A 60,927-nucleotide genomic window follows, 5' to 3' on the forward strand; every position below is an offset into this window, starting at 1 on the left:
GCAATCACTTCTGGAGCTGGTCTGAGATCAGGCAACTTCCAGGCTCTACTGTAAAGGCTGTAGAGAGAACATTTTATTCCATTTTATCTCAACGTGACAAATAAAGGCTCTTTTCTTTAAAGTGCAATCTGCAGATGGCAAGAATATGTTAATTTCTTTGCAAAATAAGGTGTTAAAACATGCAAAGTCACATGTTTTGTTCCAGCCACAGCTTAGGCTGTGAGCTGTGGCAGGGCTCTCTCCTTCCTCGGCCTTGCTCTCTCTCTCTTTGCAGGTGTGTGCTGTGCTGATGAGGAGTCCAGGTGTGTGTCATCTGTCATCAGCAGATCATGTGCAGGTGGAGGCCAGCTAATCAGGTCCTGGCGTACTATAAGAACCGTCATCAGTCGTCATTTGATGCCGGACGTTGCTTTTGGTTACCTGACTCCTCTGGCTCCTTGGTCTGCTCCTGGTCCTCCGTGGATTCCAACTGGGTCAAGGAAAATCATTTGTTGTCTTCCTAGGTTAGCATAGCGGCTGTGTTAGCTCCCTATAGTCAAGAGCAGTTTGGGTTGATCTTTTGGGCTTTAGTGCAGAGTTCTGGTTGCTTAGTTTTTGTTGGTTAGATTTCACTTATTTTGTCCTCCTGCCTTGGTGTTACCAACAGTGGGTTAACCTTAGCTTTTGGGTTTGTTTTGTTATTAGTCTTCCTGCCTCTAGAGGCTCCTAGGTTGGTTCCCTGAGTTGTACAGCTAGTTCCGGTTGTAGTTCTGTATTTTTCCGGGTTCTGTGAATAAATTCGTTGTTGTTGTTGCAAATCTACTCGTTCATTTCCTGTATCTGAGCCTCCGGTACCTGCTCAAATATGTTTTAAGTTGCCCCATACTTTTCGCTAGCTGAGCTGCTAAGCTGCCTGCCTGGCTAAATACTGGAGCTATGTCGAAAATTAATTTCTCCATCACTCACATGTACGAAATGACATATGAAAACAGACCCCAGGTTGAAAAAAAAAAACGAAGTTCCCCTTTAAGAGTGAAATGACTGCATGCCCTACCGCTACTGGCTAAAAAAAATCCCTATAAAACTGTCTGGCTCTGCCTCTGTGTGTAGTTTTTAAAGGGAGTGTGGGGGGTGCCAACATTTCTGCCCCCTGACAGGTAAATCCAGCCATGCAACTTAGTGAGTCACAAAGGAAGTACACTGACATAAATCCAATCTAACAGCAGTCATACATTCCTTAAAACTGACTGGATTATTCAGTCTAGCTCTGTAACAGAAGCTCTTTAAAGTAATCAGGTGAATCAGTGAGTGTTCAGGTTATAAATCAGAGTAAAGGCCGCCGAGCTGCTCAGATGCTGCAGCCGCCGCCTCCAAAGCAAATGTTGGACACGGAACAAGGAAGTTGAGCACCTGTTGCTGCCTCTTTATCCACCTTTCAGCTCCGACTGCGGCCTCTGTGACTGAAGGTAAGAACCGAAACTCCCCGAGGTATTATTTATTAAAAGTTAGTTCAGTTTCCATTCATTTGAAGCGGGTGAGAAGTCGCTGCAGGCAGAGATTCACTTTGTGTTGACAGAAAGTGTCTGAGGTGCGTCAGAGCGCATTAGCTTCGTTGATTAAATAATAATAATAATAATAATAATAAAGTAAAACAGGCTTCATGTCAGTGTTTGCTGCTGGTCTGTTCTCAGGTGTTTTGTGAATTCACGCCATGGCAGAAGCGGAGGAGAAAGTAGCTCCGACTGAACAACAGCAGCCGCAGTTGAGCTCATCTTCCAGCGGCCTCGGGGACTCCCAGCCGGCTGTTATCGGCTCTGAGGGCGCCGAAGAGCGGCCAGCGGAGGACGGAGCGGCCCGGTGTAATCCCGGTGGTCTGCCTGTGGAGCCAACTCTGAATCAGTATAAAATGAGGAGGTTCTTCGTGTTGAGGGTAAACACTTTTACTTTTTAACCTCACTGTGACTTCCTGATAGTAGGATTCCACTTCATCACGTGTTGTAGCCCAGACTATGAGGAAAGTAACGCGTTTAAACAGTTTTCAAATGTATTTATGAACAGTTTATCGTAAATTTCAAGATTGTTCCCGGTTGTGAACTAGCAAAATTACAGGAAAAGGGTATCAATTTGCGTGTTAATACTACAATAAATCAGACTAAAACTGCTTTTTTGCAAGTAAACATTAGTTCTTTTTGCATTATTTGTACCAAAACTGTGCATGATGTCCTCATCAATTACTTATTGTTTTGTACGCAGTTCTTGCAACTTAAAAATGTATTTTTAAATATTAATTTCTAGATCTTTCCTGTTTTGTTGAGTTGGAGATATCTGGTAAAATCACAAAAGCATTCATTCATTTTTCGCTGTAAAAAATCAAACAAAACAAAAACACTGGTGATGATGTCCATGTCAGAAATCAGCATCTTTATAAAGTAATTTGTTCTTTCTTGAAATGTGATCATAAAATTACACTGTTATACTGTGTGTAAATTTGGTCAAAATACAATTATTTTTCCAAATGTTTGATGCTACTTTTTGAATTTTTTTAACATGACAATATTGCATTGTTTTCTAACGTATTTTTATTGGCACCCATGCTGCTCCAATTCCTTTTTTTAAACAGAACTTTTTTATGAAGTAAATTTTACTAAAAATGAAACTAGAAATTGTACAGACATTTACCATAAATTATTATATTTTTTGCAAGGTTTTGCTTATTAAGAGACTATATCTATCAAATATAGGAAAATATCCTCTTTAAAAAATCTGCTATAAAAGTACAGCAAAAATGTAACTTTACCAGAATCCATGTTTCATTGAGATTTTAAAAATTTTACACAATTTGGACTGGTAATTAAGTTAATCAAAATATAGCTCAATAAAGTTACCTTGCTTTTGTAAGATAAACAAATCATTAAAAATAATTAAAAAATTGGCAGCAAGGTAGTGAGAAAAAAATGAAAATACAGTAGAATACTGTGATATTCAAAAACTATAAAAGCCAGTTACTGTATGTAGACAAATATAATATGAGTCATTCCATCTCATTTCAACAAATCTGAGGAAATTTTGTTGCATGACCTCCTCTGATCATCTCCAAACTTTTTTTTTAACTATCCCAACATAAGAATAGATTACTTGCAAAGTTTTAACATCATATGATTGCTATTTGCTAAGTTATAAAATATTTAAATCCCTATTTTTCCACTCGGAAATTGATATGTTAGGTAGAAAGGCTTGATTTAGGAAGATAATACTGGGAACTGACTGATGATATAGACTTACAAGTGATCTGAAGGGTTCAAACACCTTAACAATAGAGCAGGAAAAAAAAATTTGGAATGAATATACCCATTTCTCTGTGGTACAGGGCAATTTAAAAATTTGGCGAAAATGGCATTTTTCAAGAATTTAGGCATTTTTTTCACAAATTTTAATAAGTAACAAGGTTCATATGTTATAAAAATCTCAAAGTACCTTAAAAGTTCTCTCTAACCTAAAAATATCCAAGAGCTAGCTAGTCTCCTTAGACCTCAAAACGATGCCTATTTATGAAACAGACTGAAAAACACCATACATATATTGGCACAGAAACCAATGTGGGACATGGAGTAGAAACATGAAACTTTGTCTGTATAACAATAAACATCCGAATAATTGATATCTGAAGTATCAACATTGTTTCTTGAATCCTTCATGGCCAATTTAACCAAGAAATGCACTATGTTTTATAGGCGTTTTTTTTAGGAATTCTAACTAATATATTGCAGTTAAAATGAGTTATATTGCCTTAGGTCCCATGTAAAACATGTAATTTGTCCCCAACTTATCACACCACTATTTCTGTCCTTTGAACTGCTTGAATTTCTCTGAAATCAGGCCATCATCTGCACCAGATATGTGGTACTGTCCACCACGGCGTGTTGAAGGAGCAGTGATTGGACAGAGGATGTGGGCTGTAGGCACCCACACTACGTCATCCTTTCTAGGCCATGTGAACTTCTTGCTGGGACCTTTTGGGTGCATGAATTTCACTTGCAAATCTTCAAATTCAGCTGATAAGTCAAATACGATACCGAGGCTGTCCTGAGAATGCAGTCTGGGAGTGATGCCATTTCTTCTTATTCAGTTACTGTATGAAAGAAAAAACAATGTCTATATAATAATTAACTTCAGATATGCCCTTTGTAACTTATACTACGATGCTGATGCTTCAGATTCATCTTTCATCTTTAGTTGGTCATGTAAATGGTTCCTAAAAACAAAAACGAGGATCAAAATGTATAGTAAATTGATTCAGCAGTTGCTCATCTTTGGCACAAGAAACAAATATGAAAGTAAGTTCACACATACTTCACACATACTAGTTCCTCCAAAAAAAATTTGAACCGCGTACCATGTATCCCACATGCACTTTTTAATGCCTAAAGTTAGGCTATTTTGGGTCTACACCTGAGTTCAACAGCCTATAAATCAATAAATAAGCTTTATTTTAATGTTTTAAAACTTTTACCTTATGCAACTTTCATTAGTAAAGAAGAAAATTCATTCTTTCAATGTCTTTTCACAAGAATAAGTCCTAAAATAGAGGCATGAAAAACCCAAAATAAAGTCGCCCATGAAATAATAAGGATATTTTGGGAAATTCCACAGTCCAGTATTTTTTTATTTTCATTCATTTCTATACTTTTCTCACCAGAAGGGTAAAAGTTTTGGAAGGGGAAAAAATTCTGACTATGTAAAAGGAGTATAAATTGCTTTTTTTAGTAGTTTAAAACCCTAAAATCATAGGCGAGGATTAAGTTTGGACTGACTATGGGTATTAGATTAGATCATTACTGCTTATACTGTATGTTTATAACCATAATACTTTGCATTTGTTCATAAAATTACCCAAATAAAGCCCAAAAAATTTTTTGGGAGGATCTGAGAAAGTGGTGCAACAAGCATTTGTTGAATTGACATGGAATGACTCATATGTAGCAGTTATTTAAATAGAACATTTCAAAACAAGAAAAAATCTACATGGAGGATATAAAAGACAGTTCAGTAAATGTTAATTTAAATGTTCTTCATTTTTCTTGTAAAAATTTGTACATTCATAGGCATATATTGTATGCTGTTTAATTCATTTGATGAAATAACAAAATTTCACTGTTGTGAAAAAGATAGGAATAGTCAAATAGTGTACTTTAAATATATTAATGTTGAATAAAAAAATTTTTTTTAAATATAAAAGAGATAAAACATTGTCATTTTGCCAGTGAATTGCAGAGAAAATATAGAGGGAAAAATCCAAAGATTTTAGAGTCATCTATTATTGAATTTTGCAACATCAGTTAATGTAATTTAATAGGAACTGTTTGGCCACTTTCACTGCCAGACATTTTAACTTTTGAATCCTTTTTTTTTTTTTTTAACAGTGTAGTATTTGAAGGTCGCTTGAACATTTTGGTTTTTGGTTGGGGTTGGGTTCTGTTGGACTTACGATACATATTTGAAGCAGGTTTTTGTGCCCCTTTTGCCCGGGTTTATTTGGCAGCTGCTTTTATTTAGTAATATCTCATCTGGAGCTCATGTGGCAAATAATACACCCCTGATAGCACCAGGTCAGCGACTGGTGGGTAGTTTGATTAGTCTGTGGCGGACACTGAGCAGCCAGGAGTGGACCACAGATGTGCCGTCATTCCAAGTTTTATGGGCCAGAACTGGGTCAGAATTATTCTGGAATCTGGCAGCTCCAGTTTTTGCATCTCGGATAAACAACGTGCCGTCCTAGTAACACTGGTAACACAGCTGTAATACAAGTATAATCAGTTCTTCAAGTTAATTAACAGCAGTGTTTGAATTTCTTGATCGATGTCTGGCTGATCTGATGTTTCGGCTGTTATAGAGTGCATATACGGCCAGAAAGGATTCAGAATCCTTCAGTTTTTGCTCAGTTCATTGTGTTGTTCATTTCATTTTGAATTAATGTAGTTTTTTTCATCCGTCTAAACCCTGTATGTCATAATGATAATTAAAAACTGAAATTTTTCGTTAACAAAAGTGTGCAGGTATGTTGCTTTGACACCCTCAACTGTGGTCATTTACTGTAATGTTCTTGAAGATGTGTCTAAAACTGAAATGGACCCACCTTTGGCAAGTCTAACTAATTGGATAGAGTTTAGAAACACACAGACACACTTGTTAATGCAAGATCCCACGATTCACACTGCATGCCAGCATAAAAACCAGGTCATGAAATCTAAGAACTCTCTATAGACCTCTGCAATGAAGTGAGTGAGACAGAGATCAGGGCAAGAATATGAAACATTTCTAAAGCGTTGAGCGTTCCCAGGAGCACAATGGCCTGAATAATGGAAGGGAAAGAAGTTTGGAACCACCAGGACTCCTCATAGAACTGATTATGGATGATCACCTCAGATATCCTCCATCAGTCAGACCTTTAGGGTTGATTGGCTGAACAAATGACACTGCTAAGTAGAAGGCACATGGCAGTCCACTCAGTTTGTCAAACAGCATTGAAGGGAATTTGAAATGCCATTGATACAGTGAAGCATGGCGGTGGCAGTATCATACTATGGGACTGCTTCTCAGTAGCAGGGACAGGGGAACGGTGGGAAGGATGAATGGAGCCACACAGGTCCCTGAAGGAAACCTGCTCTAGAGTGCATCAACCTGAGACGACAGTTCATCTTTCAACACAACAATTCAAAGGAAGCAACTAAGACAAATCTTCAGGGGCTTTTGTGGCGTCTCTGCAAGACTACAGTTTGACGAATATGATGTTTTAGCCCTCCATGAATCAACTGGCCTGCTCATATTGACCTTTGTTTTTCCCTGTTTGGCCAGACAGCCTTCACTACATGCAACTTTAACCCCTTGATGCCTGTTGTTGCAAACTTTTTCTGTCAGGGCTCCCTTTGGAGGACAAAAAACTTTCACGGACCCCGATAATTTTGTAATCGGTGCAAAGAAAAAATTACAGTTTTTTTAAAAAAAAAGGTTGGGCATGGGGGGTCATGAGCCAAACAGCTCTCAGAGCTGGGTCTGGGAGCATCAGAGCATCAGTGCAGCTGGAGGAAGAAATACATGCAAGTGAACCTACTACTAATGGAAGTGTCAGTTTGTCTGCTGCTGCTGGAGCGTCTACAGCAGGGCTCCAGACTGCAACCAAAATGGTGGATTTGTGACCTTTTTTTGAGACTGAGACTAAATTTTGAAGTGGTCATATTGTGTCAGGTCATGATGATCATTAATCTGTATTTGTGTCGCTCTAACTGGTACAGGCAACTGCATTAACCACAGTGGTGGAAAGTAGTACTATTATAACTTTGGTGTGCTGTGGTATTTACACTTATAAATGCAGTCTTCTGAAATGTGGAGTGCACCTACATGTGCTGTTTTTTCCAGTCATAGAAAAGATTGCATGTAGAAAAAAATCACTTGGTTTTGGAGTGGACAAATCTGACATTAGGACGCTGTAGTTTAACTCATTCTAGGTCACTTTTGGTCACACACCTGTCTGAGCACCGCAGGTACCCAGCAGCTGCTACAGCCTGCGATGTGGGGCGTTTATAGCCTAGCCGCGCTAGAAAACCCACGACAATGAATTTAATTCTCTGCCAGGGTTGGTCTAGTTACCCTCGGTAAGCCTCGAGGTTGGATGCTCCTAAAACTGGCTGACGAATCACCATGAAGTATAAAGTCAGAAGGCGGGCATAACTAAGTGACGACAGAGGCGCGACAATTCTGACAGAAACAACCGGAAACAACCATAGAAACAAGGATAGACAAGAAGATGGCTGCGCACAATAAAAAGTCATGTTTTCACTCGGCTTTGGCCACAGCCCTTAAAGATTTGAAGCTAAAATTCAACTTGAAAGATAAACAAAGGATAAGATAAGAAAGATAAATAAGGCTTCACCGAACTCCCGCATCCTCTGATTTCCGGCGCTCTCGGAACTACGTCAGCCTATTTGTTGCGCTGATTGGTTGTATACCTACCCAATTGCTGCAGAGTGATTTGAAAGACAACCTTTTAGCCCGCCTCCCTCCCTGTCGAGAGTTCCTAGACCCTTGCGTCTTCAGACCTGGGTCTAGCCCGGCTAGGCTAGGGCGTTTAGGGAACATTGGTAAATTGTAGCATCTATCAATAAGAAAATATTCAGTAAGTCATGTGTTTTGCTGTGACAAGGTGTTACCAGTGAAAAAGCTGACCACCACAACCGCCTAGAAATACAACCAGAGTCTACGAGACAGTTTGTGCAAAAGGCTATGATTGATTATGAGTGATTCTCGAAGTTTCTCTATGTTGTTTCACTGTAAACAGTAAATCTGAGGAGCCACTTGTGAGCCGAAAGAGCCAGCTCTTTTTAGTGAGCATAAGATATGGCTCTCTTAAAAGAGCTGGAATTCCCATCTCTACTAATCACCGTGGGCGGAGCAGAATGAACTGAGGACTGTGACAGCGCAGTTTGAGTATTGTCGTGTGCCGTGAAAAACAGGCTGACATTAAAACAATAGTTCAGCGAATTAGCTCTGCATAGACGGACCTTTTCCTCCCAGTGGCTCGCTCCCCCTCTGTCGTGCCTCTGCGTCCCCCCAGAGGGACATGCCCCAGACTTTGAGAAACCGCTTTATAGATCTAGAAGAGAGATTTTAAAGCAACGCACTCGGAAGGGAACATAAACGTTACATCCTATAGATTTTCTTGGAAATTTCATCTTGAGTCCTTTTCATAGAAGTCAGTCCACAAGCTGGTTAGGGTTAGATGGTCTGGGAAGGTCTTATTTTTTAAGGTCCAGTCTGTTCACACAATGGTAAAAAAAAAAAGAGTTGTTCATATATTTAACTTGTTTTGCATTCTTACACATAGAACCTTTAAGGGACTATAAAATGTAAAAAAATTTTTTTTTTAAAAGCATACAGCAACTGTATATGTTGACCATTTCTCAGCTCATCCATCCGTATGTAACTCCATATGACCCAATATGAAAACATTTAACATAAAGGTTTGCTTGTGTTAATAGTATAAAGTATATTAGATTAAATCTCAGTTGTTTTAAAATTGTCATGAATCGACATATGCCAAGCCTAAAATGAATATTATTAGTATCACAAAAGTACAGTGTATTGCAGGCTTGTTGTATTGGATTGCTATGGGGAGTCAGTCACACATCCCGTGTTGCCAGACCAGCTCAGCACCAGCCTCAGATTACAGTAAGACTGTCAGGAGCCCTCAGTTTGAACTCTTAATCTTTTGAAGTTCTCCAACTTGGCATTGAAATAATAAAACATAAAGTGCAAGGATGGAATAGCATTAGAAAAAGAAATGCGTGTAGCTGGTAGTCTGAATGTGTATCATGTACCGATGCTTTCCCTTGTGTGTTTAAATACCTGAGTTACTCAGATTTCCACACGCTCAGCTTTCTTTGTTTGCAGTCATTTTCACATGCCCAGGCTTCATGTTTTTGTTTATTGTTGATTCGTTTGACACACAGATGCGCTGACATTTTACCAGTCCCAGCTGCACATCTGCCTCAAAGATTACCCCTTAAGCTTTCTGTGCACACGTTATGATTGTCACAATGGAAAATTAGAAAGTGACACCCGTGCATTTCTGTCTCCTCAGCCTGGCACTCTGAATCAGGCCATCAAAGACGTGGAAGCTTTGGTGAATAAGGAGGCGGATGGCAGCGTTCACGGCATGTGGCTGATGGCAGAGTAAGTTCCTGAGACCAGCTTCATGTTTAATGTAATGTGCAGCAAGTCAAAACCTTGCATCAACGCAGCAACGCTTTACCAAAGCCCCACCACACCACACCCCATTTAGCTGTAAAAAGCAGTTTTAACATGTAGTAAGTGGTTTATAATGCACTGTAATGCATTTGTAAACTTGTTTCTAAGGAATTTTTAGATGTTTTTAATATACATGTTTTGAAACAACCCAGCTCAAATTATTTTACAGGACTTAACTGCAGATTATTAAAAACATTGTGCAACAACAACAACAAAAAACTACATCAAAAATCAGCGTGGACAGAAGGACTGGTTAAGTGCCACCACCTTACACTTTGGAATCAGACCAGGTGAGCTGGTTTGACGTCCTGACTCCGCCCACCAGCCTGCTGCAGGGAGAGGTGTGGTGTTTTTATTAGACCAACAAAACACGAATAACTACAACATGACCCGATAATGAATGTTTGATCACTTGTTTCTAATGCTACAGGACAAACTTAGTATGTTATGAAGCTCTTCACTGTTTATATGTGCAAATCTTTGACAGGCAGGTTTGTTTTTAATGCATCTGCACCTTATTATGACCTGCTGAGCTTTTATTCTGAGTGCTTCATTCTGAATCTTGGAAAGAGTAAATGTATAAAACCCACTAAATACATTCTCCCGGGTCTTTCAGTAGCATTTCATTGTTTTCATCAGTGTATTTACTCAGTTATTACTGAAACCAAAGAAAAAACAATTAATTAATGATGCATTAATTATTTAAATTATCAAATTTATAAATATGTTGAATTACTTAAATATTGTGGTTACTGGGACTGCAGTGACCTGCTGCCCTCAGGGAGAAAGTGGCTGCTTGCCTGAAATTCTAAACATGTACTGTGTTATATATTGTTCTAGAGGTTCATAATGCCATATCAAATGCACACATCCTCATTATTTAACATTTCACCCAAGTGTCAATGTGTTTTTTACCGCCAAAACTCCTAGAATACCCCATAAATCAGGGCGAGGTAATGATCTAACAGAGAAAAATAATGTGACTGCAAGACATTTACCAAGTGCACTTGCAGATGTCAGGTTGTATCAATCCTGCACAAGCTTTCAGGAAACATTTAAAAGGCTGGCCATGTGAGAATGAATAATACATCCCAATTTATGCAGCTCTGTCCACACACGCCTGTCCTACATTTGGCCCGCTGTTATCGTTGCTACAGAAGCTGCTTTAGGACCTCTTGCAACAGAAAGAGTGCATTATATGGTAATTCTGTGTCTGAATTTACCCACGGGAGGCCGGTGACTAATGTTAGAAAAGCATGAGAAATTCCTCAAATCTGGCTTTGCTGCAGGTTGTCACGAGCTTTAGAGAGAGTAAGATGATCTCAGTTTCTGTGCTTGTATTATAATACTATTGCCCTCAATTGTATTTATTATTTTTTCATGATTTTAAGTTTCATTTCCCTTTTATTTTCTGCATTTTCTGAAATAGTTTTTGTCATAGCCACCATGTTTTTCGATTTAGATTTAGGAAGGTGGCATAAATTAAGCAAGAAAAAAAGAGTGCTTTTTATTTTCAGTGTTTTGTGTCCATTACTTTTGGTAAATGCTTTATTGTATTGCGACAAAATAATAGCTAACTGAACAGTTATTGAGAATATAGGCAGATTGTGTGGTTTATTTCAAGAGATGCTTTTAAATTATAGACTTGAGAGTGGTATCAATGTTTCCATTTAATTCTGGGCATGGAGCAAAAAAAAGCAGATCAAACTGGCAGTTCTCCCATGTTCAGGCTCTATACTAAGCTAAGCTAAATTAACTGGCTGCTAGCTGTACCTACTTAACTTCCAGACACAACAGAATCTTCTCGCGTATAACTGGTCAACAATACTGCAATGAAAGAAGTGTTTCCACAAAACATAGGATCTGGCATATTATAGAATGTGCAGTTTGCCCTGCAGAGGTGTTTCCCTTCACTTCTCATGCCAGCGTGTCGGCCCGCCCACAGTCTGATCCTGGACCTCTGCAACACCTCTGCACCGTGCTCGACACCCATGCCCAGTCAAGGTTAACTCATTTCAGAGCTCTTCACCCACACCTTTCCCATGATGCCTTGGCTGTTCAGTGAACTGTCTTTTTGGCCTACGGCTGCCAGCAGCAATCAGCAGCGGTTCACTCGGAGTCGGCCACGTGCATCCGGCTCAGCGGGCCGTAAGAAAGAACCACTCAGAGAGAATCCATGCCACCATGAATTAGCTGTGTGTACACAGTGGTGAGCGACGGAGCACGTGCCTCTATGTGAAAGGAAGCTGTTTTTGCGATTTCAATTAATACAGAAAACATTTTGGAACACATTTCGAGGACATAAGAAAAAGAACACTGAGTTGCTTTAATGGTGTTTCTCTTAATTAAACTTTCCTTGCTTTCCTTTTTTTTAGTGATTTAGAAATGTTTGCATTTATTTTGTATGATCTTTGCCAAAGGCATTTTTGGAAATTGTAAAACCTTTGCGGTACATAATTGAGCAGCTTTGCAATCCATGTTTTTGTGTGTGTGTTAGCTTTAAATCACGTCCTTCAGAAATGGGATACAAAACACTGCTCCTTCATCAGTCTTTTAAAGTGACAGCATTCTGTGAGTCTGACATGGTTTACTTTTATGTCAGTGTTCCTCACAGCTTTATTCAGAAAAACCCACCACAGAGAGATTACACAAGATTGGGCAGTTGGGTACATCAAGCCACGTACAGCCCATAACAATGCATCCATAAACAAAAGACTAAATCTAAATCCACTGTGTAACAAATTATTTTATTCACAGCTTTTAAACTGCGACTCAACTCGTCTTTCTGAACATTGTATACTTGCCATTAGATCCTGACTGATCCTGTCTCCATTTCAAGGAGTAATTTATAATATCAGGGATCAGTTAAGTTACCGCTGTTGTGTTTTGTCTGTTTGGTGACGCTCATATGGAGCCTGCTGCTGACTGATGCTGCAAACAACTAATAAGTTGCAATACATAAAAGTGACCAGGATGCTCATCTGACATGAAGCCGCCTCGTTTAGATGCCATCAGATTAGCAGAAAGGAGTGTAAGGCTTTAAGGGATTTCATTTGCTAAAATATAATTGATTGCAGACCTAAAAATAGCTCACAATCAGAAATTCTTGGGTCTTTTAAATGATTCTTGAACCTCCATCTTTACATGAAAATAGGAGTTTTCATCTGGTGTCTGGAGCCCAATGGATTTTTGTCAGAGTTTCTGTGAATGAAACAAACATCATCTCACACTATCTGTTGATTTAAGGGTGGATCACTGGAACAATGAAAAGGAACGTCTGGTTCTCATCACAGACAACACTCTCCTGGTCTTCAAGTATGACTTCATCATGTTCCAGTGTGAGCAAATCCAGAAGATCTCGCTGAACTTCATTGACCGCATCGCTCACGGCACCTTCAGTTTCCCAAAGCGCTCCCTGCTTCAGTAAGTCCACTCATTTCTTTCCCCCTATCCAGTAAATCTGCAGCTTTAAACTTAGAAGGTTAGCATTTTGTTATTTGTCACTGAAAATCACAACCGCAAAGCACACTTACTCTACTTTTAAATGGGCTCTTTTGAGGGTTTAGTTGGTAATTCAAAAAATAAAAACTTTGCTTGGAGAATTCCAAATATTAGCCATAATTATCTGCACTGTGCCTTAATTTGCTTCACAAAAGCTAAACTCCCTGTGAGAAAACTCCCTTTGCCTCATGATTAACCATCACGCTTTGCCGCAAAACATGCCTCATCAGATTCTTGGCCAGTATATAGTCAGTTTGTAGCTTCTTTTTTTTTTTTTTTTAATCGTACAACACAGTGTCAAATTAGAAGAAACATTTGAAGAAGTAATGAAAAATGTAGGATGTGTGTGGTGGATTGGTGCAGGGAGCAAACAGGGACAGTGGAGCTGAAGCAGAGAGACGAGTGTGCAGAGAGGTTTTTGGGGGTAAGGAGTGCATAGCTGTCACTTGGAGCTGTCACTTAACTGATTAGTGGCAAAATTAATGTAGTCCTTTCATCTAAACCTTTTAAAGACGGCTCAGGGGATACCAAACCAACTAAAACTAATTTGATGAATAAAACGTAATGTGCTGTGAAGAGCTTAGAGAGCGCGGCCTTTATTGGAGGTTTTATCTCCGCACATTACGTTAAATTATACATAAAACGCTTGTGAAAGCCACCCGGGAGTCCAACAGTAAAGAGACGGTTTCAAGTAAGAAAGACTGGAGCCTCAAACATTTCCTCTCTCTGTCTTCATCTTCGGTGCTCCCTCCCTTTCTCTCCCCCGTCCTCCTCTCTGTCTCTCCCTCAGGAAGTGTCTTCTTTTTTTCGTCTAGGTCGTTCTGTCTTATTTTTGGCAGAAACTGATCTACAGTAAAGTTCATGTATATATGGAAATGAATTCTCCCTTTTGCTCTAACAGCACACGAAACTTTGTTTCCGCATCCAACATCAATGTGAGAAGGAAACTGTGAGAGGTCAGCTGGAGAGACTAGCTGTTGTTAATGTTACAGACTCGGCCTTTGTCGTGGTAAAGTTGCATCTTTGTCAACATTTGAAAGTGTAATAGATGTGAAATTGTAAAGCAAAGTGAATGATGCAGAACTCAACATTCATGAAAGGTCTGTACTTCTGGCTAAACTATGCTCTCTGTAGTGTTTATGAACTAATGTTGGTGCTAAATAGGACGATTAATCGCCTTCAGTAAGTTATTTCATTAAAACACATCACCCAATAAGAAGAAGATGAGGAGCATGCATGTCAGAAAATGTGTAGTAGAGTTGCTGAACTACTTAGTCACAGTTTCTCCATGACACTTAGTCACAGGTGTGTTGCTGACCACCAACCATTGTCTATTAAAACAAGTGCCGCTCCTCAATGCCTTACTATCTGGAAATTCTGCCACCTAAAGTTGCATAAAGGTGTTTTGCAGCTGTCTGGTTTTAGCTAGCTAATGGAGGCTCATGCTAACGCTAAGCTATGAGACACTGCTAATAGCTAACTAAGGAGCTTCAAGCCTCTCATGACATGCTTCCAACAACATTCAGACTAAAGTGATGAAGTGTACTGGTGGCACTTAGCTCTGAGTATAAATGCATTTTAGAGGTGACAAAATACTGACAGATTTCTTGGGCTGATAATGTTGCTTTGACCGTATTTGTGGACGTCTGTTCCAGCCGAACAAGTCACTCCATCATATTGATCAGCTTTGACGATTATGTTTGATATCAAACCACTTTCAGGAGATTAATATCTTTACAGGTTGTTTACTATAGAAGATTGCAGCTCATTTGTTGTGTTTATGACTTTAGATTTTCTTGGACCAATATTTGAATAAGAATTTCCTACTTTTGATTCATATTTTAAATAACCCAGTGTTTATTTTATCTGTTTTCCAAATTCTTAATGTACCTGAGATGATTATTATTTACATTAAGTGGCTGTGGTTAAAAACTGTTTAATATGTTCTGTATATCAGTGTGAAATTTGCTTTAGCTGCACAAGACAGAGCCTGAGCACAGCTGTCTGACACCAAAAGCGTGGGACTTGGTTCCCCTGATTCAATGTGAATCTTGATTCTTTTCTTTGTGCTGCATTTCATCAGCTGTCTGTGAAATTCAGTCCTTGTGGAAAAATAGAGGAGGTCAAAAGTTAACATGATTTGCAGAAACATAAATCCATCATTAACGCATCATTTTAGAGTCAGAAAAGAGATACTGCTGTTTTCATTTGAGCCCGATATATTTATTTTTATTTTTGCTTGCATTTGGTTGCCTTTTGTCAATAGCACTGTTAAAAATATGCCAAATTAGGTATTATTAGCTGCTTCCATGTGTATTGAACCCATTAAAAGGATGCAACATAAACAAACAATTAGTGGAGTTGAGGAAAACCTAAAAATTGGGGTCGAGTGATATGTTTTTTTAACTGATTATTACATTATATTACATTATATTATATTGTGTGAAGATTAGATTAATCATAGACTATTATTAATGTTATCAGGAGGCCAGTAACAGGTTTTTGGAATGGATACATATTTGCATTAAAAATGAAAATCTTTGCGCCAAAATTCAAAATAACTCCAACTAATTCTTTGAAAAGCGTTAATTTTATGTTTTAAGCATATATTTAATGAGAAGAACATTTCAACGTTGATCCATCCATGTTGATAGGCTGTTATTTGGGATATTGAACCAGTCAGACAGTGCTGTGGGTGGGACACAGAGTGGTGACTACAGATTCAAAGAGGCGACACATACAGTTAGTACATTTTTAAACTGATTTATTCCAACTGGAACCGAAAAAAATACTGAATCATGATCATTGGTCAGGCCAATGATTAGGCTCCCTCATATTGGCAATGTAAAGATTCTCAATCAAATTCTAAAGTTTATTTTTCTATTATTTCCAAGCAGTTTTCTGAACTTTTATTCATGTTTATGTGCTTTAAAGTCATCCATATCCTGTAATTTCACTTCCCTAAGCGTAACAACGAGTTAAATTACCGGCAGCCACAGGGATTTTATCTCCCCCACATCTTTCTGTAATGTAACTCAGCAAGCTGCATTTAAAGCCTTTTAGAAAACACGAAGATCTGTTGAGTTCTGATGTATCAAAAAGCTCCTACAGAGATGGAATGATGCGTTTATTCCCACAATGCTTTTGCAGAGCAGATAAATGGAGCTACCTGCATGGTTTTGTGGTATTATTTTGCCACAGTCATGACTGGGAGACGTGGAGGGAGCTGCAGCCTGATGTGCTGACAGTTGTCATCTGACCACTTGATGTCAGTGTGCACCCTCAGTAGAGGAGGTTCACGGCAGGAGCATGCCACATCACATTTCTTCATCTGTTTGATGTCGTCACGGATGATGATAGGATCACATTCTGCAACTGGAAAGCCTCTTTATGTTATGCGCTGCAAAAAGAAAAAAAAGTCACGGCCTTGGAGCCCTGGCAGAGAAAAATAAAAACATTTAAAGCCTCGACTTAATTGCATTAAATGTACAGTTGCTGTAAAATCTGCAGCATTTGATTCTACAACGCTTTGGTATTAAAGTTCAGCCTTTGAAACTATATCACAGGCAACAATTTAACTTGGATTTCTCTCTGTTTTATGTGTGATGGCTTAGGTTAATAATAGCTTATATCAAAAGTAATAGAATTAAACTTACAGAACTGAGACTGAAAGCACTTTTCTGAACGATTGACCTTGAATTTTCCCACACCAACTTCTTCAGAACAAACAAACCTCCTCTACAGAGCATCTTTTTGGCGTCAGTACACTCGTGTGTGCATGTATTTGTGCGTATTTTTGTGTGCGCCCCGTCAGCCTCCCAAAACCTTGACGATGCCAATAGAAACTGTTGAGGGAGTGTCAGTATTTTTAGTCCTGATTATTTTGTTTTCATCTCACATTCTCCAGGTGCGACCATGAAGAAAAAGCTCAGTATATTCAGCATCTGTGGGGAAAGATGTGTTTTAAGTGCCTTCTTTCCAAACTGTCTAGACAATCTAATTACCCAGCACATCATCTGTTTTTTATTCCTGTCTGAAAGAGTTGGGTGTGGAGGTTTAAAGAAGCCCCACTAGAGGTTGGTTTGGTTGTAAGAAATATATATATTTATGAAGGTTGGAAATACTCCCAGCACTGCTCTCCTCTGTTACTCAGCTGATCAAATGTTTTTTTTTCTGCATAAGGCTTCAGAGGGAGTGATGCCTTATTTAGCCTCCACCTTAAACTACTTCAGTCAATTTTATCAACTTAAAATGTTTCCTAACTTGATCAGCTGTTATGTTGTACATATGAGTTTTTTGGCATTTGTTTTGCACACATACAGCGTGTCAAATGTGTTTTTTTTTTTCGTTTGTCATCTTCATTCCATTCTGCTGTCTTTGTGGCCACACCTGTACAAACCAAAGCAGCGTATGTATTCAGACAGCAGAGGGCAGTCCGTACAAAGTAGCTACTTAAGAGATCGTCAGCATAATGAACAGTTGGAAACCTGATCAGATGAGCTGTTGTAAAGCAGACAGGTTAATATTTCTATTTAAAATGGGGAAAACACTCAAGCCTTCAATGTATTATAAAGTATAATAGAAAAATGTTAAAGCACAATATTCTAGTAAGGATCTAATATTGAGGCATAGCTTTTTGGAATCACACTAATTGTGAACAAATTGTCTTTAATTCTGTAACTGTTAAGATTCAAAAACAGGAAAGAGAGTATTAATTCTGTTTTTTAAATCAAGTTGTTGTACAAACCAAAGCACCGTCTCATCTTGATTGCTGCTCAGTAATCTACTGCACACGTGTTGAATAAACTAGCACTGAGCTATGATTAAATGAATATAGAATCAATGTATGCTTAGCTTGCATGGCTGCACTTCAAAGTTCAGCTCAAAGGACTCATCCCAATCTTTGGCAGCAGAGGCCTAAGTATCCTGACTTGAAATATCTTCAACTCAAAACTCATCCACGGCCACAAAAAACATGTCACGACTGTTTTCACAGGCTGAATCATTGTTCTCACGACTTGGACTATCAGGAGCAAGTATATTCTGCAGAATCTTTCTTAAGACTGTAATCTTTTAAACCAGATGTACGCAGAGCGACCAAACAAGCGCAGTGATACACCACAATATACTGCCTCAACCGAAAAGGCAGAACAAAATTTGCAGGTATATACAGAGCCATATCTTCACATAATTACAGCCTGAACATCAGTATTTGTTTTAAAAAGTTAGATAATGATGTGAATCTCAAAGTAAACACATGACACAAACAATTTTGATATAATTGGTATCATTTCTTGATAGTTATCAATTGACAGTTACTGAGATCTGCAGTTAGTTAATATCATATACTTGCCTGATTACAGATCTAACTCTGCATGGAGCAGTTTTAATAGATTTATGGGTTTCTTCAATTTTTAATTCAAAATATTTAAATTTATGCTTTGTTGTCGAGTGTTTTTTAAGCCCTGTGAATCTGAACCTCTGCTTTTGAGGCTGTCATCTGCAGCTTCAAGGTGGAAATTCTTGACCATAGCACTGACCGGCTTATTTCACCAATAATGTGTCTTCCAGCATATAAAATACCTCTGTGAACATGTCAACAAGGTGAAGAACTTGATATTCCCCAGAGGCGACTTCAAGTTAGCCTTTAAAGCAAAACTTGCTGTAAAAACCGCAGCACTCCTCCAGATTCCTCAGAATATCAGTTAGCAAAGGTAACTGCAGAACAGCTTGTTTTAGTGGTTTGAAACAATAAATCACGTGGTTAAGGAAAGGAGCAGTCCTTCCAAATTCTTATGTAAAACTCCTGAGCAGAGAGCTGCAGCTGCTTCTGTCACCACTTTATTCAGAGCGACTGTTAATCACAGCTGTCAGCATGCGTTCTTTTTTAGCCTCAAATAACTGGTCAAAACTAAACTGATCACATGTAGGGAAAATGTATTTCAGGTGATTTTTGTAGTTTTATTCATGTCCCGTTTGCCAACTTAGAGTGGACGGGATTTTTGAGTTATAGTGTAACCAGCCAGTTGGGGTTATTTTGACCGCAGACCATAAATGCTTGGAGCATTATGACATTTCATATGGATCATAAAACTGAAAATCAGGATTGTCATGGGACAGTTTATGCTAAGAAACTTAAAATGTGTTGTATTAATATCTTAACCCTCTGAGCTCCAAAACTCATGACTAGGTTATGTTTATAAATTGACAAAGTTGCACAATATCAGAGTCAGAAACTGCAAAAACAAAACTGTTGAATCTTCAGAGTATGACGGTCCTTGAACTACTCATCTGGTGTGCTGCTCTACTGGGAAAATGAACCAAATCTAATCCTGTGCCTGAGTCTAAATTGTGATTTTTCATCAACATCTCTTTATTCTTTATTTCTGTCTTCTTTATCATTCACCAGAAATAAACGGTTTGCATTATTCTGATTGAAAATTAAAAGTTCTTCACTGCTCGGTCCAACAGAGAAGGCTGAACTGCAGGCTGTATTTACAAGCATAGAAAAAAACTGAAATGTAGATAGTAAAACATCTACAGTTTGTTGACCCACAACTTTTGTCAGTATTGGTCAGAACTCTGGCCACTTGGAGAAATGTTGTGGGTTTTTTTTTACATTTTTGTAAAATAAATCAAAGAAACTAAACTTTGTTTTATTTGCAATTTATGGCATTGTAATATTTCTGAGTTGTCTGTTGTGCAAGCCATGGTTGTGTGATTTCCACAAAGATGAAGGACTTGACATTGCAGAGAGAATTTGACAGAAATAAATAAACAGCCAGAAAGGGATTTGAAGGGGTTAATATTTGCCAGGCAGCAGGATTTCCACTGCAAAAAATACAATAAATTAAATACAGACTTGACTTTTCTCAAGGAAAACAACCCTGAATCCCTTTAATAACTTTGAGATTTTATTACCAGATATTGTAGTCCTACCTGTAGCACAAGTCTTGTTTTACCTCTAAATCCAAGAGGAGGGGGAAAAAAGCTAACAAGCCCAAAGACAAAGCACAGATCAAGTGCAGAATGTGCACACAGGCAGCTCCCGCAGTGTGCAATATGAATTAATAAACGCCAGTAGATTCATGTTGTTTTGAGGCATGCTGCTGTAAATTCAAACACCTTGGGAGCAGCTTTCAGCTTGTGGACTCTGCTTTTTTACGGTGGAAGTATCTTTGCCAACAGCCTGCAGCTATGATATCGCAGCTTTTGCATCATGGCATCTACAGTATCATCGCTGTAAGTTTTGGGCTTCAGAGGTTGCATAAGCAGCTTTATCATGAATTATGTAAATAGCTTGTGTGTAGCTCCATTCCTTATGTTTGCCTTCATTTTTGTAGTCACTGCTTTTTCCTTCTTTTCTTTTTGGTTGTTTTAATGTGTTGAATCCGATCCTGTTGGATGGCTACATGTATGGATGGCTGACAAACCTGCAGGCTCTGTTGAGCAATCGGACCAGATTTGTTTGTTCGCTTCCAGACAATGTGGGACACTTGCCATGACAACTGGAGCTGGGCTTGATATTTATCTTGCGTGTTGACTTAATCTTCAGCGCTTGAAAGCCCGGGTAGGAATTTTTCGTCACTTGCCCTTAAGCTCAGAATACAGTGTTTCTCTCATGCATGTGTGCGTTTTGTGTAAACACTGTGAATTAAATGGAACCTCACTGGGAAGGTCAGGAGGAGGTGGATCTCCTCAGTTTGGCCTCCATCTCGAGCTTCTTTTGATACAAGCCTTGGTATAGCGTGCTTTTTATGGTTTCTGCATTTAGTGACTGTATCAACGTGAGGCGCAGTGAAAGTCCAAACCCCAGCTCTGCCACATAAACACAGAGAAGCCTTCCAAGGCCTCTGGCTGGAAAGCCCAGCCCTGCTCTGCCTGTTTGGGCTGGCCTCCTACTCAGTGATAGCTTACCTGTGGAATTCACCAAAGCTTTTTTATATCCCCATTGATACTAGGGCAAAAGCTGCACACTCCTACAAAGGGCAATGTGTGCAAACGTAACTCCAACATCCTCACCCACATTTGCTGAAATATAATCAGTCTTTTAGCCCCAGCTTTGCTTTTGTACCATTTTTTTTCTTCCTCTCCCTTTTCCTCTATGCACAACGTTTGCTCTGGAGGTGGGACAAAATGTTCACCAGCAGCATTGTCATTTTGAAAGTACTTGTGTAAACAGGGCTGGATGATTGCATTATGGTGCAGCCCCTCCCTGGGACCATGACATATCAACAGCTACACTGCTATTGTTTAGCCTCAGGTGTTTAATTTTGGTTGGCAGGAAGTGCTCTGTTGCACAAGGCATGTGGTAAAATGTCAGTGTGACGGGTCATTTGGAAATCGGAACGCTGTTGGGAAATTGCCTGCATTCTGATATATTTATTTGTATTTCTTTGTTACCTTTTATTATGTGCAAATCAGCAGGTACATTACACTGCATTCAAGACTTCACACATTTATATTTGTCTGTTCCACAAAACATCAGACCACTAACTCCACCAGCAGTTACAGCTGCTGACAGAATCGCACAGTGCTCATTTGCTAAAGCAAGATACACTTTATGAGCACCGTTTGCACAATTTTTTGGTCAAAAATTGTGCAAGTTGTCTCTTCAGAGCTGTCATCAGTGTCTCTGTGCAGCATACCCAATTAACCCAAGTGTTTGAACATCCATACTACTCAAACAGCAAGGGCTTGTGTGGGTTTAGTGTGTAAGTTATATGGCATGTGATCAACCAACCAGTAGTGTCCCTGTGCAGGAATCCTCTGCTCCCAGTGCTCCTGCCACACTTGTAATGCTCCATGAAAGTCCTGTTATGTAAACATGAATCTTCTAAACTGTTGACTCTTAAACTCGAAATTTGTTTTGGTAAAGATGAAGCAGAAACAGAATGCCAAATCCAGTGAGTCCTACAGGTGGAAATTGAGAATTGTGTTGTTGTGGCAAAAAAAAAAAAAAAAATCTGTGCGTAATTTCCAGACTGTGACCTGGTGCACAGTGTAGTGGAGACTAATTCATGTTTCACAACTGCATACATGTTAAAGAAAGCAATAAGCAATTCCCAAGTGCTTATGACCTTTTAAGGTTTGAGAAATTGTGGGCTCTCATACTGTGAAAACTACTGTTTGTCTCCCGGTGCTGGCCCACCTCTCATCACCAGTAATGATCCTCAACATGAAGGCTGGATCATCCCAGCTGCTGACAGACACAGAATGTGATGTAACGTGGTCTCATGACTTGTAGCAGTTATTGTTTAAACACGTTGCATGCAATAACTGTGATGTGAATGGTCCCAAGACTTTCTGATCTCACCACATACATCATTGTCATTGTTAAGCGTGTGCAGAATGTTAATGGTTTTTATCACACGGTGACTACGGAAATGATGACATTCCTGCAAACATGTCTGATAGTGAGTGCATCATGTTCTGAGAAAGTTAGAATTACCAAAAAAGAAAAAAATACATCTCTCTGTGTAAATGAACGGTACAGATTCAGATTTCCACCCATGTCACTTTTGTACTTTTGTCAGTGTCACTGTTAACTGAATGTTTTGGATATTAATTATTGCCCTGTGACTTGTTTATGACGTTACTTCAACAGGACAATTAAGCTACTGCAGCAGTACTGTTTGTGTTGTTCTACTACAATTTAAGTTGTGTCAGGCTGACGAGTCAAACCTGTCGCTGCAGGTTTTTCAAGCCACTGTTTTGAATGATCTGGTAGTTGTTTACCTGCTCTGTTCCACACATGCCACAAAGAAAATGGGATGGTAATGTGGCTGACAATAATCAAATTAACTCAACAGTTGCAATGCTGCACAACTAGAACATTAGAAACGCATAAAAACTGACCTACTTATGAATCAAATTAATACTTTGTATGAAGTAGGGATGTCCTGAACAACTGTTATTGGCCCTGCATCTGATCTGAGTCATTTAACATTTGGTGTCTGCCCACAGCTGATACAAGTACAAGTAAACATTGTACAATGACTTTTAATACATCTAGATTTTAAAATTAGAAGTGTTCTGTTTATAGTGTTGTACAGCAAGTTTGTTTTTAGAGTATATACTTCCCTTGGGACTACCTACCTACCTACCTACCGTCAGTTAGTTGTAGTATCTTGTTGCTCCACCAGGTGGAGCTTCTCACTCTTCGTTACATGTGCATTTTTTGCTCCTGTCACAACCTTTCTCAGTGTAGTTTTGTGTTTTATTACAATACATGCACCTGCATCTATGAAAAAGCACAATCATGACTAGAAGTAGAGAGAAGTTTACATTTTAAAAACCTCTACAAACTAGGCCCACTTTCCCACTATTGAAGATATTTCACCATGCTGAATGTGTATTCCGACACCTTTTCATTTTTTAACCATGCTGCCTTTATTTTATTAATCAAGTTGGTTTTATTTTGCTGTCAGTCTCTGTAAGTTATTTCTATATTTGTTAGACCCTCCAGAAAAACGCGGGCAAAAATCCTTGATTATGCGGGCTAAAATCCTTCATTAGGCAAATAAATATGCGGGGTTTTTATGCCATTTTATGCGGGGAAATTGCGGAAAGTTGCAAAGTATGTGAATAGTTGTGAAATATGCAAAAATATGCGCGATTCACCTGCCGTCTGGCTGCGGAGGGATGTGTCCTCTAATCAGACACTGGGACTGCTGCGGAGTTACTGGACTGACAATCTGTGCTTTGGGAGGGGGAGAAGCTCACAGCAGCACCTGCTGCTTGTTGAGGACAGTAACTGCAGAATGATCCGAGTTTTCCTGTCAGTCTCCAAAACGGCAGAAAAAGTCGTTAGATTTGTGGCTAGTCGCTTTAGACAAAAAAAGTCACTAGGACACTTTGGAAAGTCGCTAGATTTAGCGAGAAAGTCACTAAGTTGGCAACACTGGCGCCACGCTCCGCATCAGCTCGTGCTTCTAGTGTGTGTGTGAATGCGCGAACTGATGACGTCAGGCCGGGCGTCACATAAAAACTCACAACTCCATTTATATTGGTTATAGTTTTCTCATTTTATGCGGAAATTGTGAAATCAAGCGGGACCCGCATATTTCCTTTTTTTTCGTGGAAATGTGAGATTCTTGCGGGAATTATGCGCTGTTTTGTGGGGATTATGCGGCCTTTTGGGAAATAATTGACCCCCGCATAATCAGCGGCATTTTGGTGATTAATGCGGGAATTCATGCGACCGCATAATCGCGTTTTTCTGGAGGGTCTAATTTGTCGTCCTTCTAGCTCTGTTAAAAAAAAAGCTGCCTGTAGTTAAGCTGAAAAGTCCTTGAATTTTGACTGGATCAATCGATTCGTAGCTTACGATAACTGAATATTCTTTTTTTTTACAGGATCTGATAAAAAAAACAGTTAATTTTGCAAATATTTGAATGAGACATGTAGAATTTTAGTTCAGGTTTATTTGAATATCCTTCAGAAGGGTAAGAATCCCTTTCGAAGCAATACAGAGCAGGATGTTTTAAACTCTCTGTGACCTTTTAAGAAGCAAGAAAGATACTATATTCGCCCCAGATAGCAGAGTCTTAGAGGTATGAGATCCCTGGATCACATTTGATGGACGAACATTAGAGAATTGTAAAGATCTTCACAGCAGGAAGATCAGCACCAACATCATTTCAAAGATGGGATCTGCGAGTGTTCAGAGGTGTGTTTGCTCTCAGTCTACTGAGGTTTCATTAGGCTGAGAAAAGATATGACTTGGGGGCTTTTTCATTAAAACCTACAGTATTTACTTTAAAATGACTAAAGAAAGAACAGCAGAAGAAAGAGAATATCATGAACACGCTGTAGATTACCTCTAAGCCTGGTAAACATGAAATTACCCCCACATTGAGTATTTGCCCTGAGGACAGATTAGTGCCGTTTTTTTCATTTTTCTAACATCGTTGCCATGCAGCCAAGAGGTCTGCCTGTCCCCTTTAGGGAAATAATGTGAACTGATGTGAAGCAAAATGGTCCATGAATGCATGTAGCTGGTTCATATCAGATGGTAGCTGCACTTTTTTTTTTTTTTTTTTTGGTGCTTGGAAAGGTGAGGAAAAAAATGAGTTTGGATTTTTTGGGCCATCCATCACATCTGCAAGAAATATATTAGCCTCATACACAAATACGAATCAAATAAAATGCATTTGTTAAGCTTTCTTTGTCGTGTTGAATTAGATCGGTAGCCCTCGTGCAGATGAATCATCGTATCAAAACTTCAAAAAACAGATTTTCTCAAGAGTCAAAAGCAGAGAAAATAATGATTGACTTTATTTTTGTTGCACCTTTCAAACACAAGTTTCAAGATGCTTTGCAAAAAATGCAACAACACATTAAACTGACAATAAAACATTTTTTAAAAGCCTTGTTTGGTTTACTTATGAAAAGAGATGCTGTTTAAGAGGAAAATATGATTCACCCACAAAGTCCTATGAGACATTACCATCCCAAATAAATAATAAACACAAAGATTTGTGTTGATCTATATTTAATATAAAGAATTATATACATATAAATAGAGAAAAAATGAGTGAGGCAAAATTTCGTTCACTCGAAAGGTGACTTTAGAGAAGACTACAAAGAAAGAAAGAAAGAATCTCTGTTTGTAATAACATATGCAACGAACTTCCTGAAAATCAGATGCTCATTCATTTGATTTTCAGGAAACACGGATGCTGATGTATAACAAGAAGCAGAGAGTTTGTTGCTTAATCATAAAACAAAATATGAAGAATAGCCAAAAAGAAGAAGTATGATTTCCCACAGATTCCTCTGCTGGGACGAATGAGGAGGTGGAACTGTTACTGAAAGCCACACGAGTATAAATCCAGTCATGATGGTGGAAAACGTAAAGATGAAGGTGTTGCCATCATTCGATAGTGACTCCACAAACCAAGGAAGGAAAAGACTAAATCAATGGGCAAACAATCAATTCCAACATTTACAGTTCTGCCTGTAAAATGCAACCCCAAGGTTTTCAAACTGAAATGGAGTCAATGACTATTTCCAAAAGTCTCTGTTTCAGGCCTCCTAAAACGACAGAGTAGTGTGGGCACTAATGGAAAACACTGCAAATGTTCTGTTTTTTGCTCAACCTTAATATGAACGTGGAATATATTTAGGCCTCGTTTGCAGTGCAACCAATGGAGAAAATAAAAGATGTAAGCACATAAATAGGAAACTTGAATAACGATAACTGTAGAAATATATAAAAAGCAAAATTAGTAAAATAATACCAACAACAGTGGTAGCATTTGAAATGTAAAATCAAATTAACTAAAGCGAAAACAGCTGGCAGTGCAGTGCGATGAAACTGGAAACCGGAAATTCCTGACAGACAGAACTGAATCAAGCTTTCTACTGTTTGCGTGTTTTTTCCATGTTTTAAGTCAAACACATTACACAAAGACTGAAAGTGGGTGTCTCATGCTAAAAGCGTGAGAGTTGGTAACCCTGATGAGGAAAAAGTGCAATGAATGTCCTGACCCACATATCACACTTACTGCAACCAGAATCTAGTTACTACACAGACAGAGTGCATTTTCTGACCTTTGTCATGTTTATTCATTAATACTTGTTTCCTATATAAAGCCTATAATGAAATCTACACCATAGACCAACACAGTGCCTCATAATTGTCACTTCTATCAACCAGCAGTTTAAGTATGTATATCTGGATGTGACTTAAGGTACAGAAAGCTTTGGTTTTCAGAGCTTTGTGCATGATTCTCAACAGAAAACAAAAAACAATCCTTCGTAGAAAGCTGGGAATAAATGAAACTTGGACTTCAGTCAGTGACCGTTGAAGACACTCATTTTGATTTTGGTGTTTGCTTTTTTTTCAGGAGAGAAGGGGAGGGAGTTCGAATCTTCTGGGACCGACTGAGGGAGCCCTCCTTCACCTCCAGGTGGAACCCCTTCGCCACCGACTTCCCCTTCATCACCTTCACTTACCATCCAGTGAGAAACATCAGCGACACATTTGCTGCTCTCTGCGACGTAAGTAGATGCATCACTGATAACAGCAGGACACTCTTTACAGGTTCAGTTCAACCCAAAACAGAGAGAAACTTACCTCAGAATGCAAGATGATATGATTTGTCTTTGCAGTAGCTTTGATTTCTGCCATTATCCCAACCAGGGCTGCAACTAACTACTGTTTGAATAGTCGCATGATCTTTTGATTATTTGATTGCGAATTGCAGAATTACATGTACTCCGCTTTCAGCCTTTAAAGTTAGCTTGAGGTTGTTTTATGCACATGCTGAAACAAGAAAGATAGTAAAGATGCTTGTGTTATACTCTTGTAATATATGTGTGTGTTCTGTGATGTAGATCGATAGATGGAAAGAGCACTTCATTGATCTCAGAAGGGAAATAGCCTAAATAACTTGGATTTGTGTGAACTGGTACAACACTGCTGTTTCCACCAGCTAAGTTGATTATATCATGTTGTTCAATCTGGTGGCTGAGATTGCATGCTTCACGCACTCATATGTATTTCCAATGAGAGAAATATCGAGAACCCTGGTAAAAACCTAATAGGTGTTTTGTTGGTCAGGTGGCCGGCACACCACTGTCTTTCGTACTGCTGTTTTTTTTGACAGGAAGACTAAATAGGCTAACATTTCTTTAGCTATATTTTGCAGAATACAAAGTACTTATTCTGTCAACCTGAGGCTAGACTAACGCTGAGATTGAATGTTGGATATCACTGCTCAGCTTCCAAATCATTGTCATTGTGATCCTACCACAGATTGACTGATTTATCAGTTGGACATCGAACAAGGAACGAATGATTAAATTGTGGGGTGTTTCTGAGTCCCATTAATTCCCACAGCCTGCTACATATTTAATTCATGCAATGTAGCAAACCCCAGCCAGACAATGGTGAAGCTCCTGATGTTTCACAAAGCCTTCATTTACGTTCAGCCATCAGCCTTATTTTAAACACAAATTCGCCTTTCTGTTCTTCACTCTTCAGAAAAAAAACGTAAAAGCTTGTCCCCATTGCAGCTAGCTGCTTGTAAGTTTATTCAGCAACAACGTGGAACCGTTTTCTTTCATCTTTATGTGAATTTTTAGCAGCATCTTCATCATGTCAAGAAATAGCTTCTTAGATAAACACTTCCTGTGCCGCTGGAATTGTGACAAAATAAAAGTCCATAACATTAAAAATACATCAAACAGTTATTTTAACACTAGCAAAACAAAGGCTTGCCAAAATTGATGAACTGATCAACAGACCTTTTAATTGACATGCAATTCGGTATCCATACATAACATACACATGCATATCACTTGCCTGTGCTCAGGGCAAGGTCATTTTTTATTAAAGATTTCATCCGTCGGAAATGATGCGTCAACTGAGCAGCCTTGGTGGAGTACTACGCTCCCTGAGTGCTTTTCTACTTATTTTTGATTCATCCAGTGCTAATGCAGTTCTTGGCACTGCTATAGCAGCATATGTCTGCAGACTGTGAGAATACACTCCATGCTTTTATATACCGTATTTTCCGCACTATAAGGCGCACTTAAAAGCCTTTAATTTTCTCAAAAATTGACGGTGCGCCTTTTAACCCGGTGCGTCTTTATGTGTGCACTGAGTTCCAAAATATGACTGTCGGACCATTTCCCGCCGACATAGGGACGTAATACGTACACTATACACGCTGGCAGCGATAAACCTATTAGAGAACATTACATAAAGCTACGTACAGTACTGACTATTGTCCGAGCTTTCGTCAAAGCCGGCATCATTGCCGAACAGCCACCCGGCAACGAGACTGAGACTGACTCCGACAATGACGAGAGGGAACCCGACATATTTGATGTCGAAATTGCCCAGCTGCTCAATTCAGATGCAGAAGATGAGGACTTTGATGGATTTGTGGCAAAACATTGATCAAAAAATAATGTGAGTATATTTTTAAATACGTAGTCGAATAAAGTTCAACCAAACTCACTGTTTTGTTTCCGTTTCCTTGTTTTAGCATGTGCCCAATAATACGGTGCGCCTTATGTATGGCTTAAGTACAGAAATAAACCCCATAATCGAGACTGTGCCTTACAATCCGATGCGCCTTATGATGCGGAAAATACGGTAATTATAACTGTTAGCAACTTATGTAATGCCTTCATTCCAAAACATTAAAAAAAACACAAACAATTACATTGGTTGATAACATATTGTGGTCTATGTCTTAAGTTGAGTATGTTAATTATTATATCATCTCAGTGCAAAGAAGGCTAAAGGAATTTACTTTCTGGTGCATGTTTCATTCCAGGTATAATGTCAGGATTCCTGAGACTAGCCTGAAGTACTTCACTGTAGACATCCTGAATTTCCAGAGAAGTAGGAGACTCGTATCTAAAAACATCTTGAGACAATAAAATGAAACTATGCAACAGTTGCATGGCAACCTTCTGTGAGGACATTTTTAAGTCTAATTCGGTTGAACTAAGCCTCACTTTTAGTTTTATGTTCTAAAATTTCTGGTTCTAATCCAGGTGGAAGTTTGTACTCACTGAGTCATGGAGACATTTAATTTTTATGACTTAAAAAAAGCAAAGATTCATTGTGTGGTCAAATGAGTCATCATAGAGCAGTGATTTACTGGAATTCAGCATCAGATAGCATTCATGTGCAATCAGTCATTTTCAACACCTGAAAAAACACAACTGACACACATCAGGATCCCAGAACGAGGAAATGAATATAAATACAGAAAAAAAAACTGCACTCAGAGTACTTTATCTTAGTTGCTTGTGCTGACAAATTATGATTACTGAAACGTGTTTGCAAAACTTTCACAGGAATTTCAACGTAACCACGATGTTTATGAGCAATTACAGCAGTTAACTCAGCATGGATCTGCAATCAGCAAAGCTTTCCATACTGTGTCAAACTGATCGGCTCTGTTTGTGTTATCATGCTGAGTAAGAGAATGGAGGGAATTATACACATTTCAGTGGCTGCACACAAATACTGACAGACTCAAACTAATGTGCAAAGATCTGGAAGCACATTTGGTAAGAGTGTGACACAGTAATTGTCTTACGATGGTAGTACTCAGAGAAATCCACCTTTGTGACTCTCTCTCTGCTTAAGATTTTAGCGTTTAATTATTAAGGTTTAGTAATAAATTATCTTTTCAGCAAAAATCGCTCAATAGATTCCTAGAAATTAGCATATCAAACAGGCCACAAATGATTATCTGACCTTCAGATGAGCAGAAACTCTTCTGTAGTTTGATCTACGATTTCTAATTTAAGCTTTGTGTGTAAATACTCCATTTGTGCACAAAATCTGTCTTCTAGCTACCAGTGTTTGGGGATGCTTCAGATCAGTTAGATTAATCAAATTTATTCTTTTGCATTGGTCTTATTTGTTTTAATTTTTAGACAGCTCTTGGATTGTTTTAGGATACTGGTAGACTGTTTAATTTCAAAATGGACCTGGTTAAAGCAATTAATGTGATAGAATTGAGGATGCACAAATGTTTTATACAGTTTATTCACTTTAGAAGCTTATGCTTCTTTGCACCCGAGGTTGAGGAGCTTCAAAAGGAAGTTGCAGCACCCACATATTTGCCCATTACTCATCCCTCTGTGCAGGTAGGAGTCATCAGTGCAGAATTAGGTAAACGTTTGCAACAGGTCCATATAATAGTAAACTTGAAGCTGCTTTGTTGCAAAGAAACTCCACCTTCTTTTAATAAGACAACCTCATATGTCCCTTTTTTAATTGTAGAGTTATCATCTACTTTAAATCTAGTCAGATTTGTACAATATGTAAAAGTTATGTGCACTAAAATTTCAGTGAAGCTACTTTCAAAGTTATGCATGAATAATTTTTTGTTTGAAATTTAACAAGGAAGTTGTTTTAACCTTCAGCTGAGCTGCTTTTATAATCCTGTGCGCTCTCATTTAATTTCTGACCTTTACTGCTTGCACAATACAAACTTTAGTCAAGAAAACTTGTTGTTCGTAAAGATGTGCATACATGTCTGTCATGCTGAAACAAAATTACAACAATTCATATATTTCTCAATAGTATCTTGTTTAGGGAAGAAGTGCTTTGTCTTTGTCGGAGACCTAGACTTAATCTTCATTTTAACTTCACAGGTTAACTGTGTCCTTCTGGTTAGCATTGAATCCCTGGACCTGCAGTGTATTTTTTGATTCCCACGACATTTGAGTTGGGTCCCCTAAGACACAAGAGATCCCCGTTGCAATGTAATCCTCTAGTTTCAAGCATCTGGAAGAAGCTGCCACAGTCCCTCTGTGGACTCAGTCTGTCTCAGTGTCTTCTGTCTCTTCATGTAATCCCACACTAACTCAGGGCTCTGTGGGGACCTGTGCTTTCATTTTGTTTTGGGGAAATTTATTTTAGATTGATAGAACTAAATGTAATCCATTTTAAGAGTCCTTAGGGGGATATCAAGTTTTTGCCTTGGTAACATGCCCATATGATAATTATCTTTTTTGCTACAAGACACATCATAATCAATAAAAGCAGTCAGTACCATGGTTGAGCCTTTAAAACACTTCAAAACTACAAATTTATGCAGTTTTATATGTAGCAAACCTCAGAAACCAGTCCTGTCAGTTTGCACAATTGTTCCTTTTCTGTATCATTCTTCTTCCTCACAATTGGTTTCCTGTTCGATCATGTGTGGTTCAATTACTCAAATATTGCAACTTGTCATTTGTTAGTAAAGAGTAGTTTTACAGTGTTGTAGGTCAAATGAAATCAATTTTATTTCTAAAGCAAATTTAAAAGAACAAGTGTTAGACCAAAGTGCTGTACAATTATAAGTAGTAACCTATAAGAAATAAATGTAATGACTAATCAGACAAATCTGCATAAAAACACATTAAAACATATAAAAATAAAATGTGAGCTGGTGTGGTTGAGCTGCAGAACGCAAAGGGTTGAGTGCAGAAATAAACAGTTCTTCATTGCCTAGGGACTGCGGATGTAAAGTAGCATTGCTGCTATAATCTGGCATATTTATGTCTATTGTTGTCTAAGTAGATATTCATTCATGTGCACTGTGCCAATCTAATAAATAAATAAATACAATAAATAAATAAAGTCTCCGAATTCTAGAGGAAGCAACAGTGTAAATTTTCATCTCAGTAGAGCTGCAATGATTCATCTCATTAAATAATCGATTTTCATAATTGTTAAATGAAAGAAGTCCCTCTGATTCCAGCTTCTTAAATGTGAGTAATATTTTTTTTCTTCTCTATGGCAGTAAACCGAGTATCTTTGGGTTGTGGACAAAACAAGACATTTGAAGATGTCTTCTTGAACTTTTGGATACAGAATGACCTCTTTCACCATTTTTTGATATTCTATAGACCAAACAAATAATTGATTAATCAAGAAAATTATCAACAAATTAATTGAAAATAAATAAAATCATTAGTAGCAGCATTACATTTAAACCATTTTAAGGCAGGAAGGAATTATTTTAATGGAAAGAAACACACAGAGCTGAGTTTTTAGGAAGTTAGTAATCAACCAGCGAGGAACTAAAGCACACAGAAATTGATGGATTTCCGAATACTTTTAGAAGTGACTGTATTCCTGATCCTTCGGTGTTCTTGTCTACAGATCCAGAACTTTCGTGAGAAGCTCAAGGAAGCAGCAGAGAAAGCCCATACCATGAAGCCGGTTCCAGGGAAAGCCAATGGCGTCCTGGTCCTAAACCAGCAGATCCACATCGATGCCTATGTGGGTGCCATGTCTTTCCTCGGGAACCAGAACAAACTGGGCTACAGCATGGCTCGAGGAAACATTGGCTTCTAAACTCTAATGTTTAATATAACAGATTTACTACTGTTCATACTGTTGAAGCTAAGTCTTGACTTTAGGTTGTTCACAGAGAATGATTGACCAGAGGTTATTCCAGGTTTACTTCTGTTTCACAGGATTCTCAAGATGTTCTATGTGAGGTTTCAACTATGTCATCGCCCCCACTGCTTGTTATCAGTGTGTGGCGTCTGACGACTCAGAAATATCCACATTTCAGCGCCGCTCTTCACAGGATGACGGATCCCTGCTGCTCTCAAGGAGCTCTGTATTTGCTCCTCAGTGATATGGTAATTCAACTCTTTTGCAACGGGACTCCTTTCTTCCTCCCCCGGTGTCTCTGGTAAAAGCTCATTCCCATGCCATTCAGCCCCTTAGAGATTCACTGGAGCATGGGGGCACATTTGTCAGCTTAGTTTTTTCAGTCAAAGTGTATTTTTACAGTGCATACAGTGCTGGAATTTCCCCTTGATTTGTGCATTTACTATGTGGTTCTGCGCCTTGTTTGACATCATGTGTCTGTAACAGATATAAAAACATGATCTTACAGATTTTGCTCTCTTTCGTTTTTATGCGTTATGAAATATGCAGCCTTTTCGTGCTCTATTACTGTTCAGGGCTGCACAGTGGCTCGGTGGTTAGCACTGTTGCCTCACAGCTAGAAGATCCTTGGTTTGCGTCCCGGCCTGGAATCTTTCTGTGTGGAGTTTGCATGCGCTCACTGTGCACACGCTGATTTTCTCCCGGTACTCCGGCTTCTTCCCACAGTCCAAAAACATGCTGAGATTAATTGGTGATTCTAAATTATCTGTAGGCGTGAATGTGAGTGCTTGTTTGTCTCCATATGTAGCCCTATAATAGACTGCTGACCTGTCCAAGGTGTCCTGTGCCTTCACTCTCAGTCAGCTGGGATAGACTCTAGCCCCCCCCCCCAACCACCACCCTGATGAGGATTAAGTATACAATAGATGATGAACGGATGGATGTTACTGTTCAGTGCACTTTCATCTTACAAATTCCTTGGCCTACTAAAAAAGGGATCAGCTCTGGTTGATTTGGCGCCACCTGTAGTTGCTGGTTCTAACAGCAAGTGTGGTTTAACACTACAGAAATCATTCATTAAGCAGCTTCCACAGCATAAGAGCAGTCGCCATGTCTGATTAAAATGCAACCAACCAAATCCAAATAATAATAGCGATGAAGAAATTCAATAAAAAATGCAATCAGGACCAAAATCCATTTAATTGGCAAGTAGATTTTCACATACGTGGAATTTTACTACAAGAGAATCTAATTTAATCCCATCAGACTCCCTGCAATATGTCAGTAGTGCTTCTTTTTTTAATTACCAAAATTTAAACCATTATCTCGTTTTGAACATGCATCATTGTTTGCATATACATGCCATCTTATTTGTAATGTACAGACATAATACAGACTTTTCCCCTTTTAAATTGCTTGCACACGTATTTGTGAAGCCTTCAGACTATAAAACAAACATCACACACATGTGGTCAAAATTAATTCAGAAGGTTCACTGCAGCTATTGACAGATTATGTTGCAAAGCGTAATTTAAGGTGTTACCACATTTGTTGCACAATCAGATTTGGGATGTGTAAACAACATTATCTGTGGATGATTCTTGCTCTGCTATGCAGCATGTTCCTCTGGTGCAGTTTCTATTTAAAACTGTCTTTTGCATCACACACACACACCAGATGCTGCCACGTGCTTGAAGTTGACAGGACAAAATCTAAGACCTGAGTGGTTTTGACATGATGGAATTGTAGACATCATATACTGGAGGAAATGGAAATGACCCAATACATTAAGCATAATCTTAAGTTTCCAAAGTTTAGTTAGCAGAGTCTTCCGTATTCTCAGAATCCAACTGTTGCCAGCTCTAAACTATTCTTCAGTAGGTTGGTCCATGATGGATACAGTAAGTGAATCTCGGGAATAAAAATATGCTTTTTTTAAGCTGCATTTGATGGATCCTTTGAAACAGATTAGCCTTTGTTGCATCACTGTGATGGTATTTGAATGCAACTTTAGACACTGTGTCCAACACTGAAGAACAGTGATCATGTGAATTTCTTGTGTATTAAAAGGCATTTTATGCCTAAACCCTAACCCTACCCTGTAGAGAAGTAATTAATAAATATACATACATTGAATGGATATTGTTTAACACATACAAATGGGATTTGATTTCATGAAAACTATAAGGATTAAAACTTGAAACTGTCAGTTTTGTGCCTGACTGACAAACTGAAGTGAATACTGACAAAGTAAACCAGCGGTATTTAGTCTCTCTCAAGGCATTCTCATCAGGAAGCAAGGTTAAGTAGAGAGTGTCTCAGGAATAGAGGCAGCTGTAATTCCGCGAGCTAAATTATATGGCTAAGTTCAGCACCTTTAGTATCATGTATCATAACCTTAGGGTCTGAAGGGGTTAACATGTTTCCTCCCAGAATGAGGACGTGTCTCTTATCCTGGATCAAGCACTGCTCTGGCCTGGAGCGAAGCACCTCATCCATATTTCTGCTCTCAAAGTTGTAAAAGATGTTCAGAAAGCAGGATTAACTACCAGACCATAAAATTTTCCATTAGGGTCACTGGGCTATCCAAATAGGTAATTAATGGAAAAATATACAAGTAAGTGTTTGTATTTTGTTTGGTTTCCATGGATTACATTTGTGTGTCATTATTTGTTTTTTTAATTCATGACTTTATTGTAGCTGGAGGTGAAAAAGCGACAATAAAAGCCCGTCCCATCACAAATCATTAGAAATAATGAAGGACTTCCAAATGTAATGTTTGTGATTATATTGTTGGCTGTCGCAGTTCACATGTTGTGTCATGTTTGCGTGCAGATCAAATCTCCGCTTTTCTTTTGTCTTCTGTCAACCTTTATTTTCGTAAATGTTAGAAGAGCATCACTTCACCTGACTGACATCTAGATGTGATGTGACTTGCTCTTAATGCCAGGATATAGGATAAATATTGGCTGGTGTGTGGGCAGGAGTCATAAGGGACTGTGGGTGTGTTGCTGTGTAGGATCCATCTCTGTCCTCAGATGATCTTTTTCTTCTTTTTTTTTGCATTACAGATCATTATGTTCAGCCCTCAAGGTATAACGATGGAATTGAACCTCTGATTCACTCCCAAGATTGTACACTGTGCTCCCTACTGAGACACGGGACTTAAAAAGACTACAAAGTAGCGCCAAAGTTCCCACAAAATGGCTTGAAAACAACCACAAAGAAAAACAAAGCGACCACAAGCAGACAGAAAAAAAGAAAAACACATTTAAAACAACCACAAAGAAATGCAAAATTATAACAAAGTGATGTAAGACAAAGAGTTGCCAAATGATCACAAAAAACTCAAAGTCCCTTGAACAGATGTCACAAATAGACACTAAATGACAAAAAAGAAACATTATACACTGCAAAAAGCACAAAATAATCTCTGAGACAACCAATAGCAAAGAACAATATGAATAAATGTGAAAAAACACCAAAGGAATGCAAAATAGTGACAGAAACATTACAGTGATGTAAAGCAATCAAAAATAGATGGAAAAAGAGACACAAAATAACCACAAAGAAGCATGACATGTCCACAAAGAGACAAAACTTCTTTAAAAAAAATCACAAGATAGTTACTGAGAAGCTAAATAACCAAAGCAAAATCACTACAAAAAAAAAACATGAAATGGGTTTAAGAAAAATGCAAAATGTCCACAAAGACTCAGAAAATCTCAGAAAAGAAGACAGTCACAAAAAGACCATGGATAGAAAACAACCACAAATAGACATAAAATAATCATGTATAACGACCAAGACATGCAAAAATATCTCAGGGACACAAAGTGGCAATAAATAAATACAAAAATACAACAAAAAATACAGCAAGAGAACACAAAATGATCACAAAGAGAAAAAACAACCACTGACAGGCATAAAATCACCGCAAAGAAATGCAAAATAAACACTAAGAAACATAGTTAGACCACAAAGAAATTGCAAAAAGACCACAAGCACACGCAAAAACACAAAAGACAGAAAAACGCCAGAAGGACATGTAAAATACCAATAACAGCAAAGTGCAGTCAGTTCAAGTGACACCTCTCATGTGAAAACTGATCAGCTTTGGATAGAAATGATTGATTAATGCAGCTTTAGGTTGAAAAAGATTGTTTTATTTTACTACATAACAGTTTGAGGTTTTACAGTGTTAAAGTACCGGAGTGAAACTGGCAAATAATAGTTATTAAACGCCATATGATTAATACATGCCATGGCTAGCTTTTTGATTTGCAAGATACTGAAATTCTAAATGAAACTTTGGTCCATTTTATATCATCCAAGTTGGTGATTCAACCAGTTTTCATCACATTTTGTTCTCGACTCACAACACCGTGCAGTAAATGTACATCATTACTTTGTCAAAGAGAAGCACATGGACCCAGAAGATAAATGACTTTCAAAGCTAATGATTGCATTCCTTTCTGGAAAGGTAAGCTGCTGCCTTGGGCTAGATAATATGTGCTTCACTCCAATTATTTTCCACCAGTACAACATCAAACTAATCAACTGGCAGTTTGCGGCTATGGACTGACACAAGTGCACGTTTCTATCAGCCAGAACGATAGTGTGTTTCATTCTGGCAGGTCATTAAAGCGATGATTTCTATTTAAGAAAATGTTTCTGGTGGGTTTGTTAGATTTATTCTGAAGTCTGGAGATGCATGACGTGAATGGAAACAATATTAGGTGAGCGATCATCAAATTAGTGAACCTGTTGGAGAGATGGTCGAGTTTAAGTGGTTCTGTTGGAGGTCAAGGTCACCGCAGCGGAAGTGTTCATGTCTGGCTCGACAGGTCCAAGGGCTTATTTTGCTTGACTGTGATTCGAGAAGATTTTCCTTCTGCCCCCAAGTGGAATGTGATCAGCAAAGTGAGAGGCTTAAAAACTGCCCATCAGTGGCGATGACCCTGGATGGCCCCGGCTAACAACCAGAGCTGCCTGGGATGCTTGGGGCGAGTAACATAAGACAAATTCTGCGAGACACTCTTGCAATCCTGGTGTGGCACGCAGTCTTCTCAACTCTCTGAAATACCTTCAAAGCCCTCATAGATATGCCAGCTTGAATACCAGGCTTCTTTTCACAGGTCATGGGACCTCAAGTCACCATTTTCATTTCTCTGACATCTGTGTTGCTTGTTTGTTTGGTAAACATGTTACACCTGTCAGAGGAATGCTGGTTGCTAACAGGCCAAGTCCAGCAGCATTTATTTTGTTCAGTGGTGCTTTCCCCTTCTTCTCGCCTCTCTCGTTTTTCCATCTGTTGCCCTCGCAGCAGTGAATACAGTAAGTGTGAAGCAGTGAATGTGTGAGGAAAAGCGTGCATGTGTTTGTTCATCTATGTGGTTGTGTTTGTGCACACACAGGCTACTGGGTTGTTGTCTGGATTGCTGTCTTGTAATGGAGCTGGAGACACTGTTTTTATTTATCCCTCCCCCAGCTGTCACTGTTGTGTCTGGAGTGTGTTTGCTGAACTCAGAGCCATGGGACACTTGGAGAACTGTCAAATCCACTAACACTCCCAACTATGCAGAATGTTGCAGCCCAGAACACACCCTGGATTCTTGACACGGAAAACAAAAACTGAGAGGGACATTCAAGAAATGTTTATCCGACTCTCCTACCTATACAGTTTAGTGTTAATGTTGTTGTGCATTCAAACTTGCCATGAAGGAATAGAATAGTGTAGCGGATTTTTCAAAATCAGAATCAGAATGTCTTTATTGTCATTGCATGAGAACAACGAAGTTGAAAGTGCAGTCCTTAAAGTGCATAAATAAAAATAAAAATAGTAAAAACATAACATGTAAGACCATCAATATAAAAACATTCATAAAGCCATCCAATAAAAACCCATTCAACAGTAGAATTATTTAATGTGTCTCGAGTTTAGTGCATAAATATCATTTGCATAGAAACTGTTTCTGAGTTTCTTTTTTTCCCTTCCAAACTTGCACCTTAGATACTATGAATCCCAGTATCTGTGGTGCAACATTTCTTTGCAGTTCCATATGTCTTGGAGAATTTAACAAAGATATCACTGTTTCTCCAAGTGCACCACAATTCCTGTAAATTATTCATCTACTTCTGCATCAAATTCCCTATGCAGACTGATTTGCAATGGAGGGTCAACGTCTGTTGTCTTTATGCTGCTGTATAAATAACAGTGACTTGACTTTCTGCAGAGGTGGTCCAATTAACCGATAACATATTCTGTATTGATAAAGATGAATCTTTAATAGACATGTCGGTGAGTCAACAGTCTGTTACTGTAGCTTAGTGTAAAGTATGGAAAAGGGGGAAACACAGTGGGCTGAGAGTATTTAATGACTGGAAACACTGATATATATTTTTGAACTTTTTGATTTTTGTATTGATTTTTTAAACTGGTAGGTCATTGTTTAACTCGGCTACCTGGTTCCAGTCTTTATGCTAAGCTAAATTAACATACTCTTGACTGTAGCTTCATGTACAGCAGAAAGACATAAGAATGTTGTCAACCTTTCGAGAAAGAAAGTAAATAAACATGTATATATACAATTTTCTAATTATTTTTTAGAGTTCCTTCACACATTCTCATGCCACACTCCAAATATCACATGGGCAATGTGAAAAATTTTATATTACTAACTTCCAAAATTTTCGTTGGAAATTTACATTACTGATACTCTGATTTCCCACGCCCCTGAATGCAGCTTCATTGTCCGACTGCAACTGAATGCACCGGTGACATTAGTTTTTTCTTTTGATTGTATTTTGTTTGGATTTGAAGAAGCTATGGGGGTATTATTGTAGCAAAACTATTTGTCAATGCAGCCAGCATGGACGAGCCTGTGAGCCTGAGGTCAGGGAGCTAAAACCCAAAAGTTTTTCAGATACGAATCTTACTCACGGCAGAAGTGTAGCAAAAGTCACGTGAAAATAAAACAGCCAACTGTGAAACCGAACAACTCGTAACTGGTGATTTGTCTGTATTTTCTGCTGATATGTAGTGGGATATGTAAATTTTTCAACTACGAATGTCTTTGTTCGCATTGACAACTCCTTGTAAGCATGTACAAATTTTAACACAGATTGGCAGGTTTTTTTTACACATTTGAAAACCTATTTACAGACGGACAAATTTTCAGACGACTTTTGAAGATTCCGGTTTGCATTGACAAATTTCAGTTCACATTGACAAATTCTTTTACACATTGACAAATCTCACTTCGGACACATGGATTGAAATACAGACAGACAACTCCCGATTCGCATTGACAAATAGTTTTGCTACAATAATACTCCCATAGAAATTTTCTAAGTCCCACAGTAGATCTCTGTTATACACTGCTCAAAAAAATTAAAGGAACACTTTTTAATCTAAGTATTGCATCAAGTTAGTCAAACATGTGGAATACTGATCTGGTCAAGTAAGTAACAGAGGAGGTTTTTAGTCAGTTTCAGCTGCTTTGGTGTTCATGAAATTAACAACAGGTGCACTAGAGGTGTAACAATGAGACAACCCCCAAAACAAGAATGCGTTTACAGGTGAAGGCCACTGACATTTTTTCCTTCCTAATGTTTGCTGACTGTTTTTCACTAGTTTTGCATTTGGCTAGGGTTAGAGTCACTACTGGTAGCATGAGGCGATACCTGGACCCTACAGAGGTTGCACAGGCAGTCCAACTCCTCCAGGATGGCACATCAGTGTGTGCCATTGCCAGAAGGTTTGCTGTGTCTCCCAGCACAGTCTCAACAGCATGGAGGAGATTCCAGGAGACAGGCAGTTAGTCTAAGAGAGCAGGACAGGACCGTAGAAGGTCCTCAACCCATCAGCAGGGCAGGTATCTGCTCCTTTGTGCAAGGAGAAACAGGATGAGCACTGGTGTGAATGTCTCTGACCAAACAATCAGAAAGAGATGTAATGAGAGTGGTCGGAGGGCCCACCGTCCTCTAGTGGGCCCTATGCTCGCTGACTGGCACCGTGGAACTCGGTGGGCATTTGCCATAGAACACAGGAATTGGCAGGTCCACCACTGGTGCCCTGTGCTTTTCACAGATGAGAGCAGGTTCACCCTGAGCACATGTGACAGACATGAAAGGGTCTGGAGAAGCCGTGAAGAACGTTATGCTGGCTGTAACATTGTTCAGCATGACCGGTTTGGTGGTGGCTCAGTGATGGTCTGGGGAGGCATATCCATGGAGGGACGCACAGACCTCTACAGGCTGGACAATGGCACTCTGATTGCCATTAGGTATCAGGATGAAATCCTTGGACCCATTGTCAGACCCTACATTGGTGCAGTGGTCCTGGATTCCTTCTGGTGCACGACAATGCCCAGTCTTATGTGGTAAGAGAACTCATGCAGTTTCTGGAGGATGAAGGAATTGATACCATTAGCTGGCCCCCATGCTCGCCTGACATGAATCCAATAGAACACCTTTGGAACATTATGTTTTGTTCCATCTGACACCATCAGGTTGCTCCTCAGACTGCCCAGGAGCTCAGTGATGCCCTGGCCCAGTTCTGGCAGGAGATACCCCAGGACACCATCCGTCGTCTCATTCAGAGCTTGTCCCGGCATCGTCAGTCATGCATACAAGCACATGGAGGCCATACAAACTACGGAATACCATTTTGAGTTGCTTCCAAGGAATTTCAGCAAGATGGACCAGCCTGCCACATCAGTTTTTCACTTTGACTTTGGGGTGTCTTGAATTTAGCCCTCCTGGGGGTTGATAATTTTCATTTCCATCAAACAATGTGCCATCTTTTCATTCCTAACACATTATCCAGTCCATATCAATGAAAATATCCAGTTTGTTTTTCCCCCACATTGAAATATGATGTGTTTTCAAAGTGTTCCTTTAATTTTTTTTGAGCAGTGTATTTAACTTTCAGACAGTCCAAGGACTGAAATCTTCTAAGTTCCTGAGTAGTTCACTGTTAGTTTGAACCTTTCGACAGTCTGAGGACTGAAATGTTCAAAGTTTCTCAGTACTCTCTGTTAGTTTGAACTTTGTGGTTAACAGAAGCCTTAAAACTTGTGACCATGAGTCTTGATTTCACATTTAGACCGTCGATCTGAGTTCTTTTCAGATCTTCACCTGTGAGTTCTTTAGAAGTCCTGGAAAAACTTTGATTCTCTTCACTGAACAATAAAGTTTGTGGAGATCAGAAGGTAACATTAGTTTGATCAATGCCTTCAACTACTAGTAGACTTTATATGGAAAGCGGTTTTCTGAAATGAGCTCTTAGTAAATCTGTCCACAATCAAACCAAGAACATAGAAAGAGGAAATGTTTGAAGGAACCACTTGATGTTTTCATTTCAGACTAGAAAATACTTTAATACCTTTATCTGTTTTTGATCATTTTGATCGTTTTATTGTCTCTTCTGATTAATTTGATCTTCTAAAGTCTGGTACAGAGTTTAAGCAGTCTGGTCTCCAGAATTTCCTAAAAACTCTTAAAGTCTCTTCTGCTGCAGGTTGCTTTGTAGAACAGTTACAGAAAACCTCACTAAACCACATGGAGGGGCCTCAAGATAGTTGTCCAAATGAAACCATACAAAAACCAAACTAGCACAACCCAAATGCCAAAGTCTCCTGCAGCCTACCAGAGAACCTGCACAGAGAATCAGGACAGGAACTCTTACCTTCTGGACAACCAACGTTGGTTCACAAACAAGAATACAGAATGTGTCTAAGAACCACATTTACCAAGACAACTATCCAGTACAAAGCCCTAAAACACACCAAGAAACACATTAGAGAGAATTTTTCTGCTGGAAGCTGCAAGCCAACACCTAAAGAACAAACTAAAGCAATGGAGCCAAACCCGGTCCAGTGACGAGAAGCAGAGGAAAGTTTGACTGCAGACATAAAGTAGGAAGACACTGAGCTGCTCAGGTGTTCCTGATAACACCAAGCAGCCACCTGGACAGCCAATAGGAACACAGCTTACTGGAAGTCCAGAGGGCTGGCTTAGTGAAGTAAATTAAGGCCCCATCCACACGAAGACAAAACGCTTAACAGTTTCAAAAACGATCGCCATAAAGACGAAGGCGTCTCAGAAAATGTATACGTCTACATGAATGCACTCAATGCGCATGGAAACGCTGTAAAACACATGCCAGACCTCTAGGGGCGCTGTAACAATATGACGGAAACACGCTCAAACAGAAGAAAAAACAGTGGGCATCCGCACTTGCGGCAAAAGTTGTAAACAGAGACCAAGCCGGGAAGTAAATAAAGTGCCGTAATGTGTCCTCGATAATTGTTTGTTTAACTCGGTGGTGATTTAGAAGAAGGAGATTTTGCTGCAACAGGGATAGTAGGGTCACTAGCTTCGTTGACGCGTGTGGCGCTTGCGTGTCAATGAAGATACGAAACTATGACGCAAGCGTATCTGAAACGTAGCGGATAGCCAGTAAACATGGAGCTGCCTATACGGCGTTTCAAAATCTTTCCACTCTGGAACATGGTTTCAAAAATGATCGTTTACAGACCCCCAAAATGCCGTCTTCGTGTGGATGATACGCAGATTCGGCAGTCAGGGGGAGGAGTTAAATCCACTTATTTCGTCATAAGCGGACCGAAATCAAAATCGGACGTTTGAGCAGGCATTTTCACAAAATGTGGTGTAGCAAGGCAGGGAGGAAACAGACAGTTTTCAAATTCTAACCTCATAATGAGGCTACTGCAACACACACTACCATAAGAACACTTTCACAAAGTGAGGTTTTCATAATATGTCCCCTTTAAAATCCTCCAAGACAAATGTTACAAAGTGGTTGCTGGAGTTATTTCAATTATGCATATATTTATGGAAAATACTGAAATGTGGTGTACTCATCCAGCCACAGAACTTTCATCCATATTTTACATGAAGAACCATTTTCAATAGTACTGTCTGCCCTTGCTCTGTTTTTTTCTGCTTTTTTTAAGCTCAATGTTTTTTTTTATTATCCCTTAATGTTATCTCTATAATAAGATTTTAAAAGTGCAAAATGCTCTTAATTTACACTGGGAGGACCCCCAGACCACCTGTCAGCATCCGGCACAAACCAAATCTCACTCTAAAGTCTGGTCACAAGTTGGCACATTGGCAGCCCTGTAACTGCTTCCTAGCTGTATGTCAGGCTAAACTGACTATCCCCTGGCTTTGGTTTTATATTCAGCAGACAAGTCTGTGACCAATCTAAATTTTTTAGATAAAGCAACTAAACATTTAGAATCCCTTAAACAATTTCATGTCATCATTTTCATTTTGTCATTTTCATCTTTGCAGTAGGGTTAGGATTAGAAATGGGGAAACAGCTAAACAAACTATCATGGGTTTAGCTTTCTATACAAGTGTAACAGTGATGTGAAATTTCTTGGAAAGAAACAAATAAACATATATAAAATTTTCTAATTATTTTTTTTTTTCAACTTTTCAACACAGCTAAAAGCCAGTTAGCTTCGCTCAGCATAAGGACTAGAAATGGGAAGGCAGCTAGCTGGCTAAAGTTGTGGTTTCAATGGGGGTAATGTTTCTTTGACTAAATGAGTGACCTGCCATTTTGGATTTTGTATGATTATTCAAAGAAGTATGACATGTTTTTTCAAAAGCTGGTGTATTTTTCACTCCCAGAGACAAGCCAGGCTAGCTGTTTTCTGGCTGTTTGTTTAGACTAAGACAACTGTCTCCTAACTTTAGCTTTATATTTATTAATGGTAAGCGTGTTTTCAGTTTCTCATCAACAAATATGAATAAACACTTGGCAAAATTTCTAACTTTGTCTTTGAAATTCTTTAAAGGTTTTTAACTTCTTTGTTCCATCATCTTTGCAGCACAACTAGTAGACAGTTAGCTTAGCTCAAAATAGGAACTAGCAATGAAGAAACAGCTAGCTGACTCAAGTTTCCATTATAAAAAGTGTTTATGTGTTTGACTGTTTTATTGTTGTTTCATTGTTTGTTTACTGAAACCAGTGGCATGCCATTTTAACATTTTGTTTGTTAAATGATTAGATAAATAAGATATCGTGTGTTAAATAGTGAGTTGTTGAGCAGCTGGTAGTTTTTTTTTAACTCTTAAACAGAGTTTGGTTTGATCTTTCCAGTCTTTATGCTAAGCCAAAACAAACTCAAGTTTAGTGTCATATTCAACAAGCAGCTATAAGAGTATTATCGTTTTTCTCATATATTTCACTGGAATAAAACAGACAAACATATTTAAGTGTTAGACTATAGAAATAATGATATTTTTGTCCCATCAGCAGCTGAGGTAGACCGACTTTTATTACTTGTGTACATTTTGCCAAGACACGAACGAATATGTGCTATCTGATATGTGATTCTTTAAAGCTTTAGAGCTGCTGATTGGACAGATGCAGGGGTTGAGAATTGATAAATGAGTCGGTCACTGCAACAATGTGTTTTTTAAAAGCTTACTTACCGTCACTAATGCTTGGAAACTGATGAGACGTTTGACAGACGGACCCTGTAGTTGTAAATTATGCCCATTTGAAGCAAATAATAATTTTAAATGTACAGTGAGTATTCAGTCTGTTATTGTTACTTAAATAAACGTTAGCAGAGTGTACCAGTGTGATTATGTTGTAAAATGAAAGTGTGCTGACTGTGCTCCAATTCCAGTCTGTACATGCATCTTGTGCAACTGATGAAAATCACCATACTGGCATTTACTCAGCATGAGGCAAGCACCATCATCGGGAGGATGATGGTTTCATTCCCTGTAATATTCTACATGTCAGACAGTGAATCTGTGTTGCCTTGTCAGTCATCCAGCCTCTTGTTTTAGGATGCCCCCATTAGACGCTGGGCAGACGGTCAGCGGCAGTGGGACTAAGCACTGATGACAAGCTGCTGGAAAGGCTGCAGTGGAGGAGAATGAGCAGAGTCTGCACACGGACCAGTATGAGCACACACACAAGCACACTCTCTTCACCCACGTTCACATTAAAGTCCTCATTCACATGCACATCATAGCTGTTGGCATTCTGATGCTGCAGTGGAAAACACTGTGTATGATTTATGTTACGATTTGTCCTAGTTTATCATTAGCTGTATTTAACGTTGAATTCCTTTGAGTTGGGTTTAGCATTTCACATTCACCAGCTCGCCAACAGGGGGAAACAACCACCTGTCTTGTTCCACATACTGATCATACACAGAGACAACATATTGCAGCCATAGGAAATGCACTTAAAGAGCATACATTTGAATGTGTGAAGTTGTGTTTAATCATTCTGAATTGTAGCAGTAGCACTGTTGTTTGTAAGTCTAATCATGTCATTGAATTCACACGGATTAAACCTGAAGCCTATCAGGTGAGTTTACACTTCACAGTTTTAGAACCTTAAACTCTGCCAAATCCACTTAGGAGCTCGTGTCGTGCAGCCAAACCTTATTTTTAATTCTAGCGGAGATGCCAAAGTTTCTGAAGATAACAGATATGCCTTCTCGAGTCAATAGGCATACACAGTAACTGTCCTACTGCGTTCCGTTTTTTTAAAAAACTGCAGTTGTGAGGCAAATTAAAAGAGAATATTCACAAAATGTAAGAGACTATCCTAAAACAAAATAAAACAGTGACTGCTATATGGATTCATTGTATGAGTACACTTTAGTTTGAAATAATATCTTGAATTGTTCTGAAATCTCAACAGAACAGAAAAATTAAACTTTTTTTTTTAAAAGTAGTATTAGTAGGAAGTATTTGCTCAGCCAGTGTAATCTCAGACATGTTGGGTTGCTACTGTCTGTACTAGAATGAAACTCAAATACTGACTACAGTCACTTTTTTTTATATATTTTCTTTTGTTGCTACTTTATGTTTCTGCTCAGTTATATTTAGAAGTTAAATCTTGTGCATTCTACTGCAGGAGGTACATTTTTAAAACACAGCCCGTTAAAGAGATGTGTTGTCATTAAAAAAATATATGTATATATGAAAACTTGTTAAGTAAGAATAATCTCATCCAGCTACGACACTCAAATGAACATAGTACTACTGTATAACACAGACCTGCATCATTCTGCATAACTACAGGAATACATAAACTGTGAGTGTTTCCATTTAATGCTACTTTTTACTTAAGATAAATTACATTTAAGTCGGATATTTACATTTTACTTCAAAGGATTAACTTAAAAAACATGGAAAGTCTATAAACATGTTTGTTGTATGATAAATTATTTAGAAAGTAGTTGAATTAGTCTCAGCTACACTAACTACAACACCAAATATAATATAGTATAATTACTAAATGCATTAGCACTTTTTATTATTTACATATGTTTTGTCACCACTACTTCTTTACTTTTACATAAAGTACAGAAGGAAAATGTTTCCTGTAAAAATGTCTTTTTTTTCTCTTTTTTGTTTGCATTTATTCTCACTGTTTAACTCCGCAGAAGGGGTGTCAACATTTTATGAGATTAATGCATATTTTAGTCTTGCAGACAAATATTTCAATATTTTGTCCATGTGTGTGACATCACCAAATGTCTTATAATAAAAATGTCTTATAATACTGCCAAGGTATTCATCCATGTAATTTCATATTTTTCAGTTCGACATTGCTCCTTTTGGTTAAGTAACTGATTTGAATGCTTTTTCCACCATTGCCATGTTTTAAAGATTTTTAAGGCCTGTTTTTTGGCATTGTTCAGTCAGCCTAGACGGACACTAAAAGACAACAAGTCAGAATACAAAACTGCTCAGTGTATCAGTGTTAAAGCATCCCTCACATGAGCTATATGTCAAAATAGTGTCATTATCCTCTAAGAATGTTAACCACACTGGCCTGATCCAGTGGCCATTTGTGCCTCAAGGGCCTGTTTCCTCAGCAAGTGGAGCAGTTTATGAGTGAGGTTAAGATGTCAGTCTGAGCTGGTTAAAGACAGCCCTGTTTTAACTGTCCCTTTCTCTGACCTCCGGCACAGGAGGGAAGAATGCAGCAGCTTGGTGCTAAGAGAGAGCTCCTCTCCCTCCTTGCTGACCCACCTCCACCCCAGCAGCAGCAGCAGCCTCTGGGCTTCTCGTGTCAACCACTGTGTTCCCAGTAACCTCCTCACAGTTTGCAAATATGCCCTTGATATGGCTGGCATGTCGTACGCAGATGTCCCAGTGGCGGGAGATAAATTTGAGAGCAAGGAGATGTCAGACTAGCGACAGCTGTGGGCTACAATTTCACCAGATGTCCACCGTTGCTAACCTTCAGTAGACATGAGCTGGCCACCCCCTGGACGTATTTTACACGCACAGTAAATATTTTCTCAACACGATGCTCATAGGAGGCGCAAACCAGAATTCGTTTGTCACAGCTCACATGGCCTTCAAGGCCATGATTTATAAGATCTGTAGGCACGTACTGATGAGATGTAGTCTATGTTTTACTTAAAGAAAATCACAGCTGGAGATGCTCAGTGTGCCTACGTGATCTCCGAGCACCATTATTTCCTCACTTATCACAGCCCCATATTCAAAGGCCTGTGGTAACAGTATTTAACCAGTGTTATCTCACTTTAATTTGGCCAACTTAGCAATAACAGCAGACTGGCTTTTTCAGGAGGCAGATCTTCAAGACAGAGGAGCTAAGATGGAGTGTCTTAGAAATCATAGACTGTGTACAGTCTGTGTTAGAAATAGGGTCAGAAGAGGTACTGCAGTAATGTAGAGTTGAGAATAATAAAGTGTTTTTTTTTTTTACCATTAAATTGTGTAAACATATTCTAGTAGATCTAATATTTGCCTTCAAATTGTAGTGGAATAGATGCATAAAGCCACATAAAACTGCACTTAAGCTCAGTATTTGAGTAAATAGACTCAGTTACTGTCCAGCCCTGCAGACAGGCCTGTCAGTCATGTCAGAGTGTGGACAGAGTTTACATTCCTGCAGCATTCACGCTGAAATGAGACCAGCACGGCTGTGGCATTTCCTGTTGTGCCACGGTGTACACAGCTCTGGCATAGATGGACAACCACAGACGTTCCTCGATATCGTGATTTGAACCAACTGAAGCCACATTTCTGTGCTTCCTGGCATTGCTGAATTCTATTCAACCGCTTTTAAAATTGTTTTGATAAGTGGGATGGTGTGTTCTTCTGAAGGGCCTCGCATGTTGAAAGATAAGCCTCTTTTCTTTGTGTGATGACTCTGTGTGACTAATACTGACAGAGGTAGGAGAAGGTGCGATGACACCTCCCTGTGCATGTGTGTGTGTGTGTGTGTGTGCATGCATGTGTGTGCGTGTGTGTGTGTGTGTGTGTGTGTTTTCCATATGTATGTGCGGCATTCTGTGGCGCTGCTTTGCAGAATCACCTTACAGTAAGTTTGGCACTTAACTATCCGTCCGAGGTCACCCCACCATTAATCTCTTTCCCATCCTCTGCTGCACTGTAAAAAAAATTTTGCAAAAAGCTGGAGAAACAAGCGTCTGCACAGTTTTGAGTTTGTTGGTTTAACTTAATTTCTCAAGTTTCGGCTTTGAGTTGATATGACTTCGACACTCTCTTGTTTAGAAGTAGTTCTTTGTAGACAAATAATGATTTATATTCTTATACGTCATCACAAGTCAGTGTATGATTTCTTTAGAATCTTGTTTCATTAGTCCTGCCTCCATCATGAGATTTTTTTTTAAGAGGGAAAGGAAAAAGGAAGGACTTCTAGAGAATTTCAGCCTTAAAGGGAGCGTTTGTTTTCTTTGAAAGGGGGTTGCATGAGATATGTGTCTATAGGTGGTGTGTTGGTTGCAAGAGATCATTGTTGGCACTGAAATTAAGCAGTGAGCTACTGTGGACTGGGTAAGAAGCAATATGTATTTTAGAAAATGCCCAGCTAAAACACCAAGACAATCTAAATCTACGGTATATTAGAATATTTAGACTGTTTCACCTTGTTGTTATATGTCTTTAAAGCAATCCAAATCTGCAGAACTTTGCATTTGCTATTTTATTATGTGATTTTGGTGTTTTAACATGTTATTTCAGATTCAAATTAATATGTTAAAGCACCAAAGTCACATAATAACAAAAAAATAACATAACCAACATCTTGTGTTTGCTGCAAGGTAAAATTGTGTTTTTGTCAGTGGAGTGTGATGGCTTTGAAAACATATAGTGCAATACAAATGCTTTAATTTATTGTTGGAACGGGCTCCCTGACAACTCGATAAAGCAATAAAAACATTTAAAATATAGCAGACACATACACCTTTTAAGGTGGTTAAAATAGATCTTTTTCTCTAATTCCATTGAAGTTCATTGCTTATCCTCTGAACTGATCCTCTTGTCAGCTTCTTGAAACTGCACTTGTGATCTTGTTGGTAATAAACGAACTGTGGACAACCACCTCTTACAAACTCCCTTCAAAGAAATGAAAGTACCTTTTTAATTCAATTCTACATTCTTCTTTGTTCACTTTTGTACAGAACAAATAAGCTTGAGTGTCTTTGCTCTGTACATGTTGTCGAGAAAACTTTGGGAGCTGAATGTGGTTCTCAGTTCACTACCTTCAGTCAGGGTAATTTACGATGCATTTCCCTCAAAGTTGAAATGGTTTTCATAGTTGCATTTCTATTATGCCACAAATACATGGCTAGTAACACATCCATCCATTCATTATCTATCCACCGTTTAATCCTCACTAGGGTCGTGGGGGCTGGAGTCTATCCCAGCGGACTTAGGGTGAAGGCAGGAGAAACTCTGGACAGGTCACCAGTCTGTCACAGGGCTACACATAGAGACAAACAATCACACTCACATTCACACCTACGGGCAATTTAGAATCACCAGTTAACCTCAGCATGTGTCTGACTGTGGGAGGAAGCCGGAGTACATGAAGAAAACCCACGCATGCACAGCGAGAACATGCGAACTCCATGCAGAAAGATCTCGGGTCCAGGCTAGGACGCGAACCAGGGATCTTCTAGCTGTGAGGTGACAGTGCTAACCACCAAGCCACTTTGCAACCCGCCTTCAAATTTAAATTAGTTTATTGACCATCAATTTACTATTTGAAGAGTTTATTTGCAAAAACAGATAACTCCGTTTTGACAAATTTTCTGAAAAAAGTTTTTTTTATTGTTTACTCGAGATAATGTCAATCAAACTGAAGTTGAGAGGATTTGGCTCACTAGAAAAATACATGAAAAAATAGAGAAAAAATAAATTATTATTGTTGTTATTATTATCTCAGTAAACAATAAAAAGATAAGTTTTCTGAAAATGTATAAAATGGAGTTATCTGTTTTTGCAAATAAACTCTTCATTCGTTTTTCAATTTATTTACTTTCTCTATAAAACAAACATCAGAAAATAATGAAATAAAGCTAAAAAAAAGATATTCAGTTTACATTCTTGTGTGACTAATAAAAGCAGCACGTTTTCTGAAAGCGTTCAATGTTTGACCTTTTTTAATCAGCCACGTGAGCAATTAATCAACTTATTGTTGCAGGTGAAGGTGACAATTTTCCAATTTAGGCTCCAAACTGACAAACATCTGTTAGCAAACAATGTTAGCATTAAAAGACAAGTTAATCTAAAATAACTAAATATTAGATTTTGCAATGGAAATAATAAAATAAACAAGGGAATACAGGTAGCAAGTTACCAGAACTTTCTCGAAGCTTTCTAAGGCCGTACAACCTATAAATGTTTGTGTCAATTTTTGCTATAGAAGATGGGTTTGATGTTTTTACAGTGCATTAACACAGTCCACCTGAGGGTGTTGGGTCTTGTGTGTGTTGCAACTGAGTGCAGTCACTTAGCCGTGTTGGATTGGGGTGGGGCTGAAAGGAGAAATCTGGCGTCTGTAGATTACATGGAAAAGCTGACTGATGACATATTCATCACATTTTCCACCCTTTCTCCACTTTCTTCCTCCCCTCTGCCAAACAAAAACCAGCAGAATAATGGATGCTAAAACCCAACAATGTGTATCATGCAGCACCCAAAACAACACTGGACACGGATTTGTTTAAACTTTCCTGCAGAATGATATGTTTGCTTTGAGAGTGAAAGTTCACAGATTTGTCATCAGGTTGGGTTTTCTCAGATTTTTTTCTAGGTAAGCATGACAGACCTCTAAGATATTCTCTGCATCTGTCAGGTTTACACCTATTTCATGTGAAGGTAACTGTCTGTTCTGTAGGAGCTGAGTGAAGACAGAGGCGGAATCTAGCAGCCGATTTCGATCCACAGGCCCCTAAGGCTCAACAAACCAGTCCTGCAACCTCCTCAGCCAGCCTGCTGTGGTCTTAAGAACAGATTTGTTTTTCAGACCTGTTATTTTCCTACTTGGCTGACACTGACTTCTGGTGTTATGAACCAAAAAAAAAAACACAGAACGCAGCTACAGTTTGTTCTATGCACGCATAGCAACACATTTCACATTTAGGGATCTTCCTTCACCTAACTAACCTTTAGTCACACTCGCTGTGGCTTTGTGTGATTGTTGGTAATAATAAAATTTATATTTCCCAGGATTTTACCATCTCTGAAGCCCAATTCACCTTCACCGTGCTTGAGATTTGTTGTTATCGCTATTTTTCATATTCTTTCTTTGTTTCATTTGTGAATTCAAGGGGAGAAAAGGAGCAGCATTTTGGATATTAATGTTTACTCAAGCCGTGAATATTTGCTGTGTTTTAAAAATAAAGCTGTGCAGTCATGAAGAAAAACAGACACATTATGTTTGTTTTTGTAGAGCTCAATGATGTTTCTTTTAGTTTAATAAAAGTACAGGATTTAAGCTAGTGTTTGCTGTATTTTCAGTATATTTGACTAGATCCTGGTTACATTTCAGTCATCGCTACATAGTGCAAGACATCAAAAACAAAAACAATTTGTTCTTATTTAAGAGTTTAAAACACCTTTGCAATGTGCATTGACCAGTAAACACAACTGACATGTATGAGATATTATTACGCAAAGGCTTGCTTCATTTCGAATTAAAGATTAAGAATGCAAAGTAACCACAGATACACACCATCAGATAGGTGATACCACTGAGTCAGGTTGTATGTTGTGTAATAACAGAACCTTGAAGTCGATAGAGGAAGTTGATTCACGTCGTTTTGCAAGAATGGGAATGATCTCAACCTGTGTGTTCAGATTGTGAAACAAATAAAATAGACGACAACGTATTTGAATGAAAGCACTCTGTAAAAACAAAATGGCTGTTACATGAAGAGATAGTCAAATTAAAGATGTTGGCCGTGTGGCACATGTTCTGCCTCTTCCCCCTCAAAAGTCTAATTTTCTGCTTCACCAGCTGAACCAGGACACATTTAAGTCATTTGTTTTGTTGCACAAGCACACAGTTGAGGTTCATGACAGTTTCAGTCATTTTTCTTGGTCTTTTGTATCGATAATGTGAATTCACGTGGCAGTTATTAAGATGCTCTGGTGGGATGAGCCAGACACATTAGTTTAGACAGGACACTCTTGATGATTGAAGTTGAGACTGTGAACGTTTGTGGTAGCAGAGTAGAAGTACAGGCTGTTGGGGACAGGGCTTTTTAAACCTGATTTTTCACCATTTTTAAAATGAATTATGTTGGAGTAAGCATAAAAAACTGCAGTTATGGGGCTCTCCATGTTTGCTGAGAAAATGACACCACCTTTTTCTTGATGTTACCTGAGTAAACATTTTCCTAAAAAGTTTATAGTAACAATCACTGCTTTCAACACAATACAATAAAGCTGGTTAAGTTTTAGGGTGGGTCTACTTTGTGGTTGACAGGTTGCTGCTATTGACTCCTCAGGTTCTCCAATCATATCCACCCCTCATTTCATCCGATTTTCAAAAGACCAAGATGGCGATGGCCAAATTCCAATCTCAAGGCTTCGGAACGGTTATCCACACAACGACAGCACTACATCCATCTGTTATGTACAATCTGTGGTTGTGTTATGAAGTTGCAAAGCTCTTCTGCTCTTAACACATTTGTTGTTGCATTAGATTTGGGATGTGCAAATGTCATTATCAGTGGCTGATTCTCTCTGGCAGTTTCAATTTAAAATGTTCTTTTTCCAGCAAACGCTGGACGCTGCCATGTTCATGTCTCACACACTGTAAATATCCATTGTTTTTCACTTGTACAGTGATGCAGATGAACATTGCTTTTTATTGATTTTGCTGAAGTATCAATACATTTTTACATCGTGTTTAGATCCTATGTGTTTTTTATGGCGTTTATGGATTATTCCATAACTTCAGACATCTGAAGTAGTGGATTACTAAAGGGAAATGTAAGCTGAACTGATTAAAAATACTTGCGTATCTGTTAAGAAAGTAGTTCAAGAAAAGAGTCCAAAAAGCAGCTAAAATGCCCACTGTGAAGACACAACTTAAGGCTTCATTAGAGCCATTAGTTCTGTACTTGTTTAGCCGATCATTTATATTTTTGACTTAATAATGCAACCCAGTCTCCACAAAATTGGGTTTCTGTACAACTAAACCACATTGTCAATTACCTTTTTAAGGAAGTGTATTTTCTGCTGAATTCCATTTGTTTGGAACCAAATGACAAATCCATTCCTACGTATATTTGCCATGTATTTCAGTGTTGCTATTTTCAGTCCACCAATCATATATTAGATAGGAGGGGACAAAAAAGGAGGAGATACTTCAAACTAATAGTGAAAGTGTTGCATTTTTATTCTTACAATGACATTTTTTGTAACTCTAACCATGTAATTTTGGTGCCTAAGCTTTACTGAGCTTCTGATATGTAAAAGTGTCCAGTAGAGCTTATTTTATAATCATATAGTTTTAGAAAAAAAAATCATGAATTTCCCTCAAATCGTGTTTAAGAATGCAGTGTACTTGTATGGGAACTTAACTTTGTCTAGTTTGTCTAATAAGACATTTTTTACTTATTTTATTCAGAGGTTTCAATCAAAATTATGAATATGAACATATGGTGGTACCTGAGGAAGAGTCAGAGGATCACCACAGTCATTAAGATTCATCCTCTGCGAACCGTGACCGTCTGCAGTATTTTGTGTCAGTCCCTCTATTAGTTTTTTCAGTGTGTACTAAAATGGTGAGCTGACGGACATTCCCATCACTACAAACCAGAGAATTTTGATATCTGTGCTTTTAGTTTCTGTAGCCTAACAGATCTGATTGTAGCAGGAGTTGGTGAGCACAAAAGTGTTAATGTGAAGGTGTTTGTGTGTCTACTGAGCCAGGTGTCACTCAGACCGGCTGCCAAATGACTCACACTCCACTTTCGTTATGTGATGTGAAGCAGGAGGTCGACACTGACACCATCGGCTAACAAATACCACTTTATGAACTTATCAGATGTGCAGATCTGTTCTCCTTCATCAGCATCTGCATCCTGAACCCACTACAGTGCATCACCTGCTGTGAAGGCTTTTTGCAGCTCTGGCATGATTTGGCAGCAGATAGAGACATCATGTACGGCTATAGTAAGAGTAAGACGAGAAGAGCTGGACTGGCCTTCGGAGTATTGCCATGTCTGTTTCACACAAGCTCTGCACAGCCATGACACCTTAACAGATGTACAATCGCGAGCCTTCACGCTAAATGAGATTGACGTGTGACGTTACCTCTCAGGAACCTGGTCTACCTGACACTGCAAACATTTCCTTTCCACTGCCTCCTGCTCTCATGGATCAGCTTTCATATGTGCTCATCGCAGTGTAAATTCTGTAAGCCTATCAATTAGCAAAAAGGATTACACGCCTCTTCAATCAGGGCTGACCTCATGTCGTCAAAAGAAGAAAAACTAATAAAAATCAAGGTCATTGTTGAACTGTGAGGGCCGCTGCATTTTATTGACAGTGACTAATGATAGGAATGTAACAGTGAAATCAGCACCATGTGTTCTCTTGTGAATGGAAGCTTATGTGAACAGAAGACTTGTTTTCTTCCATAGAAATCCAGCTTCAGAGGATGTCCCAGTTTTGTGGTGTTCAGGGATTTTTCCTGACACGGTGATGAATGCCATGCACAGCGAGTTGAACGTGTAATTGTTTGATGGCTTCGGTATGCTACAGATGAACTATATCCATCTACTCATCAGAGACTCTAAGAAATGCCTCTGAAATATCCACTTTCATTCAAGCGTCCCAGGACGTCGACAGCGCGTTTTATTTTTAAAGCGTATCCAGTGACAAAGGACACTTTAACCCCTCACTTGGATTACATGCGGACGGGTGCAAGCATCATTATGTTCTACGCATACATGCTTTTTAATAGGTTGAGACGCAGACCAATCACACTTGTCAACCTGTTGCCAGGATACCGGCGGTGTGAGTGCTAAACACCGGTCCACAACTTTTACATCATGGACTATATTTCTGAAAGTTAGAATATGAAAGTATATTGTATTACCTCAGAGAAGTGCTGAAGCAGGTCCCGGCAACACCTGCTCTTTCAGTGTAAAATATCATCACCCCTCCTGAGTGCGGACAATTTCCTCATTTAATGCCTGCTCTCAATTGAGAAGATGATCGCCATGTAATCCTAATAAATCGTCTGCCTAGAAATGATTAGTAAGGCAAGGGAGCATGTTTAGTAGCAGCAAGCATTTTAAGTAAAGCATCATGTAATTTATCTCTGGCGATAATGGCTCAGTTACATTTTATCTTTAGTTTGCTAATGATGAAGATTTATTTTAGTGTAGCGCGCTTCAGTTTTACATTGGTGTTATTATGTGGTAACAGGCTTCTGTTTCAGTAATTTCCCCCATTGTAAATATGAAATTATTAGGATTCTGCTCTGCTAACACTGCACCATGAGTGATGTTGACTGACATCAAAAGACGGCAAAGACAGGTTTAGTGTTGGATTAGCTGTGATTGATGGTTTGTGGTTCATTGGTTGTCTGTTACTCAGATCTGCGGATCGGTTGGTTGGAGAGCTTTGACTGTGTTTACTGTAAGTGCTCGGCTCCAGTCGATGGAGGGATTCTGTCCCTGGGAAAAAACAAAGCGATCCAGTTGTTCTCTTCTGAACTGAAGCAGGTTTAATCCACAGTTTCATGTTTTTGTTTCGTCTCAGATCCCTTTTGGCCTGCTGGTTATCCTGATCTCTAAACTATACACAGGACTCTGTTTGAGGAATCACTGCCTCCAGTGTTTGTGTCTGATTGCAAATATTATTCATGTATATGTGTATTTTTTAAGTCTGACCATTAATAGATAAACTGTTCTGACTTAGTAGACCGTAGCTACAAACAGTAATTAACTTTTTTCATCTAATCCTATATAAAGTTAAAAGTAGTTATATATTGAGTATTTTATGCAGTAAAAAATTATCATAAACTATTTTACCAATTATGTCTTTTTTTTCTGTTGTTTGATTATTTTGTTTCCCACTTTTTTAAAGCAAAGTGTAAACTACTGCTACTTCCACTTTCTCATATATGAGGATTTAAAATTTTTCTGTGTTAGATACACATACAGATACACAGGAACCATCACTGATTTAATGAGTCATTCTTTCACTGTGCCAGCCATGTGTACTTAGACTTGCATGGCTTATTCTCTGAGACAAGCATATGCTACTGCAGGATCAACCAGGAAGCCCAGAAACTGCATGCAGCAGTCTTTAGGTTTTGATAACAGCTCTGCTCAATTGTAATGTGGATTTTTTTGCTACAACATTTTCTTTAGATAGTAATCAAGAGATGGATCAGTCAAAACAATAAGCAATAAAAATAATTGCAGCCTTCATTGCTTCTAGTGACAAATCAACTGAGAATTATCACTAAAGATCTTATATAGTCTCTCCAGGAATCCACGATTCCGCGATCGTGGAATTTCCTGCAGATTTCAAAGCTGTCCGCGGAATATAGGGGAGGTGCAGAACATTATATTTTACATGTAGTTTTCACAGAGAAGCACACTCACATGTAACCAATTAACGGTGAAAACTCAGTCCAAACAACAGCAAGTAACTTAAAACTTGCCACACTTAGTAACTAAATGATTCCAGAACATTTAAGTGAAATGACTTACTTATAAAGTCAGATAACGCACGGATGTAGCTAGCTGGGTCGGTCCTCGATAGACGCGCACAGAGATATGTATACAGATCTATGGACGCGCACACACTCAGACGTGCAGCACTCAATTAGTACAAGAAACACGGAACAAATCCAAGGTCCCCCCAGTCTTCTCAACAGGTATTGCAAATAATTTTCTGAAGAGATTCTTTCCTTTAGGGCTGCACAGTGGTGTAGTGGTTTGCACTTTTGCCTTACAGCAAGAGGATCCCTGGTTTGAATCCTGGTCTGGGCCTGGGATCTTTCTGCATGGAGTTTGCATGTTCTCCCTGTGCATGCGGTGGTTTTCTCCGGGCACTCCGGCTTCCTCCCACAGTCCAAAAATATGCTGAGGTTAATTGGTTACTCTAAATTGCCCGTAGGTGTGAATGTGAGAGTGATTGTGTGTCTGTATATGTAGCCCTGCGACCTGTCCAGGGGCCAGGGCGGAATCAACACTTTTTCTCTGCAGATTCCCGGTGGGTCTACTTATAGTCAAGTTTCACCATAACTACATTTTCAATCATAGCCGGCATGAAACATGGTCAATACCAGCTGACATGAAACAGCTCCTGAAAACTTTTGTCTAGTTTTCTCAGGAATAGCCAAAGTTTTGTTTTCTTCCTTGCCTTCTTTAATTATTTTTAAGAGTGGTTGGCAAACAAGTGGTTTGTTTCTGGATTCTTCTGCCCTGTTTATCACAGCCATGTAGTGTATCCTGCCACCTCCTGTAAACACAACATTATTCACTAATTTATTCACTCACTGTCTTTTGACCTTTTTTGTTGTTGCAACATTTCAAAATTAAAATTCGCTTGACAAGTACATGGAAACATGGCTAGAGATTGCTGCAAATTCCAGCTGCTTTAATCAGTAAAGACACAAACGATAGCTAGTGTAACGGCAGTAAAATATACCATGCATTTTAGATATAGCATTATCGATTAAATTTGATTTCCTTTAACAAAAGATGGAAGATGATGGAATTTCCATAATTTTTAGCATCAAAACTGAAATATCAGAGCTCATTTTTGGCCTAATTACAACTTGGATGTTAACTTGGATGAATGTTACAGAAGTGTGAATCTTGTAATTACAGTAACTGGTTGAATATGTGGAAATAGACGATTTGTTTGCTAGCTAATTTATATATTAGTATTGTGATTTCAGCTCGTTCCAAGTGGTCAGTAAAATAATTGACGCTGCTTTAATGTACAGTAAAAAGATGCTTTTGTCAATTTTAAGTCACTATAACAATTACCAAGTTGTTGTTTTGTTTTTATTCTAGAGTGCTTTTTCTTTCACTTACCAGCTTCATCACAGCAACTGATCAGGTTACTCATAAACAACTAACAGACAAATCAGGTTCCAACTGAAGTTAGTTGAACTGGAAGGATTATTCAACTCTGGCTTACTGCCTTTTTGTTGCTCCAGGTAAGATTGAGTTTCCCAACGCAACAACAACCTGATCTCAGGTGTAAAAGTCACTGTGACTAAAGACATAAATAAAAAGAAGGTTGGATCATGTCATGGGAAAGCATCGATAATTGTCTGGGAGTCAAACTATTACGACCAATAAGGATTCAGTGAATCAACAGAAATACAGGTTTTACTGGTAACATGGCAGTGCTCCGCGGCTGTTTATCTTTAGTGCCGTTATGGAAAAGCAGGACTGGTTGTATGAGCCTGAAAATATTCCACGCTCCAGGAAGTGAATTTACACTGAAGGTGTTTTGATTCGTTTTGTTGTTTTGAATGATCAGTGGATTTGTGTTCCTCATTCCTTAACCTTCATTCCCTTGAACACATTTTCAGTTAAAATAGCGGTTCCCCTATAGAGATGTCGTGAACAATGCCAAGTTGCTGGGCAGTTTAGTGCATAGGCTGTAAATTATCACCTCCCAGACGCTGCACCGGACACTGGTAGTTTTGACTCATCTGGATTTCCCCTGCATTAGTCACCAACTGGAATATACACACAGACGCACACAAGTATGCCCACATAACCCCCTCACAGTGTGAGAGTGATTGGCCACAGTATGGTGTATGTGACTGACACTGGTAACACAGTGCAGCAAACGTCGGTGCTACTTCATCAGCTGCTCCACCAACTGCTCTCTGGCATCCCGTATGTAAACTCTTGACATTAATAAGGTTGTGTGAATGGGGCCATACAATACTGTCAGAACAATGAACACACCAGGATGAATTAAGCAGATATTAGGCTTTACAGTCACTCTGGCTGGTTGCCATCTATGGTTTTGACTCCCGATACAATTGCAGATTAAAGCGGGCTTAGCACTCTCCAACTGGAGCTCTGTGAGAATAATAACCACATTAGACATTTGTGCTCTCCTACTGATGACAGTACCAGAGATGTCACTGACGTAGTCGCCAACTCATAAACACTCACATACATCTCAAATGAAGTAATACGTGTTCGGTGACTGGTTCCCAACCCCTGAGCCTTAGAGTAATTAATGATGTAAGGGTTTCAGATGTCGTTGTAAATATCAGATTTAATGACATCTTGAGGTCAGTTTGTCCTTGTTATGTTGAGAGGTGGACGCGGTCAAAGCTGGAGTGTGTGTGAAAGGTTTATTAGAAGGAATTTGTTGTATAAATACCATAATAGAAGCATTTAACTAGTGTCTTTTAATTGTGTTTATTGTTTATGTCTGAAGTGATTGATCTTTATTTTTCA

At 38.8% G+C, this 60,927-nt stretch overlaps 1 protein-coding gene across 1 annotated transcript; it reads left to right on the forward strand.

Moving 5' to 3' along the window:
* Positions 1-534: 534 nt before the first annotated feature.
* tprg1 (tumor protein p63 regulated 1) lies at positions 535-33,663 on the forward strand. The gene is made up of 6 exons (XM_022199634.2): positions 535-1,445; positions 1,671-1,909; positions 9,614-9,705; positions 13,027-13,203; positions 27,135-27,288; positions 32,915-33,663. The coding sequence occupies exons 2-6, from the start codon at positions 1,691-1,693 to the stop codon at positions 33,107-33,109; spliced, it is 837 nt and encodes a 278-aa protein (XP_022055326.1). The 5' UTR covers positions 535-1,445; positions 1,671-1,690; the 3' UTR covers positions 33,110-33,663.
* Positions 33,664-60,927: the final 27,264 nt, after the last annotated feature.

The sequence above is a fragment of the Acanthochromis polyacanthus genome, chromosome 4, assembly GCF_021347895.1.
Source record: "Acanthochromis polyacanthus isolate Apoly-LR-REF ecotype Palm Island chromosome 4, KAUST_Apoly_ChrSc, whole genome shotgun sequence".
NCBI classification, from domain to species: domain Eukaryota; kingdom Metazoa; phylum Chordata; class Actinopteri; family Pomacentridae; genus Acanthochromis; species Acanthochromis polyacanthus.

Coding starts and splice junctions, on each gene's coding strand:
- tprg1 (XM_022199634.2), top strand. CDS start 1,691: ATGGCAGAAGCGGAGGAGAAAGTAGCTCCGACTGAACAACAGCAGCCG. Junction 1,910..9,613: donor GGAGGTTCTTCGTGTTGAGG/GTAAACACTTTT, acceptor CTGTCTCCTCAG/CCTGGCACTCTGAATCAGGC. Junction 9,706..13,026: donor GGCATGTGGCTGATGGCAGA/GTAAGTTCCTGA, acceptor TGTTGATTTAAG/GGTGGATCACTGGAACAATG.